This window comes from Sciurus vulgaris (genome assembly GCF_902686455.1).
Source record: "Sciurus vulgaris genome assembly, chromosome: 11".
NCBI lineage: Eukaryota > Metazoa > Chordata > Mammalia > Rodentia > Sciuridae > Sciurus > Sciurus vulgaris.
In genome coordinates, this window is record NC_136472.1 from 38,008,157 (window position 1) to 38,080,245 (window position 72,089).

General features: G+C 44.4%; 1 protein-coding gene across 6 annotated transcripts; it reads right to left on the reverse strand.

Annotated features, from left to right (window-relative positions):
• Positions 1-17,528: 17,528 nt before the first annotated feature.
• Positions 17,529-58,878, reverse strand: EHF (ETS homologous factor). Of its 6 annotated transcripts, XM_079103249.1 has the most exons (10): positions 49,660-49,848; positions 49,271-49,564; positions 38,204-38,303; positions 34,009-34,254; positions 31,631-31,693; positions 29,134-29,202; positions 28,954-29,022; positions 23,440-23,502; positions 22,014-22,209; positions 17,529-21,914 (listed from the first exon to the last, which is right to left on the reverse strand). In XM_079103249.1, exons 2-10 carry the CDS (start codon positions 49,298-49,300, stop codon positions 21,815-21,817), a joined length of 936 nt encoding a protein of 311 aa, XP_078959375.1. In that variant the 5' UTR covers positions 49,301-49,564; positions 49,660-49,848; the 3' UTR covers positions 17,529-21,814. The 6 variants fall into 6 exon arrangements, with proteins under 6 accessions (XP_078959375.1, XP_078959377.1, XP_078959378.1 ...); XM_079103251.1 differs by lacking the exons at positions 49,271-49,564; positions 49,660-49,848 and adding an exon at positions 58,721-58,878; XM_079103252.1 differs by lacking the exons at positions 49,271-49,564; positions 49,660-49,848 and adding an exon at positions 58,730-58,866.
• Between the last annotated feature and the right edge of the window lie 13,211 nt (positions 58,879-72,089).

Sequence of the window (72,089 nt, forward strand, 5' to 3'; positions counted from 1 at the left end):
ACCCTCATCTCTAGAATTTCCATCATTTTCTAATGCCTGCTCCCATCTCACTTACATGATAAAAGCACTGAAATAAGAGAAATGGCCCATAACTACAGAACACTCAATTCAAACATTTTTGGCCGTTTGAAGGAATATTATATACTTCTGAAAAATGTGAAGGAAAGGGAAGACTGAGAGTACCAAGAAGGGGACACTGTGTCTTGGACCAGGAAGGCAGGCCCATGAGCAGAGCTCAGTTCGTTACTGGCAAACTGTCTGGGGTGGCATTCCTGGCTTTCAGTTTCATCTGCTTTACAAAATGTCTAATTAATAGGTTCTACAATTCTACCAATCCATTGGAAATTCAGAATATTTGTTGTTGACAATAGCAAGTCAGGCATGGAGAAAAAGATAATAATATTTTTTGAAGATTGATTAAGGACATAGATATCTATAGATGTATAACGAGTAATCCCGGCATAATAGGACTAAATTTCATCTATGGTAAGATATTATTAATTGTAAGATGCTTCATATTTCATGTATCATTAAGTAAAGAAAAATAGTGTTAATTAAACTACAGCTCAATACTGTTCTTTGAAAACAGTAACACATGTTCAGCAGCCCGATAAACCTGAGTTTATATCTCAACTCTTACACTTTTAGCTGTGTGACTATCAATAAGTGAACTAACCTCTCTTAACTTCAGTGTCAACTTCTGAATTATAAAAAAGGTAATGGAAGTGACTCATTTATGTGGAGATTAAGTGAGATAGCAATTGCAAAGTATTTAGCATGTTATCTAGCACACACTGATCAACATTACTTAAAATGTTATTTTAGTATCAATAAAAAGTTTATAAAAAAGTTTTAGTATCAAGCATTTATGGTATAATGGTATAATGAAAAAACAAAATACAAAATTGTACTGTAATTCAACCATAACTCTGTTTTTTTAAAAAAAAAATTAATGCACAGGAAAAATTCCGGAAGAAACACAATTGACCCTCTGTATCCACGGGTTCCACACTGGCAGATTCGACCAACAGCAGATCAAAAATATATAGGGGGAAAACACTGTGTGCTGAATATGGGTAGGATTTTTCTGGTCATTACTCATAAAAATAAAGTATAACAAGTCTGTACATAGCATTTGCACTACATTAGGTAACATAAGTAATCCAGAGATGATTTAAAGTACGCAGGAAGAGGTACTTACGCTATGTGAAAATACGCTGTTTTAAGCATCGAAGGATTTGGTTATCTGAGGGGGTTCCTGGAACCAATTCTCCATGGATTCCAATGGACAACTGTACACCAAAAGGTTGATACATAGGCTAACACACACACACACATACACGTGTATATATGTGGGGGAGGTGAAACTATCTTAATCACTTTTATGATTTACTCTTTTTTTGGGAGGGTACTGGGGATTGAACCCAGGGGCACTTAACCACTGAGTCACATCCTCGGTCCTATTTTGTATTTTATTTAGAGACAGAGTCTTGCTGAGTTGCTTAGCACTTCGCTTTTGCTGAGGCTGGCTTTCAACTCGAGATCCTCCTGCCTCAGCCTCTCCAGTCGCTGGGATGACAGGCATGTGCCACCGTGCCCGGCTGTGATTTCTCTCTTACCTGCTTCTTTTACACTCAAGTAAGAGACCATGGGGAAGCGTCCGTGGATGTGCCTACAGAGCCCCCAGCCTGCCATTTCCCATCCCAGCCCAAGGACAGCCCTCTCGCAGTGAGTCCACCTGAGACCTAGATCCTTCTCAGTAGAGCACCCCACTCCTTCTTTCTCGTCAATGGAGATAGCTCCGTGGGAAGTCTGTCCTTGGTCTCGCATATTCTTTCCCAGGACATATATAGGCAAATAGCGATCAAAGTTTTAAAGACAAAATACTCAAGGTGGAATTTTAGGTGACCAACATTTGGGAAAGAATGTTTGGAAAGGGAGACCTTTCAATTCCAACTACTTTGTTTTCCTTTACCAAGAGATTATAATATGGGTGTCAGGGCCCTGGTCTTAAAATCTGGCAAAATTCCAGGTTTTTCTACCGAGTCATAATGTTACTTGATCTGTGCTGGTCAAGCGACGTGTTCCAACCTGGTTTTGCCTCTAAGGTCCCTGACTCATCCCTTTTTGTATTCTAAGCACCTGGCTCTCAGCAGATTCTAAATCAACTGGTAGTGCAATTATCAGTATCCCCTAGCAGGGGAGGGACTTCTTCTTTCCCAGAAAAGTCATGAATCCCTTGTCTCCCAGGCACCCTCTTCACTTCTTAATATACCCCATCAGCACAGGTGGCTGACAGCGAACTAGTTTTCCCAGGGTCCAGGGAGACACACTAGGTGATCAGTACATACCATGCCCTTGCTTTGGAAATCACTAGAAATGAGTGATGGGTGAGTCATGTGACTGTGTCACTGTGTCTGTTGACAGGGACCAAAGCTGTGTTTGTGTTTAGGCTTGAAGATGCAGAGAAGTCATGTGACTTCAAATTACCTGCAAAAGGTAGAGTGGCAGGTTGCAGACTGTTGGAAGTAATTCAGCCTTGAAACTAAGAAAAGTCGTGGGCTTCTGTCCCCGATGTGTGAGTAGTTGGCAAAAGATGTCTTTTTTATCTTTTGTTTCTTTTTATCGATGAAGAGACCAAAGAAAAAAGGAGATTGTGTGCTTTGCATAGCCAGAGGGAGAGAGAAGAGACAGCGGAAGGGTCGCCTTTAGGATTGTTGGTGGATACGTAGGAGAAACCTAGGACTTGGTTTCAGAATCTTATCTTTAAGTTCTGCTTCTGTCCCTTACTGGCAGTGAGATTTTGGATGAGTCTCTTATCTCCCTGAGCCTTCATTTTTGTCATCTGTAAAATGGTGACACTAATCAGAAGGTGTAGAAATGAACAATGGAAACAATTTCTGTGTATCTCCTGGCACATAATAAGTGCTCAACAAACATTCTATCTATTCTCTTTCTACTTTTCTCAGATATGGTAATTTAGGCTTAGAGAGCCACTATGATTCCCTAACGTCTCCCATGTCGATAGCAAATGACAGCCATTCCTAGTCTGTCTGAAAACGGAAGAACTGGAACTTCAGTCTAGTTTTCTGATTTGAAATCTAATGCAGTTTCTGAAAAATTCTTTTGAACTTCTCACCTACTAATGCCAGCCGAGGTCAGGGAGGCTAGCTAGACTGGGGCTAAGGAGGGCAGCACAAGTTCTTATGGCCAGGAGAGAAGAAACAGGAGGAGCTCATTGAGAAGCTCCTTAGCCCTGAGGAGGGGTGGCGTCCTCTACAGGCCGGAGGCCAGGACTCAGATGAAGGCAGCTGTGGGGGTGGTCCAGTCCAGCACCATGCCTGTGGGCACTCACTGGAGAACCCAGCACAGCTGACTCAACTCCATGCCACCGTAACAGCCATAGTAATAATGGTAACTCCTGCTCACTGATCACTTATGTGTGCAGCCGGAGGCCAAGTATGCCCCCTTAGTGGGTTGATGTGAAAGCGTGCTAAGACAAGGCCTATACGACCTTGGGAGCACATGGCAGGTAGTTAAGTGCTCAAAAAAAAAAAAAGAAAAAAAATGGTAGCCACTGGTTTCATGTCATCTTCGTAACAACTTTATGAGATGGTCATTGCTATGGTCTCTACCAGTGACGGTGCTGAGGCTGAGGAGAAAAGAGGAATTCACCCTCATGAAAAATCTAGAAAGCAGTCAAAGCTAGAACATGATCTAGATCCGTCTGAGTCGAGAACCTTGACTTTCAACCATTAGGATATCCTGGTCCGGCCGCTGCTAGTGAGATTGTACCATGCCGGATCTTCTCAGCGGATTGCTGCCTGGATTTCCCCTCTCCCTCGTCACCTCACAGGGAGTCCAAACCCTGAGACTGAGCCCAGTTGGAAGGAGGCGCTGCTGCGTTGTATGAGAGGAGGTTTGACTCTGCACTCATTCTCCATTTCCTGCAGCCCAAGACCGAACAAAATGGCTCAGAAAGGAAGTAACTGGGGTGGGATTTTAGAGTAGGGACCTCAGAGGTTAATGGGTCATCAAGGTCTTTGGACTCCTTTGCTTGTTCCAGTTGGATTTGGTTTGGTTTGGTTTTGGAACTATTTGTTCAAATGAAATTTCACAAGAAAGCCCAAAATGTAAGGCCAATAAAAGCGCAACCACTCTGCTGATAATGAATGGGCAGGCAGGGCTGCTCCTCAGAGGAGACCTGACATGCGAGTGACCTCTTCACTCCAGAGGGCCAGCCACGAAGCTGGAGGCCAGAAGACTTCCTGACCAGCAGGTGCCTGGAGACGGTATGGGCGGTGGGAAGTGCAGGGAGCCAAGAGTTAGAGCAGGTTCGAATTTCATCTCTGCCCTTTGTGGAGCATGTGTTTGGGGAAGGAAGACATGCTTTCTGATCTGATCTGCACTCAAGAAGGAAAAATAATTGCAATAATAGAGGAAAATAGCTTCAGACAGCAGATGACGCACAGAAGTAAGTAAATGACAGCTGATTTTAGATAATCAGTCTGAGTTTTTGTTTTGCTTCTGTAGTTGGGTCTTGTTTTCGTGATTTGTTCTGTTTTGTGGAAGGAGGAAGAGACGTTTAAGGGTTAATTAAATGAATAAGAAAAGTAAATCTTAAAGTAATCACATAATCACAGAAGCTGAAAAATGCACCTCTTTGCCTTCATTCAACAATAACTATGTGCCCAGAAATGTGTGGTAGGGGAATAGAAGAAGAAATGTCACCTAGTACCTGCCGGGAGTCCAGGGCACATAGCAATCTCACACACACACACGCACACACACATGCACACACACATGCACACACACACGCCCACACATGCACACACACGCGCGCGCGCGCGCGCGCACACACGCACACACACATGCACACACACGCACACACACACACACACTCACAGAGTCAAAGAGAGCCGTTTGAAGCTTTTCCCAGTTTGGGACATTATAGAAATGTAGCAATATGACACGTGACCTCCTGGATGCTGGGAAGCCCTGTCCTGGTTCTAATCACAGCATGATAAGCACTAAAGCATGTTCATACGAGTCAGGCTTTCCCTACGGTCTCGACAGCTCAGAGCCTAGGCTGCATCTTCTGGGATCTGGTTTGACCCTGAGATTCGTTATCAACCTCTGCCTTGATGTTCCTATTCCTGCTATCACAGGATGACTTGAAAAAAAAAATAAAAAAAAAAAAACCTACATTCCTGCATCTTCAGAAAGAAGTACGAGGATCACAATGCATCAGTTTTAAAATGACATTTTCCTCCAGGGCTCAGATAAAAACTTTCTTAGTTAAGGTACTGAAATGTGTAGATAAGACAGACCCAACCAGGAAATAAATGTTCCCATGGCTTCTGGATGCACAATAGGGTCAGGATTATTATCTCTTGAAAATAGGCCCAGTCACAACAGGTAAAAAGGGACAAACCAAGTCCAGGAGCTCAGAGGCTAGCCCTCTTGCCCCCTCTGGATGAAGGCAGGATGTGAGAAGGAGAAAGACCTCAGAGGCATCATAATTAAGAAGGCAGAAGGTGGTTCATTGGTCATGAAGAGGTGGGTGTGGGACTTGGGAACGTTACTTAACATCTTGGACTTGGATTAAGAAACCAAGCACCAGTAAACTAACTTATTCCACAGATATTTACTGAGTACCTGCACTGAGTATGTTGGTATATATTACTTCCTAACTTATTACCCCAACACTTAGAATCTTGAAATAACAAACATTTATTTTCTCACACAGTTTCTGAGAATCAGGAGTCTCAGAACTGTTCAGCCAGGTGGGTCTTGCTGAAGGTCTCCCACAAAGTTACAGTCAACTAAAAATGGATCGAAGATGTAAATTTAAGACCCGAAATTGTAAAATTCCTAGAAAAAAATAGAGAGAGGGAAAGTTCCATGATACTGACCTGGGTAATGATTTTTCAGATAGGACCCTGAAAGCAGAGGCAGCGAGAGCAAAAACAGACAAATGGGATTACAGTCCACGTAGAAGCTTCTGCACCACAAAGGGAACAATCAGCAGGATGAAGAGACATCCTGAGGAATGGGAGAGAATATTTACAAACTGTTCATCAGAAAGGGAGTTAGTACCCAGAATCTATAGGGAATTCAAAAACTAAACAGAAAAAAAAATCATCAAATTTTTTAAATGAGCAAATTATCTGAAAAGACATGTCTCAAAAGAAGACATAAAAGTGGCCAAAACAAGTATACAAAGATTATCCAAGATCATTAATTATGAGGAAAATGCAACATGAAAGCCACAATGAAATATCCTCTCACCCCACATAGAAAGGCTACTATCAAAAAGATGACCCAGCTATACCACTACTCCCTGCTATTTATCCTAAAGAATTAAAGTCATCCTGCCACAGTGAGACATGCACACCCACGTTTACAGCAGCACAATTCACAATAGCCAAACTATGGAACCAGCCTCAGTGTCTATCAGTGGATGACTGATAAGGAAAATGTGGTGTGTATACACAATGCAGTTTTATCCAGCCATAAAGAAGAATGACATCATGTCACTTGCAGGAAAATGAATGGAACTCATGACCATTTGTTAAGGGAAATAGGTCAAACTCAGAAGGTCAAGGTCAAATGTTGCCTCTCATATGTGGAAGAAAAAGGAAAAGGAAAGTGGTGAGGGGCAGGGAATCTCAGGAAAATCCAAGGAGGGCAGTATCGGAAAGGGATGGGGGTCCCAGGGGAGGTGCAGAAGGAGGGGAAAGTCCTGGGGAACAATGCTGGTCAAATTATATTGTTGGATTGTGTGCATGTACTAGCACGTAGCAACAAATCCCGCTACTATGTACAACTGTAATGAAAAATCTGAAAAGAGGAAAAAAAGACAAAAAAAACTAACAAATCCTGGCAAGGATGCAGAGAAAGGGAAATTGATACACTATTGGCAGGAATATAAATGAATGCAACCATTGTGGAAAATAATATGGAGATTCTTCAAAAAAACTAAAAATAGAACCACTGTATGATCCAACAATCCCACTGCTTGGAATAGAAACCCAAAGAAAATGAAATCAACCTGTCAAAGAAATACACCTGCACTCCCATGTTTATTGCAGCATTATTGGCACAGCCAAGACACGCGTACTCAACTAAGATGTTCATTGACCAATGAATGAATGAAGAAAACGTGGTAAATGTGTGTGCAATAGAATGTTATCCAACCATGAAATCCTGTCATTTGGAGCAACAAACTAACTATTCAACTATATTTTGTTAATCACTACTGAGCCTCTATCCCACTTTCTCCCTACCTTTCCTAGTCTTTACTGACCAATATTCCACTCGCTTCTCCTGTGATTGACTTTCTAAGCTTCCACTCATTAGTGAGAACACATAGGCCTTGCCCTTCTGTGCCTGGCTTATTTCACCTAACATGGTTCCCTCTGGTCCCATCCTTGTTCTTTTGACATTGCAAAGACCAAAACTTTCATTCTGTTTCACAGTCTAAACTTATTAGTCTCCTTATCCCAAGCAGCTTCAGAATTTGTCAAGTATTAAGGGTGGGACTCTTGGGCTGGAGAGATAGCTCAGTTGGTAGAGTGCTTGCCTCACAAACCCAAGGCCCTGGGTTCAATCCCCAGCACCAAAAAAAAAAGGGGGGGGGGAATGTGATGTGCTATTGGGATCCCTTACCTAGCCCTCTCTTCCCACCAACCCTTCAAATATCTTATTTTGTCTCTTCAGTCTATCCAAATATCCACAAGTTTCTCCACCTTTTAGTAGCCATCTCCTGCCTGGGCCCTTTACTCAAAAATTCAAAATGGAAAAATGCCCTGAGGTTTTTAAAATGACAGTTCACCTTTCTACATAATTCCCTTTTCCTTGGGATTTTGACCCATCCAGTCCTGGTTGCCTTAGCATCTCCCAATACTTTCAAACTTTTCTTGTCATTTTGCTAGAAGGTACTGCATGGTAGTTGGGTTCCCCTACAGTGGAATTCTAGTGCTCTTTAAAATTCAAAGAGTTTTTTGGTTTTAAGGGACTACAACTTTATTTTATTTTTATGAAGTGGAAGAATGGGAAATACAGTCAAGAGTTTGACCTTTAGATAACTGGAATATTTTGAAGACCTTACAGGTCAGAGCTGCGTACTATGTGGGTTATGTTGGCAACAATAGATAGAACAGATATGGGAGAGGCAGAAAATAGGAGTCCCATAATGGTTTCCTCTACTTCTTCTGGCTTAAGAAATGACCCAAACTTTTTTGCTCTGGAAAAATCAGAAAACAAACAACAACAACCAAAAAAGAAAATAAAAAACCAACCAGGTGCTCACCCTGCAACTGTGAGCTTATGGGAAATAGTTCCTAACAGAAATGATAAGAGATAGCTCAGGGGGAAAGTAGGTCTAACTGGTTTAAATCCTATCCTGATATTCCTGATATTAAGTGACAGTATAAATTTGATAAGATCACAACTATTCTGAACCTCCTTTATTTGTCTGTAAATTGCAAGCCCCAACACCACATGGTTATCGCACAGGTTAGATGTGATTTTGTCATTATGATTGAGCCAAGATTCAAACTCATGCAATCTGGTCCTGAAGCCAAATAATTAAATATACTGCCTGTCAGAGAGTCAGAGGCTATTGATGAAATTCCTCAGTCACACTCCCAAAAGACTACTGTGAAGTTCCCCTGTGGGCGGAGCTTGAAGCCCTTAGAGATCCTTTCAAGGTCACCCAAGTCTTGCCCTGGCTCATGGCTTCTATCACATCAGACATCGGTGGCTCCTGAAAACAGGACCCTTTCAGGAGATTGCAGAAGAGAACTTCATCCCATAGACAGAAAACTGCGATCAGAATTCAGATAAAATGCAGTCACCTTCATTAGGACAATTTCAGGTTTCCTTACTCAGAATTCTGTCTCTATTTGCCCCAGGACAGCATGATACCCAATGCCTTAAAACATTCCACTAGAGAATAAAATAGGCTCCATCTCTTTGCCAGGACAAGCTCTTTCCTCATCTCCCGACTCTCCTCAGGGTTCCTCTAGGCTCCCTTGAATTTTCCCAGCCCCTGGTAAAAATCATTTGGTAGGGAAATGACTTAAAGTATCACAGGTGAGCTGGCACCACAATGTCCTATTCCCTCTTAACAAGAATAAGGCCCCATGTAACATGAGAAAATGTTAAATTTCCAAAGACTGAGGTCACATGCCCTCAGTTTTTGGCCTCTGAAGTTTTATGACATTTTCTCTGCAAGAATATGCTTTCTGGAACCCCCCGTTATTAGGTACCTTCACAAATGCATTAACTAGTGCTCTTTATTTTTCAAACAACAGAACTTGTACTTTCTAAAGTAAGGATGTGTTGGCTTCTAGAACTGCAAAGCCCAGAAGCAGAGAGGGCTTCAAGTCCAGTTCCAACCTGGTCCAGGTGTTCAGGATATCATCAGGGATGCAGTGACAGTACTCTGAAATTTGATTTGCTCTGTCACTCCCTCTGTGTGTTGACTTTTGTCAACACACCACTTCCGTGTGTTGATTTGCTCCGTCACCCCCTCTGTGTGTTATCCTCAGGCTAACTTCTCTTATGGAATTAGAAAAAAAATAGTTGCCGTACCACTGCAACTCGGGGTCGCACATCCTCGTACCACACAATTTGAGGAAGAGGGTTCTGTGTCTGAGCATTCCTACCCAGGAGTGCTGAGGTTTGTTCTGATTGCACCATTCCGGGTCCTACAAACGCACTTCACCAAAGATATACAATGTTCCATGGCTGGGGTTAAAGGAAAAGCTAGTTTTCTCAGACCTATGTGAATTCCTGATGGAAACTGAGACTATTAGAAAGAAGACAAGACTGGAAACCATAGGAATTCAATACATTATGGAACCCAGCCAAGTAAGAAGTGAATCTAGAAAATGGACAAAGAACAAAAGGACCAGTGCTAAACATTAACACAGTCAAACTCACACCAAAGACTAAACTACTTCAAGATTTGGGGCTTGATTCTGTAAAAAAGAAAAATCTTCAAGCCTCAGCAACATAAAAGTAAAAGGATTCAAATCCTAATTGTTAAGTAAAAGAGAAATGGAAATAACAACTGGAGTTAAATTTCACCATCTTTTGCAGCAATGAGTCAATCAAGCCTAGATGGAAATGTGTTTTTGTTGTTGTTCTTCTTCTTGCTTTCTTTTTGGTACTGGGGATTGAACTCAGAGTCACTTGACCACTGAGCCACATCCCCAGCCCGATTTTGGTTTTTATTTAGAGGCAGGGTCTCACTGACTTGCTTAGTGCCTCACTTTTGCGGAGGCTGGCTTTGAACTCATGATCCTCCTGCCTCAGCCTCCTGAGCTGCTGGGATTAAGAGGCGTGCACCCCCACACCTGACTGGAAAAGAGTCTTTAAAAAGTATTTACTCCAATGTCAATATTCATTGTAATTAACTTAAAGATGTCGTCTTTAAACTAATATGCTTTAGAGTAAAGAAACATTTAATCGAATTCAATGATTTCCTCCATTTATTTTTCTTCAAATTGAGTTTGTCAAATTGAATTGTTTTTAAATTTTGACTAAAGGTTGTATTTTTGTACAACTATTTCTGCCTACATACCTATATATTATTCTCTTTATTTAATAAGTAATAACATTGGTATGGTTCAGATACAGTTTGATGGTGAGGTCTTGCTTTTGCTCTGTCTCCCCCTGACCCCGGTCACCAGCTCTCAATCCATCTCTCCTTTCATTGTTCTAGAAGTCTAGAAAGGTGTCACTAAATATATGTAAAGATTATTTTGAGTGATGGGGCTTGGGGCATATATTTTTTAACTTTCTTTGTCTTTCTATTATTTCTTAAGTTTTTTTTTTCAAATAATGATTAGACATCACTACTTTTTAAAGTTATAAGACCAGAAGTAAAAATACTTCCTCTTCTCCAATGACAGTTAAATCCCTTACTTCGGGGAAGCCTTTGCTCTCTCTGGAATCCTGTGTCCTTCCTCTGCATCTCTTGCACACGCCCTCTGACACGGAGGCCTCCTCTGGGCCTCATGGGTCCTTCCTCAGGAGCGGCTGGGAGTCTCAGTCCTATCACCAGCATTACTGTTGCTGGACTCATTGGACTCAAGAAGCATTCTTTTTTTATTCTTTGTTGTTGTGGATGGACACAATACCTTTTATTTTATTTATTTATTTTTATGTGGTGCTGAGGCTCAATCCCAGTGCCTCGCACACACCAGGCAAGTGCTCTGCCACTGAGCCGCAACCCCAGCCCCCGTCACAAGTTTTGAATTTCAAATTATACTCAACGTCATAGGAACATGTTTATTTTTGTTTGAGGCAAGGCTCTATTTCCTGTTTCTAAGAAAGTAGACTCAAACACAGAAGGGGCATCACTTGTCCCTGCAGACCACAGGTGGTGCCTCTGTTAGCACTCAGGTTAAAGGAATAGCAGTGAGTGGGAGCTGGGCTCATTACCTAATTCTGCCATTTGGGAAGGATGTATAATCATTATGAAGCCCAGTATCCCCGTCCTGATGGAAAGATAGTCATAATGACAGCATCTTCCTCGTGGGGTTACATGAAATCAGACAGGAAATGTGCAGTAGTCTGTCTGACACAGAGTAAATACTAAACAAATATCAGCCATCAGTGTTACCTGTGAACCATGACCCTGGGGAGCAGCTTTACCAGTTGGAGATGCAATCTTCAGATCCAAGAGCAGCTTCTCCTGGAACTGGCTGCGTATATCCAGGGATCCACGCTCTGCTGATTTCATTTCCACTCCCCTCTCATCTCCACCATCTACGACTCCACCAGAGACAACTCAGGTCCCTAATCCATCCCAGGGAGATGAGGGAAGCCATTTCTAAACAGTTTGGCTGAATCAAAAAAATTCAAATGAATGTTGGACTAGAGTCAAACTTATTTTCATAAATTCCTGGAACTTTCTATTTGGAATGACCTCAAAGATCATCTAGTCCAACCTGTTGCTTTGCAGATGAAGAAACCGAGGTAAGAGAGTTTGAGAACCTTGCCCAATGGCCTATGGCTAGTTAGTGGTGGATCCCTGACTGGAACCCAGGACTGGTGTCCTGTCTCACTGCAGCCCCCTGTTCTTGATCACAGTGCAGTGTAACATCTGTTAGTTGTTTATCTCCCTGACAAAGTATAAGCTCCAACTTAGAACTCTCTGCTTGCTCATTAGGATGTTGAGTTTTAGAAGGGTCTGGTGGCTTGCCTAAGGTCACCCTGCTTCCAAGCGAAGGTATGAGAACTCAAAGACCAGTGCCTTTTACTCTGTTAAGCTGTTTTCCAGGCCTGGTGATGAAAAGATAACTTCTTCCTAAGGAAATAATGATCGCCAACACAGACAGTATGGTGGGGTACACCAGGAAGTCAGGTGGGCTCTGACACTGAGCTACTGGGTAAACTTGGGCCAGTTACATTTTTAAAAATATTTTTATTAGTGCATTATAATTATATGTGCTATTGGGGTTCGTTTTGACATAAGTCTACAAGCATGGGATATAATTTGGTCCAGTTCAGTTCCTTCTCCGCCCCATCCTCCCTCTCCCTGTTCCCTTTCCTTTGCTCTACTGGTCTGTCTTCTATTTATTTATATATTTTTAATCATATTTATATATTTTTAATAATATTATGGCTACTCATAAAGGTGAAGTCCGCTATCATATATTCATACATGTCCTTGGGATACTTTGGACAGACTCACTCCACTGTTCCTCCCTTTTCCCTTCTCTCCTCCTTCCCCAAGTTCCCTTCCTCTACCCTACTGATTTCTCTTCCATTTTCATGGGGTTCCCTGGCCCTTGGTCTGTGTAGTGACTGTCATCAGTATGTAGCTGAAAGTTGTTTAATAAGTGAAGCACTTTTTTTCTCACACCATGAAACCATGTCCTTCTTGCTTTCCCCAAGAAGGAGCCTCACTGGGGACTCCAAGACGGGCCCGAGTCCTGCACATCCCCAGGCAGGTGAGACGTGTCCTCCGGTCAACTTAAGAAATGGCTTCTGTTTCCATCACTTCGGCAGGGATCACCGCCTCTGTCTTGTGTGAATGCACTGTTTGTTTTCCTCCTTCTCTTTCTGTTTGCCATTGGGAAAGTCCATTAGTGCTGAGTGACATGACTAAACAGTAGAGGACAGAACAGTAGATGTGTTAATAACGCTTAGGTAAATACCGTTTGTTATTGTCACCGCTAAGACTTTCAGAGAGGTGGCACCATTCCTGGTCCCGGACCTGGACCGTCCTTTCGTTGGCTGTCTCTTTCAGAACCTGGAAAGACAGGTTTGGAGAGAGGAATCTGAAAGGGATTGGTGAGCAAGAGGAGGGAAGGGGATGGGAAAGAGAAATAGGGATTCTGGAAGAGACAGAGAATGAGGGAGCAGGGCAATCTCTCTCTCTCTCTCTCTCTCTCTCTCAAGGAAGCAGAGGAGGCAGATGGACAAAGAGCTGATGATTAATGGGATCTCTTGCCAGAGTCCACACTCTATAGGGTTTCTTCCTCGGAACTCCACATTTCTTAGCAGCTGCAACTTAGTCCCTCTGGTTTTACATCTGCTCTTCCTCCGACATCTAGGACAGGCAGCCTCCCTGATTGCCTGTGACCCGGAGCAGAGGTGATATTGACTGGATAAAGAGAATCAGCAGAAAAGGGTTTCATAGAATCACCATGGAGGCCAGGAGAAAAGAGGAGCTTCCTTGTGGTCATCTCCACATTGGGATGGAATAACCCTGTGATTTTGGGGATGTGGGTGGGAGGACAGGACATGGCCACAAAGGTTCACATTTGAATGGAAAACAAATTTTGTGAACAGGGAAACTGGCTTCCCTTCCTGGCTAAGAGGCTCAGTGACCTCCAGCCTGACTCTTATGAAGGAATTTGTGCCAGTTGGTTGTTCAGCTCTAAGCATCCTTGGGGGTCATGATTTTAAGGCAAATGAGACACCGGCTTTTCTTTGAATCTTAGTCTCTAGCTAGAATGATCATGTATGACTTTAACGCAGGGTAAATGACTTGAAGACACCAAGTTGGCTAAATATCCTTGCATGCCCAGGCTGGACACTCAAAGTAAAGTATCTCTCTGTGGGTCATACATTCTGAAATAAGTCCTTTACTTTGTTCAATGTGTAATTATTTTCACAATACTTTCAAAGAGAGGCAATAAAGCATCGTGATTAAGACTTCGGCTCTGCTGTCGACCAGGGAAGAGGTTCAAATATTAACTCTGCCAGGAGGAACTCAGGCAAGATCTTTACCTCTCTAAGCCTCAGTTTCCTCATCTATAAAATGGAAATTACAGTGACACTTTTATCAAGGGATTAGAATAAGGATTAAAATAAAATATGAAAGCCAAACACTCAGCACAATACCTGTATGAATAACCCTCCATCATTTGTAAAATGATCAGATGTTAGCATCTGTTCTCTTGGTTCCCACACCAACATTGGGAAGTAAAGGTGTGTCTCCATTCAGGGAAGAAGAAACTAAGGACTGGAAAAATTACAGTGATATTTTCATAATCTCCAGTCTCTTAGAACTGAAGCCAGAACCAGAAAGAAATACCATTCAGACCATTTTGAAACCTCCAGGGCTGAGGTTTCAAGAGGCTAAGCTATGAGAGAGAGCATGAGAAGAGAGAGGAGAGCTGAGGATTGGCTCTCGCAGAACACGTACGTTTTGAGAGATGCGAAGAATAAGAACTCTTATTCGAAGAATGAGTACTCTGGAAAGGAGAAGAGCAAGAATTTCACTGTGGCAGAAAACAAGGAAGATCTTTTCCAAAAGAACAGGGAAAGGGAATCACCAGGGTCAAAACTCATGAAGTCCAAAGAAAGGACTTGGAGTTGGAAAATAAGAAGGTCTTTTATTTATTCAACAAATATTGACAGTCAGGTGCATACATCTGGCACATCCTGGTTCTGAAACTGTGTCAGTGAACGTGTAAGACCAGGTCCCCACTCCCCAAGAGCTTATGTCCTGGCAGGAAAAATAAGCACGATAAAAGTGAATTAATAAACTAAAAATACCATTTCAGAAGCTGGAGTTTCTAAGACGATAAAAAGTAGACAATGTCATAGAAAGTGATTTGGGAGCAGATGGGCAGCTGAAGCTCCTGTGATTAGGAGAGGTGACTTTTCGAACAGAGCCCTAGAAGGATCCAACCACCTGAAGATCAAAAGATCAAAAGGTGCATTGTAGGAGGAGAGAGATGCTGAAGCGCAGTCCCTGAGGCAGGAACGAGTTTGACTATGACCTCCCGTAGGGAGGTCACAGTGCTGTGAACAGAGGCAGACTGTGCTAGCTAATGGAGGAGAACTGACCTAAAAGGAAAGAGAGAGCCTAAAGGGACCCTACAAAAAAGTCTTTATTGACAAGAAGGAATGAAAATGGTAGAAGTCCAACTAGAGCAGATGGTGGACAGTGGCAGCCATTCTTTTTTGGGGGACTTTCATTTTTCTTCCTATTACAATGATCCCTCCTCAACACCAACATCCCCACCCTGGAAGTCCCATCTTTAGGATGTCCATTAACAACTGTGCGTGTATGTGGGGTTTGGAGGTAGGAATAACCAAGCCCTCCCACTCCAAGCCTCCGCTGACAGCATCGAACGTGTCTCTACTGGAAAATACTGACATCAGTCTAGCAAACACAAGGATATTTGCTTCAGATCCTTTTCTGTTCTCTACGATCCATAGCACCTTTGGTTTCTAAGGCTCCCTAGATCTTGTTTCACAGGTGGTTAGTTTCCTCGCCCCACTCCCGCCCCCACCCCAGCCCCCGCCCCCAGGGCAGTGTGGACCAACAGAATTTTCTCCATCGGCAGAGGGGTTCTCCATCTGCCCATCCAATCCAATAACCACTAGCGATAAGTATTCAGCATATGAAAAGTGGCTCATGTAATAAGGAATATTTAATTTACATAATTTTAACTATTTTAAGCTTAGTCACATGTGATCGACAGTTTTGGATAGTTCCAGAGAATTAAAATTCAGGAGGGTTTATTGTTTTCTGTGACTTGGCAAGATCTTGTTATCACAGAGACATGCAGCAACACAAATCAATAATGCCCAGGTGGGTCCATGAGAGGATTTCTCTCCACGGAAGGAAAAAAAGGGCATATATCCAAAGTTGGCCAATTTTGACAGGCAGGAATAGCATGGGCATCAGCAAATAAGTATGTGGCCCAGACATGAAAATACTGCCTCACCTGGGTGAGGTGTCATCGCTAAAGGCTGGTATTTCTCCCAGTGCGTTCTAAGCTAGTCTTCTTTGATGGGAAGCCCACCATCAATGAGACTTGGGAAGTCAGCACACGTTTTCCTTCCCGTGTAGATTCACAGCGTATATCATCATAGTGAAGACTCTGAGAAGCCCTACAGTCTTAGCTCCAGAAAACACTGGTCAGCTTAGTGTTTCTCCAACATATTGAACCACAGAAACGTGTGTGCCTGCGTGCACACTTCAGGGGTGTATACAAGGCCAGGTCCACCACTTATGACTAGTTGTGTGACTTGGGGACGTCACTTAACCTTTCTGAACTTCATTTCCATCCTTTGAAAATGAGTGACTTTCTGTGTATCACAGGCTTGCATGAGGATCAAATTCAAAACTGTGTAGAAAGTATATATAGCAGTGCTTGAGACAAAGTGAATTTTCCCTAAAGGGTTAGCTGTTATGATTTTTATTTATGAAGTTAAATGACTAAATGACGGACTTGCTTGGCCCAGGGAGAAATGGGTTATGAACAGGCAGAACTACTTGCTGTCCAGGAACATATTTAAGTATTGTATTGGAAACCTGGACGGGAAAGTGACCTTCTCAGCCTCTCTTTGCTCATTCTTTACGGAAAACATCCACCCGGCATTGTGTGCTTTCCTAAAGTCCTTTCTCAACACTACAGCTGGAGGGATACTTTTGAACCAGAAGTTGAGTGTGTCATTCCTTTAAGACCTCCCATCTAGTATAAAGGAAGAACTAGCACCTTCATAAGGACCTCCAAGCTCTATGTGGCCTGGTCCAGCAATGTCTCATCATTTCCTACTATCCCTAATCTGCTCAGGTTCACAGACTTCCTTGCTGTTCCTTGAATGTGACAGGCACCCATCTACCCCAGGACCTTTGCACTTGCTGGTCCCCACCTGTATGGGTCGCTCCTCCATACCTCCTTCAGTCCTTTACTGAAATGTTTCCTTCTTCATCACACCTAAACCACAATACCCCAACATGCTCCAGCACTCCGTTCTTCCTTGCTTTACATTTCTTTACATCTGATGTGCAATTTCTTAGCATTTTTTTCTTTTCTGTTTCTACCCCATAAAGCAAACTGCATGAAAGCCAAGTATTTTTATCTCTCCTTTTCTGCCATAACTCAGTGCCTGGAATGGTGTCCGGCACATAGGAGAGGCTTTAATAAGTGCTTATTGAGTACGTGAATAAGCCGTGTACATTCAGCTACTGCAGTCTGGTCTGTTTCCTCTAAACTCAGTTCAGGATGGGTTGTTGAAGAATGAAGCACATGTTCACAGGCTGGTCTCTGTGGTTTTTATTAGTGTTTTCTGGGACCCATCAAACAAACAAACAAACAAAAAGCCATATGTTGAAAAATATAATTCTCTCATAAAACAGAAACAGTTTGAATTCCATGTAGTTTAAAGGGAAAGAGTTCTGATTTTTAAAACAATAGTGGCAGTAGGGTTGTTCCCCACAAAAAGTCAACCCAGAAGGCAGATGGCAAGAAAAGCATGAATTATGCAGATAGCTACAGAAAGATTAATCCCAATTTAGCTAAACGTGTGAAGGCCTGCACATTTCAAAGGTTTTTAAGACACAGCGTCAACGGATTTTTTTTTTTCTTCAAAGTCTTTATCTCTTATCCCAGAAACTGAATCCTGAGACCCCAGGCTGAGGATAATTCAGCTCTGATGCTGTGATCGCCATGAAGTTTTTTCATTCATACAGTGAATATTCCTCCAACAGTTGCATGTCAGGGAATATCATAGCCTATGTGATCAGACAAGCTCCTCACACATATGGTTCCATGCTATGCACACAGTAGGCTTGTTTTAAACTATATGAAGAATGATATAATTGCTTTTCCCTCTTATTGTGTTCACCTCTTCTTACATTTTATGTAAATGAAAAACAACACACTTGCAAAACTAATATCTAATATGCATTCCTAACCTTATCAAAAGATCCCTTGGTATTTTTCAAAAAGAAAAAAAAATAATAAAATAAAATAAAAACCAACCCCAAAATACTAAAACTGAAAACTGTTTTATGCTTAAATAGCAACTTACATCATATAAACACATTCATAATCTTCATTGGTTAAAATAGGTTAAGCGTTCATTTACTGGCATCTTGTGCCAGAGAAGTCTCACAGTTCCAAGTAAGGCAACAGAATTCTCAGCCAACGTACGTTGACCTGTTGAACCAAAGTCCTGCTTGGGTTTCATTTTAGCCCAGGTGGGAAAGCAAAGTAAGGAGCCTCACAGTAAAATGTTCACAACGGATATGTCCTCGAAGGTTTGGCCGCCATGTTCTTAGTCCAGTGAAGAAATTATTCATGTCCCCATTATTGATAGGACCTCCCAATCCAAGGAATCTTCCAGAAGACGTTCATCCAACAAGTGTTTATTGTCTACCTGTTTCATGCCAGGTACCAGGAAAATAGTAGTGATGAGACTTTGACCCTGCCCTCAAAGAGCTTACAGTCTAGCCAGACAAGAACCAAAGGGAAACTCATAACCTGGATCTGTCCTGCTCAGGTGGCACTTTCAAGATACTGTGGGATATGTCCCTGAGAGCCATGGGCCTTACTCAAGTTTTATCAAGTCAAACAGGAGCCTCAGATGATCTAAGTCTTGTGAAGTCTTAGCAGTACATTGCCTGACTTAAAAACCTGCTGAGAGAGCTGGAGCCCTTAGCTTAAGGAGGGTTCCAAGAGATCATGTTTAGTGACCAGGTGGACACCCATCACGGATGAGCTTCTCCATTGAGAAGCTGCATGGCCCCTAAGAAAGGGCAGCTTGTCTACAGGACTTGGCTGTCTCTTTCAACACTGCGGTGGGAAATACTCTGTGCACACCCCAAGTTGGCAGGACTCAATTACCTTGAGTTCTCCAAGTCACGAACAGCACATAGAAAAAGCAGCAAAGTCAAGCCAACACAATAGTGATATGCCGAGAACTTAATACTCCAGCCTATTTAAACAGGCACCGGGTGCCAAGAAACTGTCACTTTTGACAAATAACACAATCTGCTATTTATCTGAAGAACTGCTGCAGTTGCTACTCCCCAGATTCACCTACTCCCCAACAAAGATTGCTCTTCAATGGAAAAGTCACACAAAGAACCAAAGCCCATTGGGAGAAATGTGAGGAACTTAACAGATTTGAGAAAGGATGAACTCAGAGAAGGATCTAGCCATCGTAGATGATGAATAGGCAAAGCCAGGAAAGGAACAGCAGAGAGAATTGGCAGATACCCCTAATAATTTCACACAATCCAGACATGCACAGACACACAAGTATTCATGTATTACACCACTTCAAATACCCGGATGTCTAATTCATTCTTTGCAATTTATAGTCAAATGTGGGGAAGGCCCTGTAGTTCTTCAGCCTTGGAAAACAAGGTGTGTCTTTTATGCAGTAATATCTGGGTTGCGTCCTCAAGATCTTTGCCGTTCTGTTGTTGTTTTTCTCAACCCCTTCGGTAACTTTCACTTGTAACACCAAGTAAAACCTTTGTATAGGTGACCAAGTCAGGCAAAAATGAAAGGAACTCGGTAGTCCCTTCAGAAGGTCGCTCATGGGTATTCCAAGGTCACTATGCTTAATGGTCCTCTTTATATTTAGGATATTAATTCTTCTTACTTTCAGATTTTTGAATACATTACAAGCACTTAGCAGCCTTCAGTGTGAACTGCTCAGCTCCCTGGGCAGGACACAATGGTAGGGGCTCTATTCGTTTTGAAGGTCACTCCTACAGATACATGTCTTCATTCCTGTCTCATTGCTCAAGACAGAGGCAGAACAGAGGAGAAAGACAAGGGCATGCGGGAGTCAACAAGAAAAATTGCCAAAAGGATTTGGTTCCAACGCATTGTCAGTGTACCTACAGACTCATGTTCCTCCCAGCTTGCGTGACCCAAATCTATCTTCAAGTATTCCAGAACAATCCCATGATTGAAGAAGTTTCCAGCTCCTTGCTCCTGAGCGGCATTTCATGTTTATCTCTTCCATCCTTCCTCTTTTTCTTTTAAAACATTCCTCTGAATGCAAATCTATGCAATAACCCTTTCACTTTGGGATGAGTTCAGAGGAGACAGGAAAGAGATGATCCAAAATAAGGAAGAGTGACATCTGCAAAGAGCACTTTCCCCGGAGAAGAGATCTTTATCCCTCCCCCACCACCTCTCTCTCTCTCTCTCTCTCTCTCACACACACACACACACACACACACACACACACACACACACATTTTCTCAGCATTTTCTTCTGCAATATAATTTTCAATCTGCTTTAAAATTTCAGTGCATGTGTCTACTATTGTAGCTTTTTCTGCATGACTACATTTAATTCGTCTGACTCTCTTCTGGGGTTCTGAAGAGCAATTTCTCTAGATATTTCAACCCCTTATCCCTCACATAAACATAAAAATAAGTTGACTTGAGAGTCTTGCTTTCACTTAAGGAACTAAAAGACCTTAACAAATCTTTTTGTTCTAAGAATAAATCACTATCTTCATCTCAATTGGCTAAATTAGTGGTTCTCAATCAGGGGTCATTGTGTTCCCCCCAGGGGACATCTGGTGATGTCTGGGGACATTTTTGGTTGTCACAACTGGGGACTGCTTTTGGTATCTATAGGGCAGAGCTGATGGAATTTGCTCTCCATCTTGCAATGCACAGGAGAGTCCTCCTCACAAAGAATGATCCAGCCTAAAATGTCAGCTGTGCAAATGAGAAACCTTGAACCACAGAGATCCAAGAGCGAACACCTCAGTCATGTCCATACCGATACCTCCTTTTTCGTATTTTTCTATTTTTAATCAGCTAGAATAAAAATAACCAAGACTCACCTCTCTCTTAAGTAACTAGAAGTGAGCAGATGTAGCAATTGACGTTTCCTCACCAACCATCCAAGGGAAAGGGGAACGGGTAAATCATTCCTGAATGAGTATAAAACCCTTCACCATTATTCTTCTCGCCCAGAGACATTCCAAGTCAGGTGATCCTAAGTGATTGCAGCCCACCCTGGATTGGGGGAGTCCCCATTCTCCACTTGCTGGCCCCTAACAGGTTAAGCTTCCCGGCATCCTTCTGTTGTATCCTGTCTCTCTGAGACCCTGGACTTCATCCTGACAGCCTCATCCGCCTCCCTTGGCAAGGTCCTGGGGTCACTGATGTGCGGAGGACTCCTCACCTTTTCCTAAATCATTTTGCACATGACAAATATTTAATGCCCTCTGATTTTTCTTTCTTTCCTTTGGCAAGAAGCGCAAGGCTACAAGCCTTGTTATTCTTGTGGTAGGAAAGAACTTCACAATAGAGGCAAAAAGAAATCACAACCACATACAGCATCGTATTTCACAGAACACTGTGTACGTTTGTTCCCCATATAGAACATACTTCAAAGTAACAAAATAATCTTTTATCAACTGTAGTGTTCCTTCTTCCCGTTAGAAGTAGATATTTTTTCCCCCTCGTGGTACATAAATATCAGAGAAAAATAGTCTTTGAGATATTTACGTCCAGGAGTTCTTCGTGGGCTATGACTCATTACGTTGGTGCTTCAGAGTCGACACTCAGTTTTCATTTTCTCTCCATCCACGAGCATTCTTCCCAAATTTATATACCAGCCTTCGTCCATCCACACGCTCCAGAATCTCTCGCTTGTAGTAATATCTGTAACCAAGACATCCCATGAGTGGCCATTCAGACTAAGGCTGCTGGGGAGGGAATGGATCTTGTGGCCTCATCAGTGGGGACTCCTGAAACTCTCACCTCATGGCCCGGCTGAGCTTCTCGTAGGTCATGCTGCTGTTGTTCTTCTTTTTTCCCCATAGCTGAGCCACGGCCTCTGATTTCAAGAACCTGAAGATGCCCTCGGACCGGTCTTCCCACTTAATCAGCCCCGGGTTCTTGTCTGGGTTCAGGAGGATGTCGCGAATGAACTCCCACAAGTGAGTTCCTCTTGGGTCTGTTGAGGAGCAGAGAAGGGGGCTTAGGAGTGGCCTGTGCCACAGCACAGGGTGAGCAGGAGGAGCACTGAGCCCCACTGCTTCCTTCAAGCAGGAGAGATGAGTGCTCCCAGGGAGGATGCTCCTCCACCACCAAATACCAGATGTAAAAAAAAAAAAAAAATGAACAATGAGCACTTTTTTATTTACAAATTGGAAAACTGAGGCACACAAAATTGAAATGACTTGACCAAAGTCACACAGTCAACTATGGGCAAAGCCAAGGCTAAGAAACAGGACTTAGGTCTCCTTGGCCAGGGGAGTTTCTTCCCGTCATTCACAGATGATTTGGTCTTCATTTCAATTCGTCGCTTCTTCCCCAGAGAGCAACTCCAACCTCTCGTATCTAGTACCTCACCCAATTTAATGGCTCCAACCCAGCAACTGTGCTTCCGCCAAATGCAAATCAGAGAAAGCTCCAGAATGTTAACTCTTAGAATATATTGGGGCCGGGGAATATGTTAGGTATTTTTCACGAAATACAAGATTAAATATCCATAACAATATATATACAGGAGTTGGGGGGAACTCTTTGAAAATGGAGCAGCTACTGAAATGAGATTAGCTACCAAATTTAGTTTTACTCCCTCTGGTTTTGTGATGCCTCCCCTCTCACATGCCATTCATTTTTACCTCCCCGCTCACATACCATTTGAGGGGCCGTGTAAATTCATTTTTATGGGATGACCCAGAATAGCAAAAAGTAGAGAGATGGCAATTCCCTGTAATTTCTAGATTATACCATGTCCGTTTCTCCCAAAGCCCCCCTCAATTCTGTGCCTCTGATAGCTCATTGTTCATAAGGTTTTGTGATGGGAAATCCAATCCCAAAGAGCAGTGTTGAATCTTCTGAATAATCAGCCACCTCTTAGAACAATAACGTCAGCCAAGAAGGAGGCTCCCTCTCAGCCGTCCCTCCCTGTCTTGCTTGTCTTTCCTGGGATAGAGGGACATGGCTAACCACTTGCCTGCAAGAAATTCTTATTCAATGACTGCACCCGTTTTAGAATAAACTGGAAAACTGGAAACGGCCGGCAGACCCCACTTGGAGGAGCGCTGCATGGGGGTACTTAGCCAGCAAGCATTGGAGGTGAAGAGATAGAGACAGCCGGCAGAGGCAGTATTTGCTAAAAACCAGGGGCTTCCAGTTAAACCAACAGGAAGGGAAGAGCCAGGAACCCGCCACTCACTGTGTTTTTTGGTGTGGGACTTTGCAGGGTGCTCTGGCTCCTTCTTCATGTCAGGTGACTCTGTTGAGGAGAAAAACAAGAACTTTTTAGTTTACCTATTTCCGATGATCATCCTTTTCATTTATGCCTGTACTTATTTATCCAGTATTTATTGAGCACCTACCGCATGCCTTGCACCATGTGGCTATATGGTAGCTGGTGAGACAAACAGATGGTAAATACTATGGAGAAAAACAAGGCAGGATAAGAAATGGGGCTAGAAGCATGGAGGTGGGGGTGATTTGCACTTATACAAGGAGAACACAGAAGACCTCTGTGACAAAGGAATCTGAGGGATGTGAGGGAGATGGCCAGCACAGAGCTTGTAGAGGAGCCTTCCATGGATGAGGACAGTAAGTGCAAAGGCCCTGAGGCTGATGTGTGCTCAGTATACACAAAGAAGGAAGCAAGTCAGAGAGCCGTAGGAGCTGAGTTTCCAATCATTAGTGCCTTGTAGAACTTTTTAAGAACTTTGTTCTGAGAGAAAATAGATTTAGATCACTAGAAAGGTTTTTTTTTTTTTCACATAATACAAAAATGTAAACACTCATAACAAAGAAAGATGGCTTTTAAGCCAGAGGAGTGCCATTTTTTTTGGCATGCAAAGTTACATTTTAATCACCCTGACAAAGGGGCCATTGAGTGGCCTGAACTCAGTACAGAGGGCCACCGTGGACTATGAAAACACAGGTTAGTTTAACAAATGACTCATTATGGCAATTCGTCAATTGTCACCAAAGAGGAGAAGACAAAGGCGGATCAGTGAAGTGAAAATTCTTTAACAAATAAATAAAACAATAAATACTACACATTCTCAATCATATGTAGAAGTACGCAGTAGAGGGTAGAATATTGATCACCAGCATCTAGGACGTGGGTTGGGGGGAGAAGGAGGACAGGCAGGGAGCGAGATGCAGTCAGGACTGAGGGGCAGTTCCACACTCCAGAACGCAGTGGGCTGAGCATCGTTCACGACAACGGACCACGTATTTCATAAGGAACTGGAAGAGAAAGGTGTGACGTTTCCAAACACCAAGAAATGATAGACGTTTAAGGAGAAGGAAATGCTGCTTCTCTTGATTTGACATTATACCTTGTATACATGAACCAAATTAGCATATTGTACCCCCTAAGGCTGTTCGACCATTATGTCAATTTAAAAAGAAAAAGAGAACCAAATTCTCCAGCGGTGTGTCTGTGTGTCTGTATGAGAAAGAGAGAGACAGACACAGAGAGACAGACAGGCAAAGGGACCTAAACACAAGTCAATCCTTTTAAGAAACTGGGCCAGTAAAACTCCTCTCTTCCGTGCATATTTCACCGGGATCCCTAACCTAGGTTCTCTGACCGACTTGCGGCCTTTGAGGTCATTCCAGACTAAAACCTCATGCAGAGGAAGAGAGTCCATAGCATTCATTCCTTTGTCAGGAGTGGTCCAGTCGTCAAAAAAGAAGTTTATGAACCACTGACTAGCTCCTAACTGAAATGGTTAAAAGACAATTGATACTATTTCGGGGGTACTTCTAGGTGCCAGTCACGGTCAGGTTGCTAAGCACTTTATATGAATCACCTTAGGCGAGCCTTACAGTAACTCTGAGTTCTATTATGAGTACCTTGTGAGGCACTGTTCTAGCCCACAATGTGCACTGTGGAGGATCTGAGAAACAGAGAGGTCAAATGACGTGTGTGCAGTCACACAGCCTGAACGTGGAGCCAGGATGTGAACACAGCAGTTTGAATCCAGAGGTTTTACTCATGAGCACTATTCCGTGCCATTTCCACAGACAGTGACCTGCTTTGGCACATAACAGATTTCATCAAGTCTTTCCTGCCAAGAGTCAGGTTCACTTTTATAATGCCTTTATTAGTTGAAAATATAATTCCAGTCTGGTGATTCCGTGTTTCCCAATGAACATGGGCCCGTTCATCGATCCGATCACCCCATTTGCGAGGACCCAGAACTCCCAGCAATTTCTCCAAAAGCCAGGGCAGGATGGAGAACAAAGCCTGAATAAGAACTGACGAGAAGAAAACCTTCTCACTGCGGTTAAGAACCTCTCTCCTCAAGGTTCGATCCTCAGCACCACAAAAAAAAAGACAAAAAAAAAGACAAAAAAAAAAAAAAAAGAACCTCCTGGCATTGTCTCCAGGAGGGTCTGCACCTGACGTGGTTTTCTCTGAAATCTAGAAGGACCAATTCTCAGGAAATGCAGGCGATGTCGCTGACCCTCCCTGCAGGCTGCAGGGCCAGGTTGCAACATCCCATCAGGATGTGACAACATTGCAACAGGTCTGGCACCCACCCTGGTTTCCAAGTGATACATCACTCTGACAGGGCCACGTTGTTCTGCAGACAAAGAGTGGCATTTACCCAGCCGGCCACAAGCAAAGCGTTTTTTCCAAAGGCATCCAGGAGGGATGCAAGGCCATTACTTCGGTGCCCGGGTTGCACTCCGTAAAACTCAGTGTGCTCTCCTCAATCATCGTGAGTTACGACCTGACACAGAATCAATTGCTTGGGGTTAAGGTGCCTTCGTGAATAGGAGGAAAACCCTGGACACACCTCAGAAAAATGCACATGTGTGTACAGTTATGGAATGTGGTCAATCATTTCAGAGTTCTGGGGCCCTCTTCAGAGTTTACAGACTCTAGATTTAAAAGTCCCAGATGAAATAAACCATGAGGAAATCTTTCTGTTTGGAGATATCAGTCATGTACCCAGGCTAGAGCCCTCCATCCAGCTTAAGAAAGATTTAAAAAAGAAAACTAATAAAAATGTGCCCATCATCACAGGGAGGAATAAGCAGCCAATGGCAAAAGAAAAATCTAACTTCTTCCAGCCCCTCTTCCTGTTCCAATCCGCAGGGGCAAAGGGGGATCTCGGAGCTGCCTCTGCCCTCAGATCGTTTGATGTACAACCTCCCTTGGATACAGCCAGCCTCTCCCCCTGGGTCCTCCCCGCTGGTGCAATATAAAAGTCAAGACCTTTGAAGTTAGCCATGTGGTTAAGTGATTCATTGTCATAAAATAATGGCTTGCTCTGGGGAGGCTGTGTAGCCCGGCTCTCTCTGGGCTCCCCTCCCCAGCACTCCAGGGCAAGGTCTGTCGGGTCCGGGCAGGGGCAGCCACCAGCCACCAGTTTATGAGGCAAGTGTGAGAACATGACTTCAGCTTAGCTGCTTCGCAAGAAGCAGAGATTAGAGGCATTTGCATATGATTCAGCTGTGAGCCATTTCTTTACGGGATACACAAATTTCAGCGTTCTAATAGACCATGCCACCCTCGCTCCAGGCTCGACAAGTCGGTAGATAAACACATCAAGCCAGAGTTGGCATGGCGGGCAGCAGGACTATCGGGCGGATCAGAACCTGGCGGCAGCCATTTTATGAAATAGCAGATGACAGAGAAATCAAAACAGAGCCCGCTTCCCCACCCGCGTTTATCACTGAGGCCATCAGTTGACATGGAGCCTCGCCTCAGCTCAGCCCGTAACTTGCATTAAAACACAGAGATCGGTAACCACACTCAATTTTATGGGAGCTTGAAAGACACTCAGGCAGATGGCAGAGGTCTTTGGAGAGTTCTGGTTCCATCCAGTGGAGACCAGACTCCTCTGAAAGGAACTGATCCCTGAACAATTGGGATTAGTCCCCGACTTGGAGGGTTACTCCTCCAACGGGGTTTTCCAGCTGCAGCCACTGAATGGCTTCTTTAGGGAATGATTGGAATAGAGGTTTTGTCTGTTCATCTCATTGTCTAGCCTGTTGCAACAGCGGAACGGGAGCTGGGGTCAGGGATCAGGCAGGTAAAGGAGAGTGGATTCACAAAGCTCACTTTAAGAAGGAGTACCCAAACATATAACAGGAGGCTCAGGAGCCGGCCGTTTCCTGTCACTGCAATTGTGCGAATGCAGACTGGCTCCTGAGCCCCTCTTGACTCTGAGGTTCTAGAATCAGAAAGTAGAGACACAGAAAGGAAGACCCGGCTGTGAGGCAGCAGAGCCTGGTTACGGCTTTCAGGTTTCCCAGGAACCCTGAGACCTAACAACCCTGAGGCACCAGAAGTGGTTGGTTCAACTTTATTCTTAGTTGGAATCTCTTGCCGTAAGTCAAAGACCCAACCGGAAGGGCATGGGAGGTAACACCTTGGGAAGTTTGAGAGGAAACCGGAGGGTGACTGGGGTGCTGTCCTCAGCCTGAAGCCCTTAGTCTGGACTGGGTGGCAGGGATTGCCACAGAGACTTTACTCCCGTGGGTTGTTCCACCAGTGTGGCACATGGACAGCCAGCCTTTCAGTGTTTGCTCTGACTTCCTAAATTCAACAAATATCTTCAAGTGACACATCATGCTAAGGGCTGCTGGAGAGAGAGGAAGTAGAGAAATGAATTGGCTTCAGTTCTCAACCTCAATTTCAGAAGCATTTATACTGGCTCCCGGCCCTGTCTCATTCAAGGGGTTTGACCCGAACAAAACCTCAAACCAAAAGCTTTCGTTATTTCAGTTCTCAAAAATACACACTTGACAAAAGGAGAAAAAAGAGAGAGAGAGAGTAAGGTTTGTTGTTTAATTTCATGCTTTCTTTCACAAAGTAACTAAATCCCAGTTATGAAGTTGCCCCAAATTCAATTCTTATGGAAGGGCACTTCTCTGGCAAGCTCCATTTTATAGACCCAAAGATATGCAGAAGCTTGTACACGGGTCAAGGAACAGCACAAAATCTTTTATTCAACTAATTCCTGCACTGCACATGCTAATGTATAAATCTAAGGGGGGATTCATCTGAAAGCCCTTCTTCCAGAATCCACATGCCAACCCTCTCACTCGGCATACCTTGTCGGAGAGTCATAGACAAACCCCATTGCTTCCAATCGTCACCAAATGCAACCAACGCTAACATAATTCACAGTGCTCTGACTGATCAAAGGGAACTGATGAGCCTTCAGGGGGTGAAACATAGGAACTGAGAAAACAGTGTGATCCCTGGGGTTCTGGAAATTTCCAATGGCTACTCCTTCACCCAGAGACCACTACCACAGATGCAAAGAACTCTGAATTCCATGGTTAGACATTCTTTCCCTAAAGCCAAATGCAGTTTGAAATTAATGTTCAAATGTAGTTGAAAATTAATCTCAGTCTCGTCTCTCATAAATATAATTAATTTTACAATCAGATATATCCCGAGAGCAAATTTGTGTTCAAAAAGGAGGAAAGCCTGAACAACTTTTGTTGTCATGAATGATTGGTGTCACGAAAGACAAGTATCTTTCCCACAGGAACCCCTACTGGACATCTTTGATGCATAAAATTTGCCTCAAAAACAGATCTGCTTTTATAAAAGGCCATTCAGTTCCTTTCTTAGCCTTTGAATGAGCAAGACTCCAGCAAAGTGGAAATCTGGGATGTTGGTAATTCTCACTAATTCTCAGTAAGCACTTGCATGAGGGCATGTTCAGCTTTGGATGTCAGGAGAACTTACCCACGGGAAGGTGACCAGTGGTTGTCATGGAGATCTGGGCCCTACAGAAAGTTTTGCTGTCCAACAAGTCTGTAGCAATGAAAAAAATAAAGAGCATCAACACCCCCTCACCCACAGTGAGGCAGCTGGGTGATCAGAATAGGAATGTCAACGGGCCTTCCATGGTGGGGAGTTAGTTACCTACTGTGCTACCATAGGTGGTGTCGTATAAATAGTTCTCTTCTTTCCAGGTGTTCATGATGGAAGGGTCTAGAAAGAATAGAAATGGGAGAAGGTCAACAACCATTATTCCCAGGGTGAAGAACCCACCCCTTCCAAGTCACTGCTCCTCAGAGAGGCATGGGGATAAGGGTACCCCCCAGAGAGAAGGGTCACGTTCTGCTTTAGCTACACTTTGCTTTGTAATGATGCTATCCCGCTGTTCATCTGGCACCATGAGGAAAGGCTTTGCTAGGGCTCTCCGTGTGATCCACACCCGTTGTGTTCTTAAAAGAAGCTGCCACAGTGGAATCCTGTCTGATTTCCTAAGAATCTTTCCAGCCTCCCCTAGTCTTACGCTGTACTTATATAATCACCAGAATGTTTTTACCCTGGGGAGGAGGGAAAGCCTTGTTAGGGATAAATAATGATAATAAATGAGCAGTGAGCTCATTTTTTTCCTATGAATATCTTCCTGGGAGAATGAGTGATGTGCTTTTCAGAAACGGTCTGGTCAGTCTTATCAGTGTCTCTTCAAGACTAAAGTCCAGAGAGAGTTTCCCTTTCTGTTGGGTGTCAACAGGCTTCCTTTAGGTCTCTCTAGTTAGTTTTGGTGACATAACATTTTCAAAAAAAGACACAAGAAGGGAAAAGTATGTCACCAAATTGAATAAACAACTTTGAAGGAGTAGGGCCCCTTGCCCCAACTCTGGGAACAGAAGGTCTCGCAGCCTGGCTCCCTGTCCTTGGGCTTGCTGGGGAAGCACATCTCTCTCTGACTGTTCTTTGGAGTTCAGATTAGAAGGAAACTCCCCTCCACTTACCCCAAAGGAACCCTAGCTCCCACACGGCCCCCACACCTGGGCTGGTCTCCCACACAAGCATTTCCTTTCCTGGTTGGTCAAGAGCTCCAAGACTCTCCACTTGTTCCCCATACCCTCCCAAATCTCTAGCTTTCCTTTCCCTGTAGATCCAGGCTGCCCTCTGCTCCTCTCCTGCCCAGGTTCTGAGCTGTAAGGCCAAGGTGGTAAGCCACTGGTCCAGTGTCATTTTGTTTTTATAGCATAAACGGTATAAAACCTGACTCACTGGCTAAGTCCGCCTGTTTACGACATAGGGATTTAGCTGGTGTTTGAACTAATAGCTACGTGTTTGGGCACCCCAAGCCCAATCTCTTGGGGTTACACCCTCTCTCCTTGTTGGGTCACCTCATACACCTGTTGTTGTTGTCTCTGAAAACAAACTGAACCAAAGAGGTTTGGGGGTGTTGGCCCCTCCAGGAGCCTCTTGTCCCCTCCTCCCAGGGTGGACCTTCCCCACCCTTCTGCTCAGCTTTTCTGAACTGGCAACACAAGAATGGCTGGATGGTCAGGGAGGGATTACCAAGTTCTTGGGACCTCTCCAATATCACCCTGTCTCCTCTAGAGGGGTCCTCAGGAGGGCCCATTGTGCTTGTTGGGAGAGCCTCTTAGCCAAGCCCTGGTCGTCTCTGGGGCAGACCATTGGGTCTGCCCAAACCATTGGGTAACCCCTCCCCCAGTCTGCAGGGAGAGGGCGGGGCTAAAAAGGCCTAATTAACATGCTTAGCAGCTATTGTTTTTTTCTTTAATAATGGCAGACCAGTCCCCTTATAAAAGAGTAAATAACTGCATGGGCTAATTTTGGTGCCAAGTGACTCATGAATCACCCCCAGGTCAAATTCTGTCCTTGGTGACTCGCACGCAACCGTCAGGGAGGCCTGTGTCAAACTTGGTCAGCCCACGTGGCTCACAATCTCCCTGATGTGGACATAAGGAGTGACCTGGGAGCAGAGGCACCTGTACAGTTTTATCGTGGTGGTGGACTGGGGGAGAAAGCCTCCAGGAGAGAGATTTAGGACAGAGGAAAGGGGACAAAAAGGAACATAGATATTGCAGGACTGTAGCCTCTGCTCAGAGCCCAGGGCATCTCTTGTGAAAGTGTCCTTAAGGCAGGAACTGGTCACCACGGTGCCTTTGGTCGTCCCCAGGGAAGCTCCCCAGGGCCCAGAAACTACACTAAGCACACTGCCAACTCAGCATTCCCCTACTTCTGGTGAAGTGCCTACCATCCAGGGAGGAGGGGAGAAGAGGCGACATCGGCCCTTCCTCTTCCCTTGCCTTGCTTTTCTGAACTTGCCAAGTCCAATCGCCTTACTGTATTTCTGGGGAGGAAGCCCATCTTAGAATCTGTGTTTCCCCAGTTACTGGGCTGACCTGTAGCAGGAAGCAGAGAAGTCTGGGCAGAATGGAGGCCCATAGGTAGATACATTAGAAAGAGTGGGGGGTGATCCCAGTTCCCGGGCCAAGGAATGAGGCTGGCCCACTGGAGACAGGCAGGAAAGTGGCCTCTCTGAGTCTCCTGCCTACACTTCCTCCCACGCTCTCTCGTGTTCCCTCCCAGCTGTTCTCCCCAGGGCTTTGCCTAGCCAACTTGGCTCCCTGAACCTGCTGCCACTCACCGGTTTGTTCAGTCTTGACAATGACATTGTGTGTGGACTGGAACAGGTCACTACTGCACTGACCTGTGAAGGACAGAATGGGAAAGTCAGAAAGGGCCCAGATGAAGCCAAAACTCGATGCTTAAATAAGGATGAGCTGGCTTCTCTGAAGAGCTTCTGCCATTTTACTATCTGCTCACCTAGGTTTGCTCATTGTAGGGGGCTTCCCTCGCAGCCTCAGCATACTTAAGTCAGGAATTTGTCCCTGGCCCCACAAAATCATCAGTCTAGGTTACCCATATCTAATTGCATTATTTGACATTATAGAGAGAAGACATCCAGTATGGTGAACCTAGAATTTCACAAGTCAGAAGATCAATTTTTTCGTTCCCAGTCGGAAGTCGTTCTCTTTTTTTGGTCTCTGTTTTCTAATCATGAATTTAGGAAATTTTACCAGATAGAGTCACTAGATGACCTCTAAGATATTTTCCCATACTAAAATATGACATGAAATGAAAATGAGAATATAGGCAAAGTCCTTTTACTTTAACCGGCTTGGTTTTTCTTTGGCCTTAAGTCCAACGTAGGAGATACATCTGGACAAGAGGAAGTGAGTCTTCCCTTGTCTGTGCCTTCAGCCGGTGGACAAGTGGTACCACCACATACTCCTGTGTTTGCTTGAAACTCCTCTCATGCTGCCTCATCTATAAAAGCATACATACATGCAAATGAATCTAGAATTTTTCTCTCCAGACAGATTCTGACTATTTCAGAGTACAGGTCAGGCCTCTAGCCTCTCTGACCTTCATATCTCCCATCTAAAACATGGTTACAATATTTAGTCTGTCCTAAGGTCATTGAGTGAGTGCCTAATGTAAGTAAATACTCAATAAATGTTAGTAGAACACCTGCTAAAAAGCATACAACAAAACAAGGGGGAGAGATCTGTCCATTAGGCTTTCAGAGGCGACAGCAGCCTGCGGGACACCAAGCAAGTCATGGAAGGTCAAAGACGGAAGGTCAAAGATGGCCACAAGGTCTCCCTGCCTCAGGCTTCAATCAGAGCAAAGCTTTAAAGGAGTGGACTTAATTGGAGGTGGGGAGGTAAATATTTTTAATTCTTCAATTATAAGCCTGCTCTTTCTGAAGATTCCTGGGGGTTATTTATAGAGCCTTGTTTCGTTTGGTTCTAGTAAAAGAAACATGAGCAACCACCGCGGTGAGGTGGGTGAGAAGAAGGGAGTGCCAGGGCACCTAATGAGGTCATTCAAAATGGACGCCCCAGCTGCCAGCTGCATAGCTGGACTCGGCTGCTCCTCTGCGTGGCTGGCTGTCAGGGTCTGACTCTGCCTTAGAGTTCTGGAACTCCATTTCCTGAGCTCTAGTAACTTGAAAATGCAGGTTCTCCTAAGACATAAGTGCCCTTTCCCTTGTGGACGAGCCAGCTCGCTAGCCTTTGAGATTCCAACAGGTCTGTAATTCTCAGAGGGGCTGTTTTTTGACAGCCACTATCAGGAGAACTTTATGCCAATGTCAAAAGCATTCTGCAAAATGGTCACATGCCCTGCTGGGTCTTACAAGTCAGTATAGAATGTGCGTGTGTGAATAAGCCACCAGCAGTGGGCAACTTTGGGAGTGGTGGCCTCTGTATCTTGCAATGACATCTTGGGAAAGACACCTGAGACTATAGGGCAGCATTGCTTCCAGAAATCACTGCAGAAATAATTCATTCTAACTTTATTTTTTCATTCCAACATTTTTTTTTTTTTTTTTTTTTTTTTTTTTTTTTTTGGGTGCTGGGGATCGAACCCAGGGCCTTGTGCTTACAAGGCAAGCACTCTACCGACTGAGCTATCTCCCCAGCCCCTCATTCCAACATTTTGTTTGTTTGTTTCTTACAGAGCTTTTAAGAATCTGCTGAAATACTGTGAAGCTTCTCCGCTCCCAAACATGCAGATCTAATTTCTTATATCTTCTTAACTAGCTTAGGCCCCTATTTTAACAACCTAAGTTAGAAGGGTTTTTGTTTCTTTGTTAAGTAATCGTGATGGTCTTTAACAAGCAAATAGATGGGAATAAACTGCTGAACTCTGTTAGCAAAGGTAAAAGAGAAGTTTATCTAGGGGTAGTAAGTATTATGTAAGTACCCAGCCAACTCTTGTCTCCCTGAAAATTAATATAAGGAGAGAATTAAATCACTTTGAGTTTAGAAGGGATTAGACGTGATTTGTGCCCTAGGCTTCACTCCTGTCCTCTCACCTCCCTTCTAATTCCCTGTCTCGGGAAATGGTAATTTGGAGGTGAGACCATGCGTTGTGGTCTCCACAAGAGCCCAGCCAGCTGCGAAACCTCGGCCCTTCCCAGTTGCCTCCCAGCAGGGCAGGGAGAGAGGTAGTCACCGTTCCACTTGAGGTGCTGCAGGTTGTTGTAGAGCAGCTGCCCCGCCGTGCCCGCCGCCCGGGTGAACTCCTGCAGGCTCATGCTGCAGAGGTGCTCCCCGTTGATGTCGAACTCCTGGAATGGGATGCAGCTGGCGTCCAGCTGGTTGGTGTCCAGCAGGTGCTGAAGCCACTCCCACACCTGGTACTTGGTCCAGTACTGAGGGTGGATTTCATGCCACTGGCCTCCAAAAAACCCGCTGGATACTGAAAAACAAGATTTGGCCCTGTGAGTGGCCCCTGGTTGTTCCTGGGCACAGGCTCAGACACAGGGATGCTAGCCGGCAGATGTCTCGGGAACATGACCAAAGCCCTTGTGCATCAGCTTGGGGGTCAGAACAAGTGATGGGATCTGGACGGAGCAAAATGTGGTTTTTTTCCCCAACTGTGGCAGGGCTGTCATTTAGCCTCAGAGACTTCATGTAGACAAGAATGTGAGGTCTCAAGTGCTCTGAGCTCACTCCCCACCCACCCCCCAAATGCCACAAAAGCTAAATCGTTGCTATAGTTTCAGCAACTTATTAGCTTATTATCCACACCCACACACTTCTGTCTGTCCATATCCATAGGAAATGGATGCCAGGGCTCCTAATGGATACCCAAACTCCCAAATCCCTCATATAAAATGCCAGGATGTTTGCATATAACCTACACACTTCCTCCCACATTTTTAAGTCATTGCTAGATTACTGAGAATCCCTCATACAACATAAATACTATACAAATAATTGCTACAATGTGTTTTCTAGGAAAGAGGAGAAGAAAACAAGTCTGCATATATTCAGTAAAGACCTTTATTAATTTAAGGTTGGGTGATTCTGCAAATGTAGAACCCTCAAATTTAGAGGGTTGACTATAGTTATTTTTCCTCTCCTCCCTCTTTCTCTCTCCCCGCTTTGTTCTCTTACATATATTCATACATGCAGGCACACATATACCCCCCCATCTCAGACCATTTTAAACCAACAATGAGGCTGAAAATTAAGGTTCTTTTTGCTATAAGGCCTTTGCTTCTCCCAAAAGTGGTCCCCATAATTAATCTGCTAATGTGCTGACACCTCATTGCTCCCACTGGTTACCACAGCTGCTGTCACATTACTTCCCTGCTCAGTTACCCTCAGTAGCTCTCCAGCATCTTATGTACCCAGGTATAAAACTAGTAAACAAGCCAGGTATTGAGGGTCTTCCCTATTTTTCAAGGGACCTGTGACTTCCATCTTTTTTCTGTCCAGTTCTTTCAATCCCCTTTGTTCTACCTCTTGTTCCTGTTGATTCCTATCTTTGAAACTCTAATCACCCACAAAGCCATTACCATCCCTGCAACTTACTGCAGGGGCTCATTGTCCTCTGGGTCTCCCAGAGACATGCTTGGTATTTCACTAAATGGCATCTGTCGTGTTCTGCTTTTCTTTATAGTTCTCTGAGGACTGTTTTACTCCTCTTTGCAAATTGTATGCCCAAGGTCATGGACTCTGCTTTCCTCAGTTCATATCTCCTATAAAGACTAGCTCAGACCCCTTGCCATAGAACATGTTACACTATATATTTATTCAGTGGAATTTTTGCCAGAAGAAGAAATAATGCAGGAGTTGGAAACATTGTGCAGGACATTTAAAGATGATTAGTTCAGATACAGTGAAGCAGTAGAGTGTATTCATGTCAATAAATATAGCTGAGCCTGTGATTTGCTGAACATCTAGGTGCACGACTCTGCCGGGCTCACTTAAGAGAAGATCATGTGGTTGACTCAAAGTCACTGGGATTGGAGAAGAGAGAGTCAGTTCTGGGGCCATGTGACAGGGCTGAGAGATCTCACAGTCCTCTTGAAAACAGAGGACAAGAGGAGACTCTCTCTTCCAAGAAAGACAAGGAGGGGCAGGAGCCAGGAACAGATGCTATTACACCCCAAGCTGAAGAAGCAGAAATCCAACTGAACAGGACACAAAATCAAGACATGGACCAATAGGGGGGAATGCATTTGCAAGGAAACTGCCTCTAACTATTCCTTTAAAGTCATGAGGACCAATCCTCAAACTTTAATGTGATCGTGAATCACAGGGGCCCTCTGCTCGAATGCAGAGTCTCATTCAGTAGATCTGGGATGAGGCCTGAGTTTCTGCATCTTAACAATCTACTGCACCCCTAGAGGACAGGTTGAAGGGGGATGGATGTTCTGACTCAATTCCAGTTTTTCTCATTCCGCTCAGAATCCACCCTCTGTTTCCTGACCTCAGAAGCAACAAAAGCAGACAGTCAAGATCATTTAGGGCACAGAGGTAACTGCCATTGGGAATATCTGCCACCCGCAGAGTGAGCTTCACTCCTTGTGCATCATAGCCAAACAAATGCAGAGCTAGACTCTCAGCTTGGGCCCGAAACAGGAGGCCAACTGTAGGCGTAGGAGTAAGGATGGGGGGAAATCAAGTCCAAAATCTGGGTATATAGAACTTTTTCCAAATATAAAAAACAGAGAATTTAGACTAGATGTTTCCATGTTCCCCAGTTACTTTGGTGTCTCACAAATTCAGGTGTTCAAGCATGGGTTGTATATTTTTTGTAACTCTCCAAACCTCTGATCTTTTGTTTCCCCCTAAAATAATTGTGTTGCCATGACAGCACAGGCCTGGATTTGCCAACAAAAGACAACAACTTTCAATAACCCAATGACAGACCTGGAGTAATCTCTTCTGCAAACTTAATGTGGTCTAGTTTAAAGAAGAGGTGCTAATATTGTATCCTGTTCAAACTTGGAAGAATCCGAGAATTTTGTCTGAAGTTGTCTAGGAAGATACATAAGTAAGCAGAGAACTCATCAGATTCCTGAATTTCAGGAGAAACTCTGAAAATTCAATGAGTCCTGATCTCCCCTGTCATTCAGCTGGCCCTCCGCTCACTTTCGACACTAATAAAGAGTGTGGCCTTCTTTGGGGGTCTCTGGAACTTAAGAAATAAAAGTGGTCCCTAAACTCTACTCCCTGCTAATACATTGCTCCAGTTTTCTACCAAGCAAACAGGAGGACATTCTGTCCTAATCAAGGATCCAGGGACCTGGGGATGTTTTATTTGGAAGCTTCCTTCCAGGTCCCCACAGGGGATCTAAAACCTGCAACAGAAAAAAAAAATGTCACTACCAGGAAAGGACAGCAGTTTGGTGGGACTAGCCATCAAAAGAGAAGGTCACCTGTTCACAGTTTCTAACATTTTTTGGCTGGGATTCCAAATTAAAAGAGGTGGAACTCCGTTTGGACCAGCTGCTTCTGAGAGAATACCACCCCTATTACCTTTCCACTCCTGCCTCTCAGACTGTGCTTTACTGACAGGTTGTGTCCATGTTCCAGGGCAAACCAGTAGCAGAGTCTCTGGTGGGGAGATTAGCAGCAGGTGCCCAGAGCCCCTTAAGTCCAGTGCCCTGCCCGCCCCATGTCCTGCTTCAACGGAACACCCATACTGCAGGATGTGAGGTCTTTCATTGAGCAACTTTGTTCTCTCCAAATTCTGCAGTAAGCCGCAGGCTTGACCACCACACCCTCTGCAAGCCTAACCATCAGGTTCTCCCTCTGTCGATCACTGTGTGCTAGACTAAATCGCTAAAGGCGAGCACCTGGTTTCTAACCAATTACTCTCCTTTTACTCAGCAAGGCCACTGGAAGATGAACAAAATGACAAACTGCTATAATCCCCTCCTCCCTAACCCCTAACCTCCACGCCTCTCCACCTACACACACACACACACAAAACTCCCCCATCCTAGCTTGCTATCCCAACAGAACACTGTTGAACTTCAACAGGGGGTCTTCCCTTTGGGCAGTTCTACCACCGTCACTGCCAGGCTGCCAACCTGGAACCCTGCATGCTGGGAGGAGACAGTAGGATTTCTCAAATGGGCTTTTGTCTGGAGCCCTGAGAACCTACAGAGAACTTCAGCATTAAGAGTTTTTTCAGGGCTGGGGATAGGAGAGTGCAAGTTCAGCATGTAGAAGGATCTGGATTGCATCCCCAGCACCAATACACACAAGAAGAGTTTTCTCCATTTCTTCTGCTATTCATGTCCTCTGTTGAATAAAATCCGCAGTTTTCAAACATCAAGTTGAGAGGGGAATTAAAGCAAAGGGAGAATGCCCTTAAGCAGTGACCCCACACCCACATGGCCCCTTACCATTGCACGTCGGGTAGCTGTCTGTCCAGGCTGGCTGCTGGTGGAGGAGGCTGTTGCTGGGGTTGAGATTCATTACACCACTTCCTTCCAGAATCATGATCTGTAAGGGGAGCAGAAGGCCATTCAGACAGTGACTCTTGGACAAATGTCATTGGAGGGTGCAGATCAGAGAGTTAATTTAGGAAGAAAAAGAAAAAAGGAAAGAATGTGTCCTCCCGCCCAATGCCACAGCCCTTGCAGTAAAAGCAAAACTCATGGCAATTAAAAATTTCCAGGTTCGATATTCATATGCATGAGGCAAGTTTTTACAGCCACCCATTCATAAATGAATAATCTCTGATCAGGAATGAAACAGGAGAAAAGCAATACCTGCTCCCAGGGCAAGTCTGGACAGCATCCAAGTTTTTTTTTTTTTTTAACAGAAGTGAAAATGCCAAAGAGATTTTATTTAAAGTGGAATTTCAGTCAGTGAAATTTCAGAACCAGCGCCTATGCAGGAACTCTGAACCGGACATTCACGAGTCCCCACACCCAAGCAGCCTGCACCTGGAGACCCAGAAACATTCATTTCCTTAGTACATATACCTGCTGAGGGACGGGCTGGGGGTCCAAGAGTGTCCTCCATATTTTAGTAGAACTCCTTAAATATTTTGCCTTTGAGATAATATCGGAAATCACTTGGGTTATCTAATAGGCACAACCCATTTCTGGTAAAGAACATTAATTCTTTTCCTTTCTGGTAAAAGTTCTGACTTGCTTTTCTCCTGTTAGAGATCTGCAGAATTCAACAGGCTTTCAAGCTGACCTCAAGTTGACTTCCTCAGTTCATGGGATCATTTTCTCAGTTAAAGACGCAGGAAAAGAACTTTCCTCCATGGGCCTTGAAACCATGTAAGAATTTTGTACTTTAGGAATATTTCCTCCAATTGTCCAGCAGTGGGGCCATCCCTACCCCAAAGATGGGCACCCTTACCATCATAGACCAAAGGGGTGGATGCTATCATGCAAAGAAAGAGCAGGCTGTTTCCAGAAAGATATTGAGCAACCCCAGAGGCTGTAAAAGTCACTTGCTCTTTATATAAAATGTTGAGGTGGGGACAGGAGTTGATTACTTCACAACATGGAAATGTCTCTGATGGTTTGGGGGAAATCTTGCTTCCTCAGATTGGAATTGCAGACCCAGAGTAATTCTAGCCTTGCCATCTCCATCCCCCAAATGAACTTCACTCCTCTGTTTCGGTGTAGGGCCCGAGGCGGGAAGAAAAGGGGCCTGGGCAAAGCATAAAGATGCATTCATGTATTCATTTATTCAACAAATATTTAGCAGACCAATGAAGGTCTGGGCGCTCACTGTTCTAGGCACCAGGGACAGAACAGTGATGAAGGGTTGAACTAGACTAGATGCAAAAACGTTGATGATTACTAGTATCGTCATTTTTGTTGCTTGGTAAATAATTAGGCTTGAATCCAGCGTAAGTGGGAGGTGGAGAAGGAAAGATAAGCCAAGAATGATGGGCATTATAATATGAAGGGACCCTGGGGTGGCAAATGAGGGGAACTGGCTTCTATGTCCTAGGAAAGCTTTGAGTTTCCCCAGGAGACGTGGGGTTGATTCCACCTCTCCCTCCTACCAGCTCATATTAGCACTACTTCACACAAATTTCCTAACCTCCCTGAACCCATTTCCTCATAGGTGAAGTGCAGATGATCCTATCTAACCTGGACATTGGTTGGAGAACAAGTGAGTTTCTGTACCTCAAGCGCTTGGCACAAAGTAGGACACAATTAAGTAGGACAGGTGTTATAGTGCGGAAAGTCACTACCTCTCTGGATAATCTGAACCAGAAATAATAACACCGGGCCTGTTTCTCATCTGAAAATTTCAAGAAGATGACTATGCCTATTTTTCAGTTCCCTTCTAGAAACCTCTTCAATTCTCACCTTCAGAGAAGAAAAACCAACTCAAGCCAAATCTTCCTCTCTTTTTTTACAGTAACTGAGCATTTTACCACCCCACGTTCTACAGCAATTGCCCTAAAGGTGAGAAATCAGTATGGGGACTTCAAGGCAAAAGAAACCTTTTAAGTCCCCAGAAGGGGCGGCTGGGGGAGGGAGGGGCACAGGGCCCCGGCTCTTGTTTGCTCAAGGCTGGGCTTACTCCTTGGCTGCATTTGCTCAACCACAAGCAGTGGAAAGGTTACTGTTTAACCCTGAAAGGGCTGGAGTTCTGAGCCCAGCCCATGTACAGGGATCAACTGGCCCTCCAGCCTGGGAGCACAGGCTGGGGAAGAAGGAATGGCCTGCAGGGCTGTTTCCAAGTGGCCATTTCAGTGGGAGCAAGACCTGCCCAGGACAATGCTGAGCCACATCCTCAGCCAGCTCAGGGTATATTCATGGCTTCCTAACTAGCAGAAGGCAGGCTGGTATTGGGGAAAGGCACCCTGGCTACTGCTTCAGAGTCAGGAGATATTGGCTCAGAATCCAGATCCCTGCTAACTACAAAATGACCTTGTGTTCCAACCTGTCTAGCCCAAAACCTTCTGAGCCTCACTTTTCCTACCTGCAAAATGGGAACACTACCAAATTCAAAATGTAACCGGACAAGCACACAAGCTGGTTGCGTGGAGAACTTGTCAAGTAATTACAAAAAAAAAAAAAAAATCAGTAAGAGTCTCAGGTCAGTTCTCAGCTTCTAGCCCAATGCCCACAGGCTCCTCCCTTCAGAGTAGGTGGCATTTCTCACCATAACCTTCTGGAAGCATCCAGAACTACAGAGAAACCTTCACAACCACAGGGTCACAGCTGCCCCCATGGCCAACCCCACCCCAAAATCTGACCTGACCTGTGGGCACAGGCCCTCCCCCTGCCAGCACCCCCTTTCCAAGGGAAAGCAGCAGCATGGCGAGGGGCCCTTTTTTACAGGGCACATTAAATAGTTACCACTCATAAAAGAGTTTATGTGACTTAACCCTTAGTGAGTCAGAGTTCACTTGAGCTCCCCCAGGCTTGTGAGCAAAGAAGGTCAGCGTCTCTGAGCCAGCGGGGACCTGCGGGCAGCACCCTCAGGGTGGGCTAGTTTCACTGAAGGACTTTGGCCAAGTCTTACCCCCACGCCGAGGTCCAGTTTTTCAGGTATAAAATGAGGACATGTGTCCTCCAACAGCCTCCCAGGACAGTTGAGGAGATCAAATGAGATAATGGATAATAAATATGCCTTGAGAACTGTAAAAAAGCCCCATTATAACCAACACCCCCACACCCCCATATACAACTCCCAACTTTCTATGGTGAGGAATGATTACTTTATGGTTTATAAAAGGCGACCCTTTTAATTAAAAAGCAGGAGGGCTATTCCATGCTCTATTTTCAGGTCCCCACTTTACCTTCAGCACAGCTCTCCTTATGTCCCTTAAACATGTATCAAGTATGTACAGTTGAGCTGGGAGTCTTAGAAGCTCAGGTCCCATCCGGGTGCCATCTTGCAGCCCCATGAGTGACCTGAGTATGGTCATCTTTGTGAGCCTCGGTTTGCACCCAGGTTAAAAAGGGGAAGGGTTGGGGGTGGTAATACTGATTTCCTTTAAGGTTAAGGGCTGTTTTAAAGGAGAAATAATGGAGTGGGTTTAAAGTCGGAAGACTGGCCCCCAGTAAAAGTCCCTTCTCCTTCTTTAAATAGTCATTCTTACAGTGCTTCTGTAACACACTTCCTTCTTTTAAGGCTCCTGAATTCAGAGCCTAAGTAAGAACCATTGCCCCTGCATGTCACCGGGGAGCTGGAGAAGGACTCGCTTTTCTCCATCCTCAACCAGAAGGGGAGCCAGAGGCTGGGGGGGACCCTCAACCATGCCAGGGAGTGGTGAAAAGTCAAGTTTCTCAATTATACACAACTAAAATTTGGGACTCAATTATTCTTTTAAAAAACATTTTTAATTAACACGTATTTGTACCTATTTGTGGGGTACATATAGTCTAATAATGTAATACATGTACACAATGCATAATGATGAAATCAGGATAATTAGTGTTTCCATTTGACCCTGCTGTGCTTTAAGACAGCAGACTAGTTCCTCCTTGCTAACTGCACGTTGGTATTTGTGTTCCCCAGCCCCACTCCTCCCTATCTTCCCAGCCTCTCGGGACCACTGCGCTACTCCACATTTTTTAGGTTCCACAAATGAATAAGAACATGTAGTATCTGCCTGGCTTATTTCACTTAAAACAATGTCCTCCAGTTTCATCCACATTCCCACAAATGACAGGATTACATTCTTTTTTATGACTGAATAATCTTCCATCATGATATACACTACATTTTTCTCACACATCCATCCATCAATGGATAGCTCCATTGGTCCCATATCTTGGCTATTGTGACCAGGGCTGCAGAAAACATGGGAGAGCAGGTGGGGCTGGGAAATCCTTTGCTGGGCAGTGGTCCTGTGCATTGTGGGATGCTCAGCAGCACCCACAACATGCCAGTAGCACTTCTCTCCCCAAATGTCCCCTGAAGAAAAACCACCCCTGGTTGAGAACAGTGATTAAAAGCAAAGTCCGTGGAAGCAGGTACCTTGGGCTTTGCTCTTCCTGGTGTGGCCACCTCAGGCTGACTCTTAGCCTTCCTAAGCTGCTATTTCCTCTTCTGGAAAGAGATGGCATTAGTCCCTGCCACAGAGACTTGCTGAGGATTATACAAGGCCTCAGAGTCTGCACACAGTCCAGTGCCTGATACACAAAGAGCAATTGCCTAACGAGTGCAGACTTCAAAAAATACACTGGGTATAGGAGTCATCTCCGTTCCTACCCAGGTAATATGTATTCTAGAAATAGAGTATAAATTATTAGTTGGGCTACTAACAACTGCACATAAATAAACTAAATTTTATTTCAAACACGAAGAGTGACATCAAATGTGGATTTTCCAGGAATTTTTTCATTATACATTCTCTTATCCCCATTTCATGGGAAGAAATAATCACTGATGGTCCGGACTTTCACGTTTGCCCCAAACTTTATCCCTTTGTGCAGAAGTTCATAGAGTGACAGTTCGGGGGACAAAAATCTGCACTGTTTGAAGAGGAGAAGCCAGGCGTGCTAGCCAACAGAGAAAGCACAGACAAGCACCTGGTGCCAGGCTTCCAGCCAGAACCTATCCGACCATAGGCAGCAACTCCCTCACAAATGATAAGCCACCAGCTCTCCTAAAAAATATGGGCCACTAGGGCTCAACCGATCCAAGACTAGTTTTTGTAGCAAGAAAATATGTATCACACTGAGTCATCACAGCCTGCGTCTTGGTGGGAAAGACATCCACTCCCAACCCACCCCTCACCTTTTTAATGGTTGGTTTCAAGTGAACATCAGCTCTCATGGTGCCTAATGACTTGGACCACTTCTGCGCCAGCCGCCACAGACCACAGCCCCCTGTGCCCTCCCCAGGATTTCGTCAAAGGTTTGCTTCCCTCCCAGAGAAGCATCAGCCCAGTCACCAGCACACATCAGCTGGACCACAGTGAGGGGCAGAGGGAGGTGATGAATGGAGAGCACTTGGCTGGGTCCTAACGTTTAAAAGCATCTCAGTTTTTGGTGCTGGTCAGTGGCAAATTTACTCATAGGAGAGGACAAAGCTAACCACAGAGACTGAATCGCATAGATCTGAGCTTCCAGGACATATGGCGACTGTAAGGAGGCTCCAACTCAGCCTCCCCTCTGCTGTATGCCTCAGGGACAACTCTCAACAGCCACAAGGCTGACTGCAAGGGTTGAAATCGTGGGACTGAACCTCAGTGACTGTGCTGACCCTGGAGAAGCTGTATCCTGTCTACAGCCTCAGTTTCCCCATATGACAAAAAAAAATGTTAAGACATGGAGGTGAATGGAATGTTTGTAAACTACTCAGCACTTTACCTCACATGTGGCAGGGCCAGAATCAATGTCAGCTCTTAGGATAAGATCTGCCCCGCAGTTTCAGAGCCTGGCTTTGGGGACACCATTGGCGTAGGAGTAGACTCCTCAGAGGCAGGAGAGTGTAATGGTTGGGGAGTGCCGGGCTCTGGAGTTGGGCAGCCACAGTTCAAACCCTGGCTTTGCCAATGTGCTAATTAGGGCAATTTTGGACAAGTTTTTTAACTTCTTTGAGCCTCAATTTCATCGTTTACAAAACGATTATGATTTGAAAGAGCCGCTGAGAGACAAATGAAATAACTGCAATGCCCTTGGAAAAGTATTGGACACACACTTTGAATGAATGTGAGCTGGGTTTTCTAATACTATTAATAACCACTGCTGTTATTATTTCTTCGAGTCTCCAAGGAGAAGACTGAAGGCCAAGTTCATTTCAAGCAAAGCCTCAAACTTTCACCATCTGCACAACATTCCGCAATTCCAGCTGCCTGGCAGAGTCAAGTCAGGACCCGCTCTCCTGCCCCCTACCCCCGATCCTGGGGGCTACGTGGTGGGTGGGTGCAACACTACGACCAAGCTATGCACAGCAAGTCCTGGGCCCTGCTCACAGAATCCAGGCTATTCCCCCTCTGGGCACAGTTCTTGCTGAAGGGACTGAAAGCCATCCCTCCCACTCCACTTCCTCTCTCTGCCAAGGGCCAGGGGAGGGCACGCATCCCCAGGCCCCAGGGGACCACAGGCTTTGCATGCCCACATGCTACCACTGACGTGCAGGTACGGGAGAAGGTACAGAGCAGTCCCTCTGCAATGTGAGCCCAGCAGTGTGACCCAGGCTGCTCTTTCCTACAGGGACCCTTCTCACAGGGACTGTTCAATTGCTCTAAAGAGTAGGGTCTGGGATTTGAGATAATGGTGACCGAAAAGCAATGGGAAGGAGACATTCCCGGGATTCTGACAGGTGCCGAAGCTTTGGCTCTCAAACCCAGGTGGCTCTGCCAGACATCAGGACTCATAACCAGGCCAACAACTGCTCAATTGCCTTCTCCTCTGAAATATGCGGAGAACCTCCCAGGAGAAAGGAATGTGGCCCCCACCCTGGGTATGCTCAGCTGAAAGTAGGATTTCTTTTGCTCGGTGGTAGAGCTACAGAGACCCTGGATTGAATGCTGTACAATGATAAGGCTTATTGAACACCTACAACGTGTCAGTCCTGTGCTAATAATTTTTAAACGCATTATCTCATGCAATGTTTGCGACAAGTTTATGAGACATTATATCATTTGACAGATGACCTTTCTAAGGATCAGAGAGTTTAGGTAACTTATTCCGGATCACACAGCTTAGCAAGAACTGGAGCTAGCAGAGAATTCAGACTTAGACCATCTAGCCACAAGCCCTGGGGGCTTACCTATTCTGCTGAGAAGAGGGTGATTTTCCAGTAGGGGAAAAAAAAAAACTGACTTCAACTCATCCTGACACTCACTTCCATTCCATTTGTGACCACAGTCTCTCCCTGTGCTGCTCCTCACAACTTTATCAAGCGTACATACAAATACACACCACACACACACACAAACACACACTCACATATATATAGATACATATATACACATACATATGTATACGATGCACATGCTCCCCCTATGATTCAATACAGTTATTTTAATTTTATATTTGAGAAATAAACTGGTCTATAGCTGTTTTGCCCTGGATTAGACCTCAAGCCAAAGAGCACAGTCTTCTCCCACTTCAAGAGGGAAGGTGCTTTGGGGACCCATGCCACAGAGAGATCTTGAGCAGGGCTGGCACCTGCATCCATGCCAACCCCAGGGGACTGAGAGCTGAGGCCACCACGTGCCTTCTTCCTTGTCTCCAAACTGCCACAGAACTGGCTGCCATGGGACGTTTTCACTCCTCCAGCCAGAAGAGCAATTAGGTCTTTTCAATAATTACTTTTGCCATAATGGTGACAGCCACACCACATTCTCAGTCCTTTATCAAAGTTCCTAGCAGGTGAATTCACAGCATTTATCCTAAGGGTGTTGCAACGGCTTACTGACTTCCTGTTTCAATATGACTGTCATTTCAAAGGACTACTCCCAAGTAAGAGAAAAGAAAATTCACGTACGTGGGAAATGTAACTGAATACAACACAAGCAGGAATATGTGTTTTTACAAATGAATCAAAATGTGAATCAAGCTTGGGGAATGCATTTGTTCCTTTGGGATTACGTCACAGGTCATTTCATACCTTCATAATGTGTTTTGAAAGACATTTCATGTTCCCAGGGGCAACATCTTAAGTATTGTTTCTGAGGTTTCGAGTATATTCATGACCAATAATGCAACTTTGGGATGACAAGTCTGAATCCATTATGGGTACACCTTATTGACTGTAAACTGTTCAGAAATATACATAATATGCTGATCTTTATCATTCTTGGTGCCAGACCCAGACAAGACGAAACCTTCTGACAGCGGCAGGCACCAAGTTGATCAAAAGACAAGATTGCTTTAAATAACCTGTAGGGCTTATCAATCCCATTCAGATGTGACAACAGAGAATAGGGCAAGCTTTGAATCTAAAAAGGTCACAGAGCCTTTTGAGATCTCAAGAGAAGCAATGACCCTCTCCTTCTACCAAGAATGCACATCCACTTTCAGTTTGTATGTATTCTGTGGGTCCCAATCTCTCTCAAGATTGTCATTGGCCCCTGAAGATCTCTGGACATCATGGATGGTAAAGAAATCTCTTTTGCATTCATGTTAGATTAGAATTTTAAAAGTCTGTCATGGAGACAGGGTTGGGAGACATGAGAGAAGGTCTGAGAGATTTTAGCCCTGCTATCTTACCTGGCGTGGGTGTGTCTCTTGTCCTACACTGAGACCAGAGAGGGCCTCACAGTCCCTCTCCAGCCGCAGTTGAAGTACGAACTAAGCTATTCTAAAACCAGAAGGCCATAGGATAGATTAAAGAAGGCATTGCAAAACCACAGGCCTCCCCTCTCATCACACCTCAAGGTCTTTGTGGGTCTTTACTAAGGCACAGCTGTGGAGATGGAAGCACGCTGGATGACTTGTGTGACATTTCTTCCTACTTGACTAAAGAAACCACATAGCTATTTCTCAGTTTGGTCCACAGATCACTGAACCATCACCAACTAAGGAAGGGCTAAACTTGGATCTTCTGGGGTCCAACCCCCCACCTCTGAATCAGAGTCCACATTTCTAAGAACCTGCCTTAAAAAATTCTTAAACACTCTGAGTTGATTCACTTGCTTCTCAATTTCCCATCACAACATAACTAACTCCAAGAGACGTCAACCTTCAAGGAAATGTCCATCAACACAAGAAAATTCTTGTAAAGTCAGAGACAAAAGATTCAGTCAGGAGAATTCAAGCCCCAATCTACCTGTGGAGAACCTATTACAGTATTATTTTCCAGTTTAGAATACAAAGTTCCTAATGTTCAGTACCCCAAAATTGTCAAATTCAGCAATGTTTGGTTACTCACAGATAGGAACTGTTGAAGGCATAACAAGCAACCTGTCCCCAGAACAGCATGTGCACAGGATTTCTATGATGATTACTCTACCTGGAGGATCCTGTCCCCATCAAAGATTATTTAGTCCTTCAAAAGATTATTTAATGAATGTAAATCTGTTGTGCTTGATTAAATTAGTTTATTCCTTAAAAAAAAAAAAAAATATATATATATATATATATATTCACCCCCCTGGAGAAGGGGCCTCATACCCAAGGTACCCAAGAAAACTGACATCTCAGCCTTCGGAGGAGAGAAACTATGTCTAAGAGATGCTGTCATCTATTACAAATATTTATTCATCCTGTCCAATTGACACCTATGTATATGTATGTATATATATACATATACATGTATAAACTGTCTACTGGATGCTCGGCACCGTGCTAGATGCTAGAGACACTATGGTGTACAAAACACAGACACGATCCTGTCCTGATGGACCTTTAGCAAGGACACACTTCCAAAACAATGGCAGCTCTTTCCAAAGTCGTGTAAGCTCATCCCCACCTCCCACTGGGGACAAATCCAGCAGGTGCAGAGAGCACGGAGTAACCCACTCTGGCGTTTGGGAATAATCAACCTTGCAAAGAACTTCAACTAGTTTTAAAAAGCAGGACTGGTCCTCTCCTCTGCAGCAACCCCATGGCCTTGCCTTCACAGAATGCCCTTGCTAAGACTTGGCGTTGGCAGACAGCATAATACTTGTGAGTTTCACAAAACCACCCCAGCCAAAGCCAATCTCCACTCAGGGCAGAATAAAGCAGTTGGTTGTCTGGGTGGCTGAACATCTTGTTCCAAGACAATGGTGTGTTTATATGTCGGAGGGTTAGGAGCAGGTTGTTAACATAAAACCCACCAACAGAGCTGTTAATTCGGTTGCTGGCAGGGGCTTCTGTTATCTTCTGAACACCTCCCAGAGAGTAGAAGCCCTACCTTTTCATTTGAGTTGGCAGCAGAGTTATTTTTTTGCACCTGTTGCACTGCTCCGATAACAACACAGGTTAAGCATTGATTTGTTGGAAAATAAACAGAAAAAAAGCAAAGAAAGGCATCTGCCCAAACAGCCTGAGCTGGTTTTACTGAGCATTCATGCCAATTTGTTTTTCCTATAAAAACCAAAGAAAAAATGCGCTTTCAGTTGGGATGCTACCCTCCCACTCAGAATGAAAGGAGGTATCAAATAGGCCCGAGGGAGCTGGCAGGGCCAAGAAGTCAGAAGACCTTGTACTTTTCCATTGGCTGGTTCCACGAGGGCACTGAGGGGTATCCAAGGTCTGCAGAGTGATATGGCCAGCCTCCAACCAGCCCAGCCTCAGATCATGAATCAGATTAACAAGGGCAGAAGGGGCTGCTGGGATGTGATCGAAACCCAAACCACACTCTTCCAAATGGTTGACTTCCGAAAGTCAATAAGCTTTAGGGAGTAGGTGTGGTCCACGGGTTACCTCCCAAAGCAGAGACTCAGCAGCACCGCCCACAGCTCCCACCCCCTGTTCCGTCTCAGTCTAAACTCTCTCACAGATGTCCTGTGTCCATCCTTGGGCGGAGAGCATAATCTGAAACCCCCAGTCCCTGGACCATGGCTTTCCCATCTCAGGAAGGAGGCTACCCACACCTACCTCCAAAGAAGGCTGTGCAGACTCGCTCATGTTCTACCAGGGGGTCTGAGGTCCCAGGAGGAACAGGCCTGAGAAGTTTGAGGTGTGACTCCTGTCCTAATCCAAGCATCGTGGCGCTCTTGTTTCTCATGAGTTTGTCAATATCACATGACAAGCAAAGGCCCAAAAGGGCCACAAAGAGCCAAACAAGTCACTCAAATGGAGATCACTAACACCACCAATTAAGCAATAGCATCATCGCCCAGCCCTCATCACGCAAAGTCGGAGGAAGCTTCTTAACATCTCTTTTCTAAGCTGGAAGAAGAAAGCGGTCATAAACAACCTCCAACGTCCCCCCAGAAAAGTCACTTTCCACCGCCTTCCCTCAGCCAAGGGGCCTTCATTACCACTAGACCACTGGCTTAATGGGGGTGTCACGGCCGTGGGGCTAGGACGCGGAAGGCAGCTTCTCCAGGAGCATTAAGAACAGGGTGATCCGCCAGGGGAGGGATATGGCTGGCTGAACACTCCCAGGCATTCTTCTCAGGAGCAGAGCAGGGAGTGGAGTGCCTCCAACCAAATCAGGCAACAGAAAAAGATTTAACAACACCCTTAGTTGACTGAAAAATAAATAAGACCAACTGTGCAGGAATGTGCGAAGGGTGGAGGTAGGCAAGGGGTGGGGATCGCAGCCAGGGAGGGGCTGGGATGGACCAGCGCCATGGATTTGACCATTTTGAGAGTCCAGGTTCCTCCCAGGGAAAGACCAAGACGTTCGAGTCAGGGGAAGATCATCAGCCACCCACCTGGAAGCTCACAAATTGTATGATTACAAAATGACAATAAAAACCATGACAGTGATTGGTGGTCCGTGTCTACTGTTTGCATTTGCTATGAACTGAGTTAGGCTTTGCATGCATTGTGTCCCTAAATCCTCACAAGAACCCTAAACGTCAAGCACGAATGTCCCCATTTTACAGATGAGGAAGCTCAGAGAAGTTAAGCAACTTACCCAAGACACAGATCTAGTAAATGGACTGGATATATTTTTCCCCCCACATTTTTTAATGGGCGCCTTATAGGTGTACATACTGATAGGATTTGTTGATACATATTGGTACATGCACATGATACAAAATATAACAATATAATTTGGCCAAGGTCACTCCCCCTGTGCACCTCCCACCACTAGATCCCTTCCCTCTACTGAATTTGGACTGGATATATTTTAAGTGTTTGGGGGACAGGTGGGAAAAGCAACATCATTCTATTTTAGAGCTTTGAAAATAGATTCTCGCATTTCTAAAGAGGAGATGTGACTTAGACTTAGATGTACTTTGGACAGTCAAAGTCCTTTAGAGACAGCTCCCATAATGTTTCCCCTAAATGTGAGTAGAAGTTATCCTGTCCATCCATGTGCCCTAATATGAAAGTTCTAACTGAGTGCACATTAGTCCAGATGCTAATGGTACCTAATCAAACTCATCCATCCAAATTTCAGTCTGGGGCTCCAGGGGTGCAGCTTGGTGGCAGAGCCCATGTGTAGCATGCACAAGCTCAATCCCCAGCACCAAAATCAAAACAAATCAGAAAACTTCAGTCCAGCCTCTGCCCAAAGTCCCAGATTGACTCAGGGGTTGAGGTGGCTACGCAAAGCCACCTCAGATGTATGAGTGATGGTAAAAGAACAGTAGTAACAGCAGGGGAAAAAATCCCTGCTGGAAATTAGGGAGGAATTATGACTCTTTGGGAAGGCAGCTGATAACTGAGCATGGCACACAGGTCCTGAGGGCAGATCTGCTTGTGCTGGGAATACCACACTGACCAGAGGGAGACTAGGAAGTGTCACTTAGGAAGCCTGGATTTTTGTCACTGAAAGGAATCTAGCAAAGTTCTCTTCCTCTTCCACCCTCACTGTGTCCAAGACCCTATTTCAGACCTTGGAACAGTTTGTGGAAATTTAGCCATAAAATATGAATGGGACCATGTAAGTCTTATTCTATTATCCTCTTTGCTGCTTAAGAAGCAAACAGCATCTGAATTTTCTCACAAATAAGAGTGCCTCCTCTTTAGCAAAAACAGTTTTCTCTTTGCTCACATCACCATTAATGGCCGAAGGCAAGAAAGCCCAGTCTCCTTTTCAGTGCCTTCCTGTAAGAATCATAGACTCGGCACTCAGCTCTCATTTTCCCTTCCAGAACAGACTGAGCTCTGCTTCTCAGAACCTACTAGTCTATGCAGCAAGCCCTCTGGAGAATAAAAACTGAAAATTCATCAGGAAGGTCAGCAACTCCTTATTAAAAATGTCCAAGGAATCAAATCCCCTCCAGCCAATGGCTTGGCCATTCCCCAGCTGTTACAGAAGACACCTTTGGAGTTCAAACAAAACTATAAAATTCACCAACTCAAAAACAAATATTCCCTCCTGAACAGAACGTGGCTTTCCTCCGGTGGTTGGTTAGATGGACAAGGTAGGAATGTGCAGGGGGCTTTGCACATCAGCTTCTCAGGCTCCCAGCATCTGTCACACAATGAAACAGTCCCAGAGGTGGGACAGCTACATAATGCAGGGCTCAGAGCAAAAATAAAATGCAGAGCCCCCTGTTGGAAACTTATTAGGAATTTCAATACAATAACAGCCAAGTCTACACAACTGTGCAAGCCACACACTCCTCTCCGACTCTACCCTTTACTGCACCAAGGCTCTGTCACCACCACAGGTGGGGACGTCTCCTGTCTCTGGCTGCCCCCTGACCTGCCTTCTCAGAAGAGTGGGAGGATTCAGACAAAATATGACATTGAACATGTTGTAACCACCTGGCCTGCAGCAGGTGCTGAGCGACGTAGCTCCACTGTTACTATTATTATCATACTCACTGTGCCAAGGTCCCTCCACAGCCCCAAGACTCCCCAGAAGCAGGAAGAACATATTCCCCTGATTTGACAGACTATCAGCTAAGGCTCTTCAGTAGTCATTTCATTAGCCCTGTGCAAGAGAATGCTGTAAATTAGCATTTCTAAGCCTTTTATTTTTACTATGAACTCATTTTACAATCTGTTGAAAGCCTGTAGGTCCCATCTCAGTTACTTCAATTATCAAAATATTTTTAAAACAAATGAGATATAGTAGCATGTAGCTTATTTGTTAACACATTATATAAGGTTATCTAGAACAAGTCTAATAACCTCTGAGATGTCAGATATCAATATTTTAATAAATCTGCCATAAGTTTAATGTGATAGAAAAATATTTGTCATTTCTCTTGGTAATTATCATAATTGTAAAACTAATACTAATGTGGAATTTTGCCTAAATTTATACGGAGAGAAAATAGCAAATTTTAATTAGAGGTTATTGCAATTAGTAATCTAGTTTTTTCACATCCAAGTTTACAGACCCCCTGAATTCTTTCCACGGACACTGAGAAACCCTTGGACGCCAGGTTAGGTACTCTGGCTATTTTACCAACAGCAAGGACTACTTGTTCAATTCAGTTCCTTGAAACCATTTCCCTATGGTCAGAACAGTTGAACAATTTACCAAGAGGCAGAACTTACACTGTCCAGGCAAGTAAATAGGTTTGGTTTTTGTTTGGGTTTTTTTTTTTTTTTTTTTCCCCAACACCTCTATAATGTTCAAGGTTAATGCTTTCTACAGCCGTGGTCAGTGGACATCTGGAGAGGAGACCTGAATGTTAGTGGTGGACCATGTTACACAAAGTTGCAATTAGTCATGAGGGCTGCTTAGAGGATTGTTTCCTATGTTCAGACATCAAGACAGGAACATTCTGCATGCTGCCCCAGGTCTTCCCCAGGACCACCATGGGTGGTCATTTGCAACCAGCTCAAAACAAGACTTGACTCAGAGGGTTCCCATTACCATGGATCATCCCGTTTCCCTGCTGCCCACCATCTCCAGTAAGGAAAAAATAATAATAACCAACAGTATTTCTTTTCCAAGATTGCAATATAGAATCTGAGTTGATCATTACAGGGGAGAAAAAAAAAATCCCAGAATTTAAATTTAACTTCTCAACTCTCACCCAAAGAGATTCACTGCAAATGCTGAAACAGAATATTTCTCCTTGACTTCCTCTCTGAAATTATTTACTCACAAGCATTTTTCCAGGTACTTTCACATGCTTTGTTTGATTTGATTCTTTCAACAGCCCTGTGAAGTAGATTAACCCTATTTTCCAGATGAAGAAATTTAGATGCTTACATAATTCATCTAAAGTCACTCAAATACCCAGTGGCAGAGTCAAATTTGAACCCAGGTGTTCTGACTCTAAATCTGTGCTGTTAGTACCACATCCCAACTGCTCCCAAGTTATAAGAAGGCACAGTCCACCCCTCGAGACACATGGCAGTCAACATCTGCTCCCCACCCATGTTCCCCAACCCACAGCCTCTGGCCAGTGGAGTCAAGATAGCAGAACAGAGACTAGGTGCTCTCTGATTTTCTAAGTGGACAAAACTGAGGTAGAGGCTGAATTTAAGGCCAAATCTACAGACCTTGAAAAGATGGCACAAGTCTTGTCAGTAGTCACCATGTAAATGGAACTGAAAATAGCTCTTGGCCTTCACATTCCACTCACCTCAAGTCCTAGAACATGCCATCAGCCCTATTAAGAAATTTTTAAAGGCTCCTAAGAGGGATTCTGGAATAATCTCTAGAAGATGGCCATTTTCTTCAAGTCCTGTTGTCATATACAAAAAGTGGAAGAACTTACTATTCCAAGAAAGACTCAACCAAGTTTTGGAAGAAATTGCATCAGATGGAGAAATAACTAATGGAGTAACAGAAATTTATCAAATCCACAGTTGGGCCATTAAGGGCCCAAACCCCAGGATTACTTATTATGTATATGTGATATAGAGTAAGGAAGAAGTGGTAAATATGATTTATGATTTTTTTTATGTATAGAGACTGAACCCAGGGTCTCCTGTATACAAGGCAAGTACGCTACCACTGACTACATTCCTAACTCTTTTTTCCCCTTTTTTATTTTCAAACAGTGCCTCACAAAGTTGCTCAGGCTGTCTTTGAACTAGATCCTTCTGTCTCAGTTTCCCAAGTAGCTGGGATTATCAGCATGCATCACCATGTCCAGTTTAGCTATGATATGTTAACTTTCACCACAATTATAACACCACTGAGGAGAGTATACTTCTACAAGGTCATGCAAAAAGAAAAATAAGTTTATATGTTAAAACAGTGGGGTTAATGAGGTTTTCTATTAGTCTAATAACCAAGCTATGATAACAGGCACTTTTTATTTTAGATTTTGTTTCATCAGAAAGCATGTTTGAATGTATCTATACTGGTCATATCTGAAATGGATATTCAAAGACCCTTAACAATTAGGATGCTTCTGAGAAACTCTGAGAGCAAGGGTGTAGAAGCTGGAGAAGAGAAAATATAAATCCAATGGACCACAATAAGGGGCTCAGGCCCGGAAAGCAGATGGAAGAGAAAATGTGGTCAGGTGCTAGTGAAATCGTTTTCAAAGGAATATTTTACAGGATGTCTCTTTTAAAACAAGGTCAATTAATACCCTAAAAGCCTCTTTCAATTGGACACTCTGCTTGACTCTGTGGCAGGTCCTGTTGCTCCCGATACAGAGCTGAGGCCCTCTGGGAACACCAGGGGCTGCAGGTGGGGCTTCCCAGTGACTGGGTCAGCCCTGTTGTCCTTACGATTGCCCATGGTGTCTTTTTATAGAAGTTAATCCACATCCATCTCATCTACCCAAGAATTCAGAGGCAGTCAGCTTACAAGGACCCACACAAACTGAGCCGATGCCACCAGGGCCTGAGTGTTCACTTCCTGGGAGAACGCGTTGGCGTTCTGTGGAAGATGGCGTTCAATCGCGTCCATTGACCGCTCCCTGTGGTCACCAGCAGTCTGCTCCCTCCCCTTCCACACTCTCACCAGCTTTGGACACATGAACCAAACTGGGAAAGATGGGATCTTATGTGGGGATAAACTGACACCCCAAATAAAGGCTCCTGGCTTCGGGTCTTAGTACCTCCGGCAGCTACGTGACTTAGCCAAGATTCTGAAGAAACCATTCAAGGACACCTGCTGATCTCCCTTCCTGTCTGGTCCTAGGAGGGCACCTCCTGCCCCTTTCTCAGCTTTTAGACCCGTACTCATCCTGCCGGACGACCCCTGCCCAGCTGTTGTTTGGTTACAACAGCTGCAGAATCTGAGGGTTGAAATGAATCTTAAGGAAGATCAGGTTTGTGCAGTAGAAGAGACTAAAGGCCAGAGAGGTGAAGTTTGTTGTCCTGGGCCACACGGCTTTGCCAGTTCTCCTGAGTGCCACGCTGAGCGTTGGCCCACATTCCGCTTTCCCTGCCCTGGACTTCCACCACTCCAGAAATGGAATCTGACCTTCCTCAGGGAAGAGTCTTAAAGAAATATCTTTATCCCTCCTCTTGAATCCAGGAAGTTTTTATCAAATAACTCTGAAAGATTCATGGAAATTTCTACTCCTGAGCATCCTGGCTTCCTGACCTCAATGCCTTTTGGCTGGAAAGTCTGTCCCATCTTAAGCTAAGCTGCTGGGAGGCACATTCCCCCACTGCACTGCTGAGTTCCTGCCCAGCTTAACAGCCTGTCTCTTTAAAACTGTCTGATTTAAAGAAACTTAACAATGTTTAATAAGAGCACTGTTTAGAACAAACCATATTATCTAAAATTTGTTTTATAAAAAAAAACTCAACATGAAAATGTCAAATAAAGCTAATTATCCACCCTCTCCCTTCAGTTATTCAGAAACATATTTAAGAGAACCTGGGCAAGATGGGGCTGCCTCCTGCCTCTGTCTTCAGAGGGTGATCCCCACCACAAAATCCGTTTACCCAAGCTGAGAGCCACAGCAACTGGCTCTGTTACCCAGTAACAAAGGCAGGGGAGAATGTGTGGTCTCCAAACGCCAAGCCGATGCCTCCCAACCAGGGCCCCACCCACAACAGAAAAGGTTGTCACTTCAGCTCTACCAGTGAGGAATCTGAACTCAGGAAGTGGGCTGAAATGGCAGCAAAATCGTATCACTGAATTTATATTTGCTTCTTCAAAACCATGGGATTGCTTCTCAAGTGTGGTAGCAGATTCTACTGCGGTATTCTTGGTCTCCCAGAGGTCTTTGGAAATTGCATGTGGTTGAAAGAACTTAGAAGCGGCTCTGTCTGGAGGCAGGGGGAAGACCAGTTACTTTTCAATGATTTGTCATGGGAAACAGGGTGCCTACACTGGGCTTTCAGAAGAGCCAGAGAGTCTAAGGAACACAATCGAAGGAACACAGTCCAGTGCTCAAGTTCCCAAATTCAGGGAGGGGTGGAGAGCGATAAGAAGGAAATAAAACTTCACAAGATTTCAGAAAGCTAAATTCCACTTCCTTGGAAGTGAACTTTGGCCCAAAGCACTCACATTCTGAAATCGAGACCTAATAGGAGTTCCTTGCGATTTCCAACTGGCTAACCAAATGCAATGGAGTACACATTTTAACCTCTCAATCTCTGTTTAGTCTCAGACCCTTATGGAGTCAAAAAGATATTGAAAGAGGATCAAGGGAAAGTTGGCCAATGAATGGGAGCAGTTTCAAATGCCTGCAAACGTAGAATCATGGTTGTAAGCATAGGGCTGGTCAGAGATGGAGAAAAGGACTTCCACTTGGAAATCACAGTACAGTAATATATTAAGAAATGAGAAAACTAAAGCAAAGAAAGTTGATGTGAATTTAACAAATAGGTAAATTTTACTACAAAGGAATAAATTCAATAGATTGAGAACTTTTGTACAAATGAGGTCTAGTTCAAACACATTGACTGCCCATGACCTCCTTTATGAGTGTCCTAACCGAGCACCATCTCGAGGTGACCTAACAGAACTAACTCCGAGCACAGCCATTCCCTCGAGGTTGCTTTCTTTCAGAATGACTCTGTAAAATGTTTTGGAAATGTGGAGAAGGATCATCTCGTCTTCAGGATATTTATTATTTTTTAAGTGTGGTCAGACTTCAAAATGACTCTCATTTTGTGTTCCATCTCGGTTTTTTAAACACCATTAGCCTTTGGTGTGGAAGCTACATGGTCCTATCCGCCTCCATATTATACGAAGATGGCATTGGTAAGTTCTATCAAAGCCCCAGAATTTCAGGTCACAAAAAGAGGACAAGAAGAGCCTTTTTCAAGCTCCAAATGCAGCCATTGCAGTCATTGTTTAAATCTCCTAAGAGCCTGTTCTGATAGCATCTCTTAACTACGAAATTCTTCCTAATAACATGTCTCCATCTCTCCTGTTAGACGTTGACTGTCCCCTTGACCTCAGTGGAAGGAGCACACAGCCATCCATTGATCAGCCCCAACTTCCCCTTTTACACACCAAAAGTCACTATCAGACACCTCTTCACACCCGCACCTACAAATCAAAGCCTGCGCTAGACCTTCCGCCAGAAAGTTCTCAGAATCCGAACGCTTGCTGGCTTCCCCCTGCCACCAAGGTCAGTGCAGACACCAGCAGAGACACCTGTGAACCTGGACTCACAGGACCTTGCACTTGGCCTCAGAAACACAGAGGTACTTGAAGTACACAGAGTTGACAGAGAAGGTTGTTGAAAATGTGACTTTGCCGCCTGGGTACAGCTAGTGACCCACATGATGAACTCCCTACTATTCCCAGTTCTGCACACTGGAGCCAACCCTTCTTCATGGTGTCCAAACAAAATCAAAAGAGTCCCTGTTCCGAAGGCATTTGTCACTGCTGAGTCACGTCTGCCTGTCTGGTCATAGGATCCCATTATGGAATGAACAAAGGGCTAGTTTGTCCCCTTGTGATATGGTAAAGCTCTTTGCCTAAATCGATTTTTTATTTTTTCTGAATGGAGTCAAGTTTTAAATTCTCAGCTTTCCTCAGGACCCTACCTACTTTGGCTGCCTAACCAATTTTTCCAGTGTGGGTATGAATTTCCTTGCCATTTTCCAACCCTAGGAGATACTAAAAATGAATTGCCTTCTCCTATAGCTCATGAGTCAGAAAAATGGCCAGCAGAAGACATCTCTGGAAAGTGAGACCGTGTGCTCTGAGCCCCAAGAGCTACTTCACCAACCAGCTCTCCGCTGAGCTCTATCAGAGCCACCAATCTTTTTGGGTCAGAACAACCTGACCCAGGAACACGGCTTTGCCACACTGATAGAGGGAAGCCAGGGAGCTTTTAAATTCATGGTGATTGGAAGTCCAGACGATGCAGGAAATTCACAGATAACATCCAAAGTTGCTCAGCTTCTTCTGAAAATAAAATCCTAACAAGACCTAGTGAGGTAAACCCTGGAAAGCAAGCTTCACATCCTGCCAGCTGCCGACAGTCTGCCTTATTTTCATCCGTCTGGGTTCAGGCAGGTTTCTCTTTCCACGCAGGTGTTTGAATTCCAGATTCAAAAGAAGGCTTAAAAATTAAGACTTACCTCATTTACCTAAAGATTCTGGGTGGGAAATCCAATAGCTTTGGCTAATGGAGGGGAGGCAGCAGGCGGTGGCTATCACTCCAGCTCCTATTGGGGATGGGCAACCACAGGTGTTATCACGCCGGAGCCCTCATCAGAGTGAAGATAAATGCATATGACAATAATTTAAAATCATTTTGTAGGATGTTAAGCAATAAGCCACCAACCGGGAATTCCCTAAGTCACTTCCCCCTCTTGTGATTGGCTGCCCAGCCCTTTAAAAAAATAAAATAAAGGATTACAAACATTGGCTCATTTGCATTTGGCCAACTCACAGGTTAGTGTTCAAACAAAACAGGTCTAACCAGGTTATGCCTGTGTCTCAAGTACAGAGACAACCTGTTAATGGATGAGGAATTGATTTAGTAGTGACTGTTCTTTTCAGCTCAGAAGCAGTTTCAGGTGAAAAGTACCATGCTCCCCAGAGACACCATCAGGAAGGGAGAACATCAGGGCAAAGTGAACAGAAGTCTGAATCTAGCAGAGATAATGGGAAGGGGGCATGGGGGCCCCCTGGAACATGTGTCTCATTTTCTAACCTGTATTTAGTCTACTCTGCTTTGGAATCAAGATCTTTACACTGGCTGTACTGGTAACCAGGTTCTAAAAGAACTCCCAGCCAGTTCTCTCTCCTGGTATCATGACTGCCTCATTGACAGTGACTCTTGGCAATTCCAGTGGACTTTGAAAAGCCAATCTCCCCAACCCTAGGTAAGAGCCTTGGAAGAAGTCTTGAAAGGAAGGATCCTAAGGAGGATTCACTATGAGATGTTCAGGTCCAGTGGTCAACTCTCAACAATTAAAGGGCTGATTTGCTGGATTATTTCATTCCTTACTTCCTCTGGACCCTCACATGACCCTTTCTACTCTTTATTAACATTCCCTATAGGAACTCCAGAGGCAGAGCCTAAGATACTGAAATTGGAAATAAGTCAACGCAGTCTGGGCAAGAAGAAGGTAAAATGTTGGGAAGGACTGTGGATTTCAAATACCCACGCAACCCATGCCCCTGGGCCGAGGGCATATCGGGGTTGCTGCAACCGCTTCCCTGGCTCACAGATGTTCTTCCTGGTACAGGTGAGCGACTCCCCTGGCAAGGAAAAATACCATCCCCTAACCATTAACTTTCTCCCTTGGGTCTTCCTGGACACTGCCTGGCCTGGCATGAGCCAAGTGTCCAAGCAGGTTTTTTGAGCTGCCGGGAACTCCCCTTTGAGGGGAGAGGGGAGGGAAATTGAGTTTTGGCAAAAAGAAACTGATTTTGTGATCAAAACCAAGAAGTTCCTTGTGTAAAAATGAAAGGTCTGCATATGAACAAAGGCTGACTGTAAATAGAATAAAAAGTAAGTGGTTATTGTATTATTAAGGCGGAACGGTGAATGAGCTTGTTTTATTTATTTATGCATCATGAATGCAGAGGGTTTTAAAAGATGCAGTGGGGGGCAGACTTGGGAGGGGTTGGCGCTCAGGTCTTGAGGAGGTGGTCTTGAGGATTTGGTGGTGTGCTTTAGGGCAGCCCTGGAAAAGCCCCCTCTGCCTCTCTAACAGACACCGAACCCTTGAGGGTTCCCTCCTGTTCATCTGCTGCACTTGCCAAGGGCCCTGTTAACATGCAAATGTATGCCCTGAGTCTGATAAAAACAGTAAATGTCATTATTGCCCATTATCACATTAGCCCCAATTAGTTTATCAGCTCCAGATCTGAGAGCATAGCCCTGAGGGAACAGTCTGCTGGAATTTTGCTTGAGAGATGAATCAGGAGCAGCATGAAGCAGTTCCGCCCATTACAGGGTATTTGCAAGTGATAATGGGGATGGGGGGGGGTCATTAACGCCAGCAGGGGTCTAGGAAAGCAAACTTGGCCTTTTTTTACACTTTCACCTGAGGTTAAGTGGAGCCAGCTCAGCAGGAGCATGTAGTGGGTAGGGGGTGTGTGGTCCCAAGGGAGTGAACTTCAAATGCAACTCCTACAAGGATGTGGCTCCCTGGCCCAGTCCCAACCACCCGTAATTATAGGCCCTTTAATTCTTAGCTGAAGACTTCCAGTTATGTCCTATTCTTTTATCCACTCTCATTCTGATCATTCTGGATGGGAAGACTGCTCATTAAGACACGCCTGAGAAGACTCATGGGGATGCAGGAGGAGAGGGGGCAGAAAGATGTCATCAAATACTCACAAACAACTCTATTTGTGGATTTTTGTGTATATGAAGTACCTAACAATGTGTCTGGTACTTAGTGGGGGGTACTTAGTAAGAATTGTTATTTACTTGGGACTCGGTTGCACCTCCAAGGAGAAAAACAAAAGCAAAAACAATACCTCCCCCTTCCTGGAAAAAAAAAAAAAAAAAGTCAGATTTTTAGGCATTCTATATACCTAGAGAAACTCCGCTGGAGTATGAGTTCTTTTACCCTAAGGTCAACTTAAATATGACATTACTGACATTAATTAGATACATGATAGATAGATAGATAGATAGATAGATAGATAGATAGATAGATAGATAGATAGATTAGATAGACAGATAGATAGTTCAATCCAGAGGTATATGAGATGGATGTCCTGATTTTTAGCTGAGAATGAGAATACCGTAAGCTGGATTTGATGAAGAGGATTGTTACTGCCAGAGTCTCACATATATCAAGTAAGTCCCTCAAGAATATCAAGTTCAAAACTGAGACCATGTAAACACCAGACACAGTAGAAACTTCATGCAGACAGGAATCAGGCCAGTCCTCACCATCACTGAAGATTCTGTCATTTGTTTTATGCTACCAAAATTCTCTGGAAGACTGATAAAGACCTGGGATAGTAGTTAGAGAAAAGAGATCAGAACAAGATCCAGATAACACTGGGAACTAAAACCAACTCTGGAGACCGGAGTACTTGACATTGGACTCTTTCTGGTCTTCTCTATAGGTCAAGGCCCTGACACTGTCTCAGGCCTGTGCCAAGACAGAGAGCTTTAGAGTCAATTCCTGATGCTGATTCCCCAGAGACACGGGACAAAAGCAAAGCAAACCAGGGTGTTGCAATGGCCTGGAGACCTTGAGTTCAATCGGGTTGTGTATTAGAAAATCTACATCACAGAAACCAAGGAATCCCAGGGACTTTCATTGCTAAAGCGAGGCCAATACAAAGAATCTCTCTAAGCCACCTATCAAGCCCTAAGGAGCCTTGAGTCTTCACACCAACGCAGGCTGTGGTTACAAGGTCAACAGAGGCGCAAGCTTGCTTTGCAAGAAAGAGGATGCTCATTTTCAACCTCATCACCCGGCAACCTTTTAACTATAGCCCTATCTTTTTTTAAAAAATGAAATGTGTGTGTGTGTGTGTGTGTGTGTGTGTATGTGTGTGTGTGTGCTTCTGTCTGTCATTCTCTCCTTATGACACGGAGCTATCTCCAGGGCGAAATGCGACAACATGTAGTGAGAACCCCACAGAAATCTTAATGGAGGACTGACAGGAACAGGAAACTATATGACACTCACAGGGACAGAGGGTCACATAGAGCAGAATATCACTTATTACCCCGGGGATAGTCGAATAAGGAACTAGGGCTAATAAATATCACCTTGCCTCAGACCTCAGGCCCCTCTAAAGGCCATATTTGCAACATGTTTTGATTTGGGATGAGACTGGATCCCAGGGGATCTTCCGGTCCTCTGCGGAGAAGCCCCCTGGTCTCTGAAGGCGGCACCTCAGCTCTCTTTGGGAGGTCTCATGCTGACAGCTGTCCCAACAGATTTCTGTCGGGACACATGTGTGCACGGCTTCCCGTTATCACATCTGAGTCCCACATGCTGAGTAAAACCCTCTGCCAATGGCACGTACACCAGAATTGCTGAGTTGGGGACAACTCCTGTTGATGGAAAGAATGATGGACTGTGCACATCACACACACACACACACACACACACACACACACACACACACACACACACACACACACACTCACACACACACACACCCTCAGGCATCTGAATATGTTGCCAATCTTACCTAAGAATTGAAGATGAATTTCCTGAACTCCCCCTCTGTATTTTAATTATTCTCAGTACAACTCCATTCTTGCATTAGTGACTTGTGCCTGCCCTGTTGCTTATGCCTCGCCTGTATCCTGTTATCCTTTCTGCCCTTATCTTGCCTCATAAATAGCTTTACGGGGTTCCCTGACTCAGGACAACTTCACCGCTGGGATAAGCACCTTGATTCTCAATCAAACTATCTCGAGTTTCTCCATAGTATTTCCATCAGGATTGTCAAGAAACCTCAATTCTCAGTCTGTGAGAGTGGTGAAAGTTGACCAGGCAATCTTCTAGTGGCCAGAATTTTCTTTTTGTGTGTAGGTAAGTCTTTCTTATAGTTGTAGCAGTTGGGTTTCCTCCCTTTGTTATTAGTCTTTTTTAAGTGACAAACTGTAATTGTATATATGCATGGTATACACCATATTGCTTTGATATCTCTATATATTGCAGAATGGCTAAAAAAAAAATTAATGTATGCAATACCTCACGTACCAGTTGGGGGGTAATGGTCCTACACTCAGCAATTTTCGGGTACACAGTGCATTGCTATTAACTTTGGTCACCATGTTGTACAACTTGCAGTTGTTTATATATTATTTTTCCATAAGAACTCCTTTTCCACTATCATGGAACCCCAAAAGATGAACCAGATTTAAAAATTGCTGCTGTAGAAGCATCGAGGTAGGGTAGCTAATGCCCTGGCAGCTTGGCTCCCCTTCCCCAGGCTCACAGGAATCTGACTTCCTCTGCTACATAGTCCTCTCTACTGTGTCCTTGCTTGAAGCCAATGGACCACCAGACTCCCCTTTACAAATCCAGGCTCCCGAGTGTCTCTTCATATCTATCAAATCAGCAAGTACCTCCAAGGGGGAGTGACAGCACAGGAGATCACCTGTTCTACATTTACCACCTCCCACTTTCATTTTGTGGACATCTTCATTGTTCCATGGATGATAAACTGGAAAATGTTGTTCCTGTCATCCAAGAGGACATTTTAATGGAGTCCACCTTGAGTAAAAGTCTCAGTACCTGTCTCTTTCACCCAGAGACCAAGATAGACCAAAGTCTCAGACCCAAGGAGAAAATATATAAAATCTCCTACTAAGTGAATAATTATCTGGGAGAACCTGTGGTATCAGAAGACCAGGAGCTAAGCACCTGTCCCCTCAGCCTTAAAAACTCAAGTGACTCAGATTTCAGGTCTCAGTTTCCCTTCCATTTGTGGGAACACTAAGGTTCTTGATGAGTTGCTTGGGAAGGTAAAGGAGAAATGACATAAGGAAGGCACCTGGCACTTGATAGACTCTTGGAACTGGCACTTGGTGGACTCTTGGAAAACGCTTGCTACTCCCTCTAATAAGTATGGAGTTTGAACTCCAAAAGTTCCCCTTAGCAAACAGAAAGTTACAAACAGAAGGCCAGATATTTAACCCACCATGATCCTAAGGAAGAGTGGAGGATGATGCTGGAAAAGCAGAGGGGACCCAAAAGGAAGAGAATCGTGAATAGTCACGTTTATTAGGTTTTAATCACAACCCAGTGACTAGACTAGAATCTGATTTCATGACCTCATTTAATCCGCATGAAACTCCAGCAGAAAGGTACCATCACCATTCTGACATTGCCGATGAGGACGCTGAGCCTCGTAAACCTGATAAGGTAGCTTGGCAAAGTCACTCAGCAAAGCAAATCGCTGGAGCTCAGACCCATCAGAAAACAAGACCCATCCAAAACAAGATCCCTTAACCACAGACCTCTCCAGAAAAGCGAAGCTTAGCAATCTGCTGAGATCTGGATTTTAAATATCATATATAGCTATGGAAAGTCAAGATCAATTCTAGAAAACAACTGGAAATGTGAGCGTTTCTTAGAGGAGTGAAATTGAAAAGTTGAAATGAAAACGTATATGAGAAACACAAATCCATCTAGGTCTGAAGAAGCCAGTCTTCAGCTCCTTCCCTTCAATACCAAATATTTAAAAAGCTAAATCATCAGAATAAAAATTAAGGGGAAACCCACTGGAAAAGACGTGACTTGTTCTTGTCTGGGAAGTCATGAGGCTCTTTTGAAATAAATGTCACTCTGCCACTCGGCAAGCTTAGTGACACTGGGCAGGTTAACTACCACATGAGAAATAGATCCAGAAATAGAGGAACAGAGCGGAGAACTGCAGTATAACGAGGGAAGCATTCAGTATGAATGTTGAGGGCCCAGGTGAAGCCTAATTGCGGTTGGGCTCACTATCTGTTTGTCCATTCCCATTCTTCATAAGCAGTTTACAGTGTCTCAGAGTTATCAACCAGAGTGCTGTCCCTAAATGCCTTCCAGATAGAAATTAAGCATTCTGGATCCACCTGTGCCCTTGGAGAAAATACATCTAGAAACCTCCTGAAAGTGATTTCAGAGAGGTGACAAGCACATCCCCTGGGACTATGCAAAAATGCATTTGCATAAATAAGTTATCTATTCAGTCCATTCAAAACATATGCACCTGCATGTTGGTGGAATGTTATGAAAGAAAGCCCTTGGAATGATTTCTGAACAATTTCATATTTGGGGAAAATCTAAGTGAAATCTCCCCATTTCTGTTTTCTCTCCTCTCCCCACTCCCATTCTGAGCAACCACATGTCAGTTCAGGGTTTGGAATTAGTCAATCTCTCTTTCTTGACAAAGGCAGTATACTAAATAGTCCTATTTTGAGGTTTAGTTTCTTTTATGACAATGCCCCAGGAAAGTTTTATGAGAGTCCTGATTTAAGGTTGGAGGTTAATAGCTCAGAAATTCTGAGAACCAAAAAATACTGTGTAGGTGGGTGCCCAGTCAAACTGAAAGAAGGAAGTCTTCTGCAAACTGAACCAAACTCCGCATCATGAGTGCATCTGCAAACTTCTCTTGGGAGTCGAGTCCTGCTGTGAATGGAAACAGCCACAGTCTGCTCACTTCCTTACAATGGAAAAACACCAAGGCTCTGGGAAAGAATGGGATAAGGAGGGCAAGGGGCAGAAGTCACCATAACCAGGTGAGTGTGAGAGAAGGGGACAGCTGGCTTGCTATGGACTTTCTCCATCACCAAAAAACGTCAAAGTCTGCTCCAGCGTGACGGTCCTCAGATTCATCAGTCTTTGGCTCCAGGAGTTGCCAGAACCACCAGGGCAGAAAATCTCAGGGAGTCCAATCTGGGATCTCACATTATGCGTGGTTTTGTAGGGGAACAGAGCCCTTGGCAAATACCTGATTTTTGCTAATCCATTTTTTTTCCAGCTTGGCAGGTCACCTTAACTTGAGGATTGAATGCACAGCTGGGGAAAATATGCTACTTATTAGGGGTTGGGCCAGTGCTCTGTGAACTTGAGCCTTGGCTGGGGGTAACATTCTTTGAACAGCTAGGTAAGACGAGCCTAGAAAGGCACAGCACCCTGCCAGTAGGGACATAATGCCAAGCACCAAGACCCCGTGGGTCACCACACAGTCCACAGCCTCCATTGAAAAAGACCCATTCATTCCTCTGAGATCCCTCTCTATTCCCTTGAGTTGTTGGCAGCAAACACAGGGCGAAGGGCAGAGCTGCTGGGAAAGCAGATAAAGTGAGAAAAAGAAGGAGAGAGAGAGACGTTTCTGCGTGGTTTGTCTGGATGATCACAGAGAAAATTTCAAATGCCCCCCAAAATTCACTTTGGTAAAATGTCTTAATGTTTTAGCCATGATTATACCCAAATTTTATACACTCATACCCCATTGTGTACTTCGTCATGCTTGTGAACTTTTCAAAAAGTTGGGGTCATGGGGAGAGGGGAAAGGGGCAATGTTGGTCAAAGTGTACAAAACTTCAGTTAAAAAGGAAAATTACATTGGTAGTACTAGATTGCACATAGTGATATATTAACTACAATCAATAATGATGAATTGTGTATTTCAAAACTGCTAAAATGATAGATCTTAAATGTTTTCATCACAGGTAAGTATGTGAAGTCATGTATATATTAATGACGTAATCATACCACATAGTGTGAAAATATTAAAATAACCTACTGTCCCCTACAAGTATGTAGAATTATAATTTCTCAATTAAAAATAAAGTTAAATTAGGACACAGTGAGATATCACTTCACACCCATTAGGTAGGTTTGTTTGTCTATATAAAAATAAAACAATAAAAAAAAAAAACAGAAAATAGTAAGTGTTGGCAAGGATGTGGAGAAGTGTATGGAAATGTGTACTGCTGTTGAGATTGGAAAATGGTAGATTGCTATGGAAAACAGTATAGAAGTTCCTCAAGACATTAAAGTGGAATTGCCACACGATGCAGAAATTCCACTTCTGAGTATATGCCCCCAAACTGTGAAATCAGGGACTCAAATAGATATTTGTACACCATAATCATGGCAGATTATTCACAATAGCCAAAATGTAGAACCAACTCAAATATTCATGGAGAGGAGAATTGATATATAAATCTTCCACATTTTGCACACACACACTCAGAGATTGGGAGAAACCATTCATCTGATAAAGAGCTAATATCTAAAATATATAAAGAACTCCAGTAATCAAGTGCACAGAGATTGGGAATATGGAGGTGGGGAGGGGGCTGGGCAGAGGTGCTGGGGAGTGATATTGGTTGGGATCTCACATTGTATTTGTATCACAAATTATATTGTTACATTGTGTGCATGTATGAGTACGTAACAACAACTCATCTTTTCAAAGGTAGCACAACAATGTGAATCTACATAAAGTCTACTAACGATAGACTTAAAATGATGTTATATATGTTACATTTCTTACAAATAAAAAAATAAAGATTAACAACAACAGAAAAAAAAAGCAACTAGAATATTCCTTTATTCAAAAATCTTTGTCATTTCGACATGGTGGCACATGCCTGTAATCCCAGCAACCTGGGAGGTTGAGGCAGGAGGCCAACCTCTGCAACTTAGCAAGACCCTGACTCAAAATAAAAAATAAAAAGACCTGGGGATGTAGCTCAATGGTAGAGCATGCCTGGGTTCAATCCCTTATACTACACATGCACACCACACACACACACACACACACACACACACACACACACACACACTCCCCTTTGCTAGTTCCCCATTTCCTGGAACTGTGTTTCTCAGAGGAAGAACACCTGCCTCGGGTAAGAGGTGAGATGATTTTAGGTGCAAATGATGATGTTTATTTTAACAGTTATTTGGTTTTGATATGAAAACAAATTTAGTAAAGTAAAAGAGTGAGTCAACTTAAGGGAAATTGTTAGGTAAATATTTGGTGAGTACAGAGACATGGCAAAAATGGTGACAAGGAAAGAAGAGTGGCCGAAATTTGGTGGAAATGGTTTAGAGACAGGTAGTCCAGACTGCCCAAGGGAACCACACTCTTGGCACTTCACCACCTGGTCACCAACTGTTTCCGGTGCTACCTCCCTTGGTCTCCAGCGCTCCTCCCCGGACACATCCCAGGCACAGTGGACTCAAGTCCCTCCTACACAAGCAACTGGTGCTTCCCTGCTTCCTGGAGTCCCAACACATGGACCAGGCAAAGATGGGCACCCAACCATTTTCCAGTGCCATTTCTCCATGTGACTTACCCCAATGGCCTTCATATTTCAATTTCCCAGGACCTATGTTTGTACTTGGAGCCATTCAATATCTGACACTTAACAAATGTTTGTGAAACTTGTACCACGGGCCTGGAACGCTGCTAGGCAGGAAATAAGGAAAAGTTTCTGCCATCCTGGAACATAGATTCTAATGAAGTGAGGTGACAGTTGTTTCCTATTCTGCCAAGTGGGGCAGCTTTTTCTAGCCAGTAGAGATAATCTGTGCAGAGTCCTCTTCATGGTCATATCCCCAGAAGGTCTGGCATAGCTCTACCCAGTAGCAGGACATTCAACCCTGCTTGCTAAATTGAGTCACATGGCCCTGCTCAGAGCAGGGGCCCTGGTGCCTAGGCACAGCAGCATCCCCCACAGACCCTGTGTGTTTATTGTACTTGAGAAACTGTTTCCTCTGTTGCATCTCATTAGATCACCCACAATACCCCTGAGACATATAATGCAGACAAGATAGTTGGAATGATGACCTCTTTGGTTTGGTGACTTTCCGGAGGTCATGCTATTGGTACATGGAAAGAAGGGAACAGAGGTCAAGTTCATGGTCCCCAGTGGCGGCTCTTGGATCCATGAAAGCTCTCTTCAAATTTCAGAGTGAGACACCTCCAGGCACAGACACCCCTAATTCCCATATAATCAACCACAGAAGGTACTGAGCATCTAGTGCCTGTAGCAAAGAGGACACCCAGGAGCACTGTTGGGAGCCGGGGAGCCCCAGATGTCTTTGCAGTGACCATGCAGAGTCATCTCACCCTGCCATTCCCTCTCTGCACACTCTCTTCTCTTTCTCACCTCCATCCCTTTTCCAGAACCTGCCAAGCCTCAGCAGGAAGGTTGCATGAGCCAACTCATATAAGACTTTTCCCATTTTAGCACTGAACGTCCCACATCTGAGAAAATGCTAAGTTTTCATGTAAACAAAAAAAAAAAAAAAAAAAAAAAAAAAAAAATCACACGGACACGCTCGGTGTCCTTGGGCTGTCATCTACATCTCTGACGCCCTATTGTCTTATGTATAGATGGAGATAATACCACCCCCAGGAATGCTGCTAGGAATAAAGGCATAAGGTATGTTTGGGGACCACCAGTGTGCCATCAAAGGTTGCCATGATTAGCACCTTTTGATATGGTCTGAGAGCAGTGCACAAAGGGAGTGTTGTAGCTGCACCAAAGAACCTATGAGCTGGTTAATGCTGGTCAGGTAGGCACCTCTTTTTTAGAGTCTGACTCGCGAAAGAGCTTGAAACCCCAAATCTGGGTCGCTGGTGCCTAGACACAGTAGCATCATCCACAAAAGGCATAGTCTCACCAGGGTCTCTGAGCGGCAGAAACCAAGACTTTCTTGCAAGATACTTGTAAACCAAATCCTCAGTCTACCCCACTCCATCTTATTATTTCTGGTAAGGGCTCACTATGTGCCAGATACTCTTATTTATATGCAATTTCTCATTTAATCCTCACAAAGGCCTCATAATGTAGTACCACAATACCCTGTTTGAAGGATGAGGAAACTGGAGCTGAAAGAAATTAAGTAACTTGCCCAAGGTCACACTGCTGGGAAGGACAGATGAAAACCAGTTCTGCCTGACCTCTGAGTCTCTGTCCCTAGCCACCACCTGACAGTGCATAAGCAATAGCCTCTCTCCAGGCCTCAGCAGGGGCTGATAGCTTTTCTTCCCTCCAAGTAAAAGGAAATTGACATTTTACTATGTACTGAGCAATTTGATCAGACTTGGAAGGAAGGGGAATTAGCAGGCAAGCCCTTGCTTGCTGGGAGATGGCTTACCCTGCAACCTTGATGGTTTTCCCAGAACCCTGAGTAAATATTTACATGCTCCTTTACCTTGCTCTCCAGCTTCAGACTGAGGGGAAAAACATAGAACCCGTCTGGTTTCTCAGCCCACAGCAAACCAACATACAGACTCATTCCTGTTGTAAAGGAAAGGGTTCCTGACTTGAAAACAAACTGGAGTTCTCATTCCTGAATCTGCTACTTACTGTCTATGTCACTCTGGACAGCTTGAGGTTCAGTTCTCTCATCTGTAAAATGGGCATAAGTTGGTCCCATCATCGTTGTCATCATCGCCACCTAACACACAGTGCTGATGGTTTCCTGAGCACTACATCTGCATCTCATATCAAGTCTGGTCAAAAGTCCTTTGATACAGTTAATATTTTTATCTCATTTGAGAAAATCCAAGTTCGGAGAAGTTGGAAATGGGGTCAAGGTCATCCATCTAGTCAAGTGGCAGAGCAAGGTCTGAAACTAAGTTCTGAAACCCAGGCTGTCTGAGCCAAGATCTTGCTCTTTATCCTTGTGCACTCTCTTGGAACCTGCACTGTGAAGCTTTTAGCGAGGCAGCGTGTGTGAGTGAGCCCAGCTCACTGGTCTCCTGCAGCAGCATCCTCTGCTGCCCAGTTCTTAGCTACTACTTTTTACAAAGAAGGGGGGGGCCCCTTGGGAGCACTCTCTCCCTGACAGCATCTTCTCCTTTCCAGAGGAACTATATTACCCTCCAACATGATGGCAGATGACTCACCTGTTTGGATAAGCACATGGGAGCTTGCGAGTGACTCAGGAATCCAGAGGGACCGAGGAAGGAGCATCTAACTGCGGAACAAAGCCAGGCCTCCACTGTGGCAAAGATAATTACAGGCTGGAACAGCGACACTAAGGCCAAGGGCGGTCTAGTTTATAAGGTAATAAATGGGAACCTCAAAGACTTTGAGGAGGTCTAGAGTCTCCACCAAGGCACTGGGGACCCAACTAGGATCTTAAAAACAAAAAACGTCTGCCGTTGCTACTCCCATTCTGCATAAGCTCCTTGCCTTTCCCTCTGTGCCCAAGTCTCCCAACAGTGGCTCCCACTAGCCCAATAGTCTCAAAAAGGTGGGAAGAGGGTGTAAGACTGGGAGCGTGAGAGACACGGGAAATATGTACGGCTCCACAATGTCAGTTACACAGTGCAAATCCTCGTTCCTCATGCCATCCTGCAACAGGGTAAAAATAGCTCATTTTCCAGCAAGATAGAAAATGAAGACCTCCTGCTCTCATATCCAGCAGTCCATGACACCTTCCTCAACCTCCAAACTGAGCCTGCCATGCTGAATAGAAGCCGATTGCAGCATTTCGGTTTAGAGTCAGATGGGCCTGCGTCTGTTTCAGTTCAGGCCCTGTGGCAGTTCAGACACTGGCCATGTGACTTGATTTCACTTGAGTAAGCGCCTCCTTTTGTAAAGTGCAGATCCTCATGAGCAGGGCTTTCTGAAAGCTTCTTAAGGGGACAAAATCAGATAGTGCCTGTGAAGGGCTACTTTGTCATTTATTGTATTTCTTAATCTTGAGTTCTGCCTCCTCTGTCCCCAGCACATGGCCACACTGTTTCCATTCACCATCTCCTCCCTATGAACCTTTTGGCTTCACACCCTGACTTCCCTTCTCCCTCTCTCACTCTGGCTGCCCTCCCCTCCCCGTCCTAGCCCCCCACCCCCCATCTGCTCACAACTCCAGGTCATGGTCTCTTTCCATGGAAATGCTATTTGGTTACCAGGTGTTTTGCATTTTGCCACACCAAAGGCCCCTAACACCTGGTCATGTGACCAGGACTTGTCTCTAGCCAGAGCTGACAATGACAAAGACTTCTTAAAACTACCACCTCCACCTCCTCATACGCTCCTCCTCTCTA

Bases quoted from the DNA above. Each gene is read 5' to 3' on its own strand.
- EHF (XM_079103249.1), bottom strand. From the start codon at position 49,300: ATGAGCGAGTCTGCACAGCCTTCTTTGGAG. The intron at 34,255-38,203 runs GTAAGGGGCCAT...CTTGTTTTTCAG, and splicing joins CAGCTACCCGACGTGCAATG to TATCCAGCGGGTTTTTTGGA. The intron at 31,694-34,008 runs GTGACTACCTCT...TGTCCTTCACAG, and splicing joins GCAGCACCTCAAGTGGAACG to GTCAGTGCAGTAGTGACCTG.